Source organism: Mobula birostris, chromosome 6, assembly GCF_030028105.1.
Source record: "Mobula birostris isolate sMobBir1 chromosome 6, sMobBir1.hap1, whole genome shotgun sequence".
NCBI lineage: Eukaryota > Metazoa > Chordata > Chondrichthyes > Myliobatiformes > Myliobatidae > Mobula > Mobula birostris.
Window position 1 is genome coordinate 177,140,190 of NC_092375.1, and position 72,089 is coordinate 177,212,278.

A 72,089-nucleotide genomic window follows, 5' to 3' on the forward strand; every position below is an offset into this window, starting at 1 on the left:
AATGGGCAACAGTCCCTTGGAAACAAACAGGCAAGAGCAGAGGTTAATCGTTCAACTCAAACTAGTAAGTGAGTTAGAACAGGGTGAGAAATGGCCATGGGCTGCTTCTGAAAAAAAATCAAAACTATGATTAAGGTTTATGAACGCAGAATTAAATGAGGTGTATCTTTTGAAAATGGTTCTTAGGAACGAGTTAGTCCCAGCCATTCTACTTCCATTATTCTACATAAACATGAAATGCATCTACTGGTTTCTATTAGCACCAGTATAATAATTTCAGTAATATTATTAATGTAATGCAATTTTCCAATCCTTTAAGAAAATAAAGACATAGTACAATGCTGGCACATAAACATTTTTTTCTTGTCTAACAGATTTTCTTGCATATTTGCACGAGGAGCAATGCCTCAAAAAGGTGGAATCCAACATTAAGGACACTCATCACACAGGTCATGCCTTGTTGTCATTGTTACCATCAGGAAGAAGGTACAGTTGCCTGAAAGCACACGCTTAATGATTCAGGAACAGATTCTTCCCCTCTGCCATTCAATTTCTGAATGGACACTGAACCCACGAACATTACCTTAGTACTTTATTATTTCTATTTTTGCATGACTTACTTAATTTGACTATTTTATATAATATATATACTTACTATAATTAATGTTTTCCCAATTATTAAGTTTTGCATTGTACTGCTGCCACAAAGACAACAGCGCCTATAAAATGTATTCACCCCCACCTTGGAAGTTTTCATGTTTTATTGTTTTACAACATTGAATCACAGTGGATTTAACTTGGCTTCTTTGACACTGATTAACCGGAAAAGATTCTTCTGTGTGAAAGTGAAAACAGATCTCTACAAAGTGATCTAAATTAATTACAAATAATAAACACAAAATAATTGATTGCATAAGTATTCTTCCCCGCTCCCCTTAATATGACACAAGAAATAATCACTGGTGCAGCCAATTGCTTTCAGAAGTCACAGATCACTGTATGCAGTCAATGTGTTTCAATTGATTGTAGTAAAAATGCACAGGTATCTGTAAGGTCCAGCTGCTGGTGAGTCAGTAGCCTAACAAAACTACACTGTGAAAACAAAAAAACACTCCAAGCAAATCCACGAAAACATTTTTGAAAAGCTGTAGTCAGAAGACGGATACAAGAAAATCTCCAAATCACTGAATATCGCTTGAGTACAGTTAAGTCAATCATCAAGAAAAGGAAAGAAAATGACACACCTAGAGCGGGCTGTCCTCAAAATCTCAGTGACTGTGCAAGAAGGGGTCTAGTGAGGGAGGCCACCAAGACTGGTGACAACTCTGGAGGAATTACAAGCTTCGGTGGCTGAGATGGGAGAGACTACGCATACAACAGCTGTTGCCTGGGTGCTTAACCAGTTGCAGCCTTATGGGAGAGGGAAAAAGTGAAAGCCACTGTTGGGGGTGGGGGAGATACTCACATGAAATCTTGGCTAGTTTGCAAGAAGGCATGTGGGAGACTCTGAAATCAGCTGGAAGAAGATTCCACGCTCTGTTGAAACCAAAATTGAGCTTTTTGGCCATCAGACTAAACACTATGCTCGGCATAATCCAAACACCGCACATCATCAAAAAGCACATCCCTACCATGAAGCATGGTGGTGGCTGCATCATACTGTGGGGATGCTTCACCACAGCAGGCCCTGCAAGACTTGTGAAGGTAGAGGGTAAAATGAATGCAGCAAAATACAGGGAAATCCTGGAGGAAAACCAGATGCAGTCTGCAAGAGAACTGCGACATGGGAGAAGATTTGTTTTCCGTCAAGACAATGATTCTAAGCATAAAGCTAAAGCTACACCGGAATGGCTTAAAAACAACAGTTAATGTCCTGAAGTGGCCAAACTTCAATCCAATTGAAAATATGTGGCTGGTCTTGAAAAGGGCTGTTCACTCATGATCCTCATGCAATCTGACAGAGCTTGAGCACTTTTGTAAGGAAGAATGAAGGAAAATTACAGTGCCCAGATGTGCAAAGCTAATAGAGACCTATCTACACAGACTCAAGTCTGTAATTGCTGCCAAAGGAACAACTAAATACTGGCTTGAAGAGGGTGAATACTTACTGTATGCAATCAATTATTTTGTGTTTTATATTTGTAATTAATTTAGATCACTTTGTAGAGATCTGCTTTCACTTTGACACGAAAGAATCTTTTTCTGTTGATCTGCGTCAAAAAATTCAAACTAAATCCATTGCGAATCAATGTTGTAAATCTACAAAACATGAAAACTTCCAAGGAGGATGAATATTTTTTATAGGCACGGTATGCTAGTAATATCATACCTGAAAAATAGATGTTTTGTAAAGTGTTGAAAATTCTTCACAGAACTCTGATGCAGAAGTGTTTGAGCTCCCTGCAGTTGTCATCTGTGGTCTTTATTCTGCTCTACCTCTCCTGCCCAAAACCAGAAGGCCAAGCTTGCTTGCCTAGTCAATGAGGACCTTGAATGACATAACAAATTGATGTGGATAGGCCAGAACAAGCTCAATTATGAAATTCCTATGAAAGCCCTCAGCTTTTCAGGCTGTCAAACCTGTTAAGGGTTTTTAATGTTTCTGAATATCTGCAAAACTTAATAATATTGTAACACTGTTAAAAATAACCAACTTTAAAATATACAAAAGCACAACTGAAAAAAATATAAATGCTTATACAATTAAGAACATTTAACAAAACAGAATTGAACAATTGTGTATAAGTTGCATTTTGAAGATATCTTATTTTCCTCCTTCCACCCTGCAGACCTGCAATCACCACTCAGAGTAACAGGACCACAAGTCATGTGGTAAATTTCACCTGCCTCAGCATCTGAAAGCACCCTCCGTTGTAAAGGCTTGAGGATATCAACAAGCTTTTTTCCATTGTTATGCACAATTGAGAATATAGGCTCACAGCACAGCTGGGAATTGGGCAGCAGAGCTCAATCAGTACATCAAGAACTTCTGCATTTGTCTTAAAGTGTACTGTTGGAACTCAGCACAATCCAATTTGTTACAGACACCGAAAGGAGCACTTTCTTAGCCTTCCAATAAAAGCTTTAGCACCTGGGGAACAGTGCATTTGTAGAACACTTGTATTTCTGTGGCTCCGTGACAGCAAGTGTAAGAGTATATTACAAATTATTTTAATGACCAACATACAAGTGTCAGTAATTGAACATAAAGCTCCAGTAAGGAAAAGCAGTTTGCTTTCCCACCATTAATCTTATGCTTTATATTTTCCCTTTCTTTAGCTATAGATAACATTCTCTTCCTTCGCCACTTAGGTTTTACATGCTTAATCCTTCAGTTTTCATTTTAAATAATTGTTCATAAGATTATTTATCAGATTGTTTCCTTGCCCTGTTCCTGCAACTTGTTACTTGCTTTTTTTTTTATAAAGCAAAACACTGTATATGCTGGAAAACTTTAATGACCAAAAATAAGAAGAATAATGAGAGAAGGCTGGACATACTCCAGAAGTATGACGAGTGGAGGAGAGTCACAAGCTGAAAGTTGAAGGGATTTTCTTCACCTTTCACTCTGTTTGTCACTGAACCAATCCATTTTTGATCACCAACCTAACCCTGCCATCAAACCTCACCATCTTCAAACACAACCTCAGTTTTCTGACGACTCCCTCTATAGCCCTTCCTCAATGCACCCCCAACCACCTCCTGCACCACAGCCCATCAGAACTGAGTAATTAAAGTATGAATACAAAAGGATCATTGTTGATTTTGGATATGCTTCTTTCCATTGTTGCAATCTTTATGTCATCCCAGAGAGCCTCGAACTTCAGAAATATAAATATATATTTCTGACTCTACCCCACTGCCCATACCCAACACTATGTGCAATCCTTAGGGGTCTCCAATCCAACAGTCGCAAAATCCCCAGGACAGGCTCAATATGGAATGGTGAGGATTATCACACAGACAGGCCCAGTATATAACGGTGAGGATTATCACAGGGGAAGTACAATACAGGAATTGTTAAATTAGCACAGGACAGGTACAGTACAAAGTGGTGGAAAGGCTTCACGGGACCAGGCACAGTACAGAATGGTGAGAGAATATTATGGAGGTGGATACGGAATAGAACAGTGTGGTGGGTTTCATTATGTTCCCACAAGACCATGATTCTTACTGGATGCAATGGGATTCTACTTGACAGAAATTGACAATTGTCCTTATCCCCTACCCCGCCTGGCCTCATCTGTCCAGCCGCTCCCTCAATCCACCGATCACTGGCAGCTCCTGCCTCACTTTCTCTCTCACCTCTTAACACAGAACTGCACTTTCAGTCTGGATGCAACGTGTCAATCCAAAAAGGCAATGATCCCTTTGCCTCTACAGATGCTGGTTTACCCATTGAGTTTCTCAAATAGTTAATGACTTGTTTCATATGATGATTTACGAATGGCCATGATCGACCACGTAGAATACACTCCATGTCTGCACTTTTCATTTTCTGTACTCTCCCTTGTCACCCTTTGAAGAAACACACGAAGGCTTTTACTGCCTCCAGAGTTGCCCTCTCCACTTTGCCTAGCTCCTGCTGAGCTCGCTCGCCATGCCCTCAACTACTATTTACCTCCCTGTCAATAGCACGTTTTCCCTGCAGCCTGCGCCTATTCTCTGCAGCTAAACCTGTCTCCAGAAATCCCTCTGAACAGACTGGTATATGTCAAACACGAGAGAATCTGCAGATTCTGGAAATCTAAAGCAACATGCACAAAATGCTGGAGGAACTCAGCAGGTCAGGCAGCGCCTATGGAAAAGAATAAACAGTCGACGTTTTGGGCGGAAGCCCATCTTCAGGACTGGTCCTGAAGTAGGTTCTCGGCCCAAAATGTCGACTGTTTATTCTTTTCCTTAGATGCTGCCTGACCTGCTGAGTTCTTCCAGCATTTTGTGTGTGTTGCAGAAGGATATATGTTTCCATTGTGACTCACTGATCTGCCTCATACATGGTGCAAGCAATCTAAACTCAGTTTCCTTTACTCAGCTTTAACTGCCATCAATTTCACAAGATGCAGTGGTCAAGCCATAAAGCATAGCATTCCCCTTCCCTCTGATTGAATCACTCCTCTTGAACCTGATTGAGAGCCAAGCATTGAACTGATCATGCTGTTTGCATCTCAGTGGCCCATTCTTCATGCTTGCTCATCTCCTTCATTAAGACCAAGCCATCTGTTTCTTGACAACTCACAAACATTATGAACTATCTCGCTCAATGCACATGGGAAATAAACATGAATTGTACTTGTTCCTTTGAGAGACAAGTAGAACAGTTTGGAGAGACAATCTAATTCAATAAATGCTATTTCACACCCAAAACATCTGGAGTACAGATGAAAGATCTTTAAAGGCATTTAGTGAGGCCCATTGCCAACGGCAACAGAGTATACAATGGGTTGTTTGTGTTCTGGGCTCTCAAATGCAAGTTATCTATTGAGTGCATTGGTAAAAGTAAGCATTAATTTCTCTAATTTCCAGTAACTTCTCCCTACTCTTCCTGATAATTTTCCATTCTGCCCCTCCTCTTACCTCTTCACTACTCCTCACCTGCCTATCACCTCCCTCTGGCACCCCTCCTCCTTCCCTTTCTCTCGTCCACTCTCCTCTCCTATCAGATTCCTCCTTCAACCCTTCACCTTTTCCACCTATTATCTCCCAGTTTCTTCATCCTCCCCCCACCTCCACCCACCTACCTTCCCCCTCAGCTGGCTTCACCTATTACCTTTTAACTTGTACGTCTTACCTTCCCCTCTCCCCTCCAAACCTACTTGTTGTGCTTTTACCCCTTTCCCTTCCAGTCCTGACGGCCTCAGCACAAAACGTTGACTCTTTATTCCTTTCCACGGATGCTGCCTTATCTGCTGAGTTCATCCAACATTTAGTGTGGGTTACTCCAGATTTCCAGCATCTGCACAATCTCTTGTGTTAGTGAGCGTAAGCAGAAGTTATTTGAAGTCGTATTACTTTTAAAATGTCTGATATCACAAACTTTAGTTATTTAACATTTGGCAGTGCAGTTCCACCATCCTGGGCTTTGTGATGTCCAGACATAGACCATAAGCTACTCTTCTCCGTGGTGAACCCCCACAACTGATTCAGGAGTCTCCAGCTGCAAAGTCTGGAAACCTCTTGGCATCCTTCTTTAGCTTTGCCATCCATTTTTGTGTTAATTTTTAGCAAGACTTCATAAAATGTTCATTATTTATGGTTACACTTTTTAAAAAATAATCTTTATCACAAATCAGGATTTGTGCAAGTTTCTTTAGTGATAGATCAACCTGCTACATTATTAAAGTGATTTCCAGATTGCCCTTGTCTCCATTAACAGTTCTGTGCTCAGATGATGATTTCCTGCTCAAGTTCAGATGTTACTCACAAAACAAACTACCGATTGATCTCTTGAGACACCAACATTTTGTCTCTTTGCTCCAGATTGCAGCATCTGCAGTCTCTTGTGCCTGAGATGTAACACAGACATCCTGCAGAGGGTGCAGCACGGTTTACTTGTGTTCACATATCAGCTGAATTAAAAAGCTGAAGGCCAATCATACTGAAGGCTGGCACTGTCTGTTGTACAACAATGCAAATTATGAACATATATTTCACTTGCATAAAAATATAATGTGTTTGTGCTATTGCATCAAGCAGGCCGAGAGGGAATTGTGAAGATACAATTGAGGATGCTGGTATTTAGTCTGGATATCTATTCCTTCAGACAAGGCATCACATAGTCTTAGAGTCAAAGAGCACAGAAACATGCCCTTCAGCAAATCCAGTTCCTCTCTGACCTGCTCTTTGGCCTAGTTCTTATCTGACCTGTCCTTCAGCCTAGTCCCTCTCTGACCTGCTCTCTGGCCTAGTCCCTCTCTCACTTGCTCTTCAGCCTAGTCCCTATCCGCTTGCAGACCATATCCTACCATATTCCTCTCATCCTTGTACCTATCCAAACTTCTATTAAGTGTTATGATTGAATGCACAATGTTCAGCAGAATGACACAAGCAGCCTGAACTTCCTGTCAGATCACTGGCAGGTGGTAACAGTGGGCTCCCTCACCTCTGCCCCTCTGACCCTCAAAGCAGGAGCCCTTCAGGGATGTGTACTAAGCCCCTTCCTTTACTCTCTGTATACCCATGACTGTGACGCCACCCACAACTCCAATTTGTTCATTAAATTTGCTGAAGACACTACACTGATTGGCCTAATCTTAAATAATATTGAGGCAGCCTACAGCGAAGAAGTCATCACCCTGACACAGTGACGTCAAGAAGACAACCTCTCCCTCAATGTTGCGAAAACAAAGGAGCTGGTTGTGGACCACAGGAGAAATGAAACAGGCTAACCCCTATTGACATCAATGGATCTGGGGTTGAGAGGGTGAACAGCTTTAAGTTCCTCAGCATAAACATCACCGAGGATCTCATGTAGTCAGTACATACTAGCTGTGTGGTGAAAAATGCACAACAACACCTCTTTCATCTCAGACGGGTGAAGAAGTTTGACATGGGTCCCTAGATGCTAAGAACTTTCTACAAGGGCACAATTGAGAGCATCCTGATTGGCTACATCACTGCCTGGTATGGGAACTGTATTTCCCTCAATCGCAGGACTCTGCAGAGAGTGGTGTGGACAGCCCAGCACATCTGTAGATGTGAACTTCCCACTATTCAGGACATTTACAGACAGGTTTGTAAAAAGGGCCCAAAGGATCATTGCGGACCCCAGTCACCCGACCAACAAACTGTTCCAGCTGTTACCATCCAGGCAACGGTACCGCAGCATAAAAGCCAGTACCAACTGGCTCCAGGACAACTTCTTCCATCAGGCCATCAGACTGATTAATTCATGCTGATGCAACTATATTTCTATGTTAGTTTGATGGTCCTGTTGTACATAATATTTATTATAAATTAATATAAATTGCACATTGCACATTTAGACAGAGACGTAATGTAAAGATTGTTACACCTCATGTATATGAAGGATGTAAGTAATAAAGTCAATTCAATTCAATTCCAAATAAAACAACAGAAGGAAACAAGATAACAACATCAAAAAATCCCCTTTTCAATCACCACACTTCCTGCTCCTCACTCACACAAAGAGGCTTCCAACCCCTCCACCATCCTATACTGGGCCTGTCTCTGTGATACTCCTCCACCATTCTATACTGGACCTGTCCCTGTGATAACCCTCCACCATTCTATACTGGGCCTGTCCCTGTGATAACCCTCCACCATTCTATACTGGGCCTGTCCCTGTGATAACCCTCCACAATTCTATACTGAGCCTGTCACTGTGATAACCCTCCACCATTCTATACCGGGCCTGTCTCTGTGGTAACCCTCCACCATTCTATACTGGGCCTGTCTTTGTAACAACCCTCCACTATTCCATTGAAAGCAGCCACTGGTTGTAACACAACCCTGCACAATTCAATGTCTTGCATTTTAAGTTTCCACATCTGTATTTCCCTCTGAAAATATTTCTGAGGTTACCAATTTCTATCCATAAGGATAAATCTATACCATTATTTACCTCTATTTGTTATGCCGAATCCATGACCCTCACTTCACTTACCTCTCCCTCATTTTACCCACTTTACCAAACTGAACCACATCAACTGCTGTGATATCCACCCCTCTATTATGTACTTCCCCTGCCCCTATGTTACTCTTAGCAGGATGCTGTCCAAGAGCCAACAGATCAGCTTCTCTTTGCCGTCTTTGTGCAGCTTCCACAACTTTCACATTGGCAATGACAATGGAAGATCATGTGTCACTGCATACAAAACTGATTTGTTCATGTTGAATACTTTCACCCGGCAGCCTCATGTTGCTCAATGCATTTCCTTAGGGAGAAGGACATGGGATGTAGTTTTGTTAGCTAATGGTGTAGGTGCATACCTGTATATCTGACTGCAATTTAGAGATGTTTATGAATACTAATCATCATTACACAATATTTACGTCCCTCCAAACCACAACTAATTTCAAATTCTGAGATGGACATCAACGAGTATTACTAACTGCACAAGTTATGCCCAGGGAGAGTATTTATTGACAACACTGTATCAGCCAACAAGTTAGAGGTGGGCTGGGCAGAGTGGTTGAGAGGAAGAATTTTGTCGTTCATCAAACAAAGTCAACATACTTGGAAAAACACTGAGTATTTAAAGAATGGGAAAAAATTTACACCATTGGTGGCTTCCGTTAGTCTCGCGAGACCATGGATCTGCGCCTGGAAAGTCTTGCTTCAGTCTGTGTTAGAGCAGCGTCTGTTGTGGCTGTAGAGGCCCACACGGGAGTGACAGTCTCGGCTGCATCGACTGCACTTGAAGGCACTGTCCTCCAGTGTTGTCTTGGTGCTGTTTTTCCGACGAGTACGCTTTTCTTCAGCAGCAAGCCTCAGCTTCTATTCTCCTCTTTCTAGACCTCTGCGTAGTTCCAGCCTCCAGTGAGAGTGATCACTTGTGATATCCTCCCACCTCTCGATGTTCATTTTCAGTGACTTCATGTCTCTATTGCAAACGTCTTTGAAATGAAGATGTGGCCGCCCTTGTGCTCTCTTTCCTAATAAAAATGCAGTAACGAGAGGAGAGTTACCTTTTAAAGTTTAAGAATAATATTAATAACAATACTGTTAAAGAGGTGGGTTATGACCAAAGAAGATAAAAGGCTGGAGTTGCTTAGCACTTTAGTGCAATGGTCTTTATTAGTTGTGTCAAAAATCAGCCTTAAAATTATTAGCAAAAATAGTGAAAATGGCCAATATTTACAACAGATATCCACCAGAAAACACAATACATCATAACTTTGTACTTACGTTTGTCAGTGTGAACTCCTGGTAGCCCCGATCTCCCTCCCTTAATGAGCAAAGAATTCCTTTTAAAGATAGACATATCACTCTTTAATTACCAACAAAGTTGACTTAAAACTACACATGAATTAGAATATGATGCAACAACAATGTAGTTACAGTCATATTGCAAAATAAACAGAAGTACCTGTATCTACCTTAAAAGCCGTATACAAGCTGCATATACCCATTTACACATCCCCGTTTCTAAAGAAATGAAACATTCTGCCCTGTATGGTGGGAAAGGCACCATAAAGCCAACCCAAGCTCATCAGCTTGGCTTAGGACCTATTATGAGGATGTACCGGGGAAGACACTGAATTGCGTACACTCAGCACAGTGACAGCAGAACGACAAAGTGATGTTTGTGTGTCTGTGTGAATCTGCGTGTGTAAGGCGTGTGTTTAATGGGTGCTCTCTGTCGCATATACACATCACTCAATATCATTAACCCAAAAATTGAAATCTCCTTTGTTTACTTCAGAAGAATCCACTCAAGGCTAATTGTGGATTTTTCAAATGTTGGAACAAGTAGATAGGGTATGTAGGGTAGATAGGTAGATAGAGTAGTTAAGAAAGCTTATGGGGTGTTAGCTGTCATAAGTCGAAGGATAGAGTTTAAGAGTCGCGGTGTAATGATGCAGCTCTATAAAACTCCGGTTAGGCCTCACTTGGAGTATTGTGTCCAGTCTGGTCACCTCACTATAGGAAGGATGTGGAAGCATTGGAAAGGGTACAGAGGAGATTTGCTAGTGCTTTCCTCTTTGGAGAGAAGGAGGATGAGAGGAGATATGATAGAGGAATACAAGGTAATAAGAGAAATAGATAGAGTGGATAGCCAGCGCCTCTTCCCCAGGGCACCACTGCTCAATACAAGAGGACTTGGCTTTAAAGTAAGGGGTAGGAAGTTCAAGGGGGATATTAGAGGAAGGTTTTTTACTCAGAGAGTGGCTGGTGTGTGGAATGCACTGCCTGAGTCAGTGGTGGAGGCAGATACACTCGTGAAGTTTAAGAGACTACTAGACAGGTATATGGAGGAATTTAAGGTGGGGGGTTATATGGGAGGCAGGGTTTGAGGGTCGGCACAACATTGTGGGCCGAAGGGCCTGTAATGTGCTGTACTATTCTATGTTCTATGTTCTATAAGTTTGAACTGCAAAATATCGAAACATTTATTTTTTCTGATAATGTGATCATTGTTAAAAAAAAGTATGGTGAATACAAATTCCTGTAAATTGAGCGTTCTTTGTAGTTCATGAAATATGATCAATGTTTCTCATTATGGAGATTGATGGTGAAGCTATTGGCGCTGCTTTATGCAAGCGTAAGTTGAAGATTAATTTCTTGTGATTGCAAATACATTGCCAAATTGAAAATTATTTTTTCTGTTGTCCTGTTCATAAAACTGTTGCTCACTAATACCTTGCCTATTGCCAGTACAGCACATGGAAAAGCACACACTTACCTGCAAATATTTACTTGCAAGTCATTAAATATACCATAAATTATTCATTCTCAGGTAGGTGCAGTCAAAGTCCAATTGTACCAATGATTCAAAGATTCAAATTACATTTATTATTGAAGTATCTATGCAATACAGAACCCTGAAATTCCTCTTCCTGCAGACAGCCATGAAAGAAAGAAACACCATCAAAGAAAACATCAAACACCCAACATGCAAAAAAGGAGAACAAATCACACAAATGGCAAAAAAATGGGTGAATAACACACAGAATAATAAACATCAAACCATAGAGTCCTTGAAATAGTCTAGGAATGCTCAGTTTAGTTCAGTTCAGTTCAATTGAGCACTGCATTGTCTATTGACTGAGGGTCACAGAGCCAGTCCACCCCATTTAAAATTGTGCAAAATAGCAATAAAAAAGGAGTAACCAGAAACCAAAACCACAGATAACATGAACTGCTGTCCTCTAAAGATGAGCCAAATCCACAAACTTCATTGATCAAACCTTTCCCAAGACCCAAGTCCCCTGCACCTTCCTCCAGCAACAGCAAGTGAGAAGGAGATTGAGACCAGTCAAACGCAGGCAGATGGAGATTCAAATATTCAGACAACACTGAACAGCCGCTCATATTCCGCTCTTGACCTCGCTGATTTCAATCTTGCTCAACGCTTTCTGAAGTCGAGAATAATAATTCAGATCAAGAACAGTTCTTAGGAAAGGAGACAGGCCTTCACATATACGCAGCACTTTGTGCTGTATTCCAATCTAGATTTTCTATTTCAATCGTGCAAAGAAAGTTTAAAAAGATTCTTAAACAGAGAATTAATCAGAAGAGTACTCAGTTAAAATTAGCAATTGAATTCAATATCTGTTGTTTTTGTAGTTTCAAACTGTTTGTCAAAGAATATTAGGAACCAACAATTGGAAGTTAGGACAATCTCATCAATGGATAAGCATCAAAATGTTATAATGACATCTTATTGTTCTACAAACACAGGTAGTGAGCCACTATTGCCAACCTGCTTACTTAAATGCCTCTGCTATATTACATTCTGTTATGTATCTTACTGTAGAATTGGATTCAAAGGAATATTATATAAAATCTTCCTGAACTTCCAATACAAATTCTTTCACACTCTTCCTCTTTCCCTTCTTTTTAAACTCAAAGACCCTAAGATACATAACTATGAGAGAATGAACAATGACCCTGAACTTTGCTGAAATAATACTTCTTCACTGAGTTTTTAGAATAGATTCAGTCCATATAATCGCCACCTTGAGCAATGGCAAAGATGTACCGTACTGTGCAAAAGTCTTAAGCACATACATATAGCTAGGATGCCTAAGGCTTTTGCACAGAACTGTAGCAATTTTATGCACTACTGCCTCAAAAAAAATCATGGCATATGTTAATTATGATAAACCTGGTTGTGATATGGGCCTCTATTGTGGACTGAGAGTGGGAAGGGGGCAGGGAGAGGGACACTACAGCTGGGAAAAGGGAAGAAAGAGGGGAAGGAATGGGAAGCACCTTAGAGACATTCTGTAATGATCAATAAACCAATTGTTTGGAATCAAATGACCTTGCCAGGTGTCTCAGGGCTGGGTGTGTCTGCACCCACACCATCTCCTGCCCCTGGCACTCCTTCTCTGACACCTGTCCCATACCCCACTGCTGGGCTCACCCTCGCTATTCCAAGTATTCTTCGCTCCAACGGATTACAAACTCATTCTCTGTTCCAATGGTGACAAATACAGCACTGTGAAGAAGATTTAGATACCCCAGCTATACATATATATATATAATATGGTGTGTGTGTGTGTGTGTGTGTGTGTGTGTGTGTATACACACGTTGCCTATAAAAAGTATTCACCCACCTTGGAAGTTTTCATATTTTATCGTTTTACAACATTAAATCATAGTGGATTTAATTTGGCTTCTTTTTTTGACACAGATCAGCAGAAAAGACTCTTTTGTGTCAAAGTGAAAACAGATCTCTACAAAGTAATCAAAATTAATTACAAATAAAAAACTCAATCTAATTGATTGCATAAGTATTCACCCCTTTCAAGTCAGTATTTAGTAGATGTACCCCTGGTAGCAATTACAGCCTTGAGTCTGTGTGGATAGGTCTCTGTCATAGAAATGGAGCCATTGGGCTGACTGTCTGCAAATTGACTGATCTAATGAATGTCCTACAATAGTCTCTCTAATATAGCATTAATAATGTTATATAATCTCAGCCACATGAGAACTGTCAGTACTCAGGCCCTCAATGGCAAATTCAGCTGCCAACCTCTGCACCTACGAAGCTTCATGCTGGGATTGTCTTTATGATAATTACAACTTCGCACTTTTGCCTGTAGCCTCATAACCCAAGAACTTCATTATCTCAAGAGATTCTCCAGATGCTGGAAATCCAAAGCAATGCATACACAAGATGCTAGAGGAACTCAGCAGGTCAGGCGGCACCTTCGGAAATGAATAGACAGTCGACGTTTCGGGCCAAGATCGTTCTTCAGAACTCATGGAGGTGGTTGTCCATCGTGTCCGATGACGACAGGAAACCTGTGCGGGAGAGTTTTTAAAGTAGAGAAGCCGTTGCTCTGGGGCAGCTCTACTCTCTTGACCCCAGAAGTCCTGGTCCAGTGGTAAGAACAAGTGTTGCAAAATGGGGTCTTCCTTGGTTGCAGTGGATAACCATGGCATCCTCAGTACCTTGTCATGCCCTTCGCTCTCCATGGAGTGTTGCAGTACCATCTTCCTGGCCATTGAATCTCACCGTAGATCTCATACGGCCAGTCGGCCACAGCTGACTTCACATGCTAGGACAGGCACTTCCCTCACTGGGGTATGAGCCCCACTGATTACCCTGGCCTGGTTTCGCTTGCCTGTTGAAGCAGTGTACCGGGGTGTGACCATTGTCACATGCAAACAGCTACTTGGAGCCACAGGTGAGAGCTGAGTGTCTGGTGGGGACCAAACGTGAGTGAGCTGCCCCACACTGGACACGACAAGCCTCTTCACTAGAGGTGTAACCCCTCCATGGAGATACCATACGCCCCTCAAGACTAATCAAAAGTTCATTAACTGCTAACTTAGACAGGAAGATATTTCAACCCTAACAAGGTGGCTCTGATCCAGGAGTGAGGGAGGAAGGGCATGAGCCTTCTTAATTTTAATAGCCTAACTGAGAATAAGGAATTAATAAATATTGCTCTTGCAGCAAGTTAGAAGAAAATGTCTCACAAAATAACAAATTTCTTTTTTCTCTGACAGGATTTGATGGTGTGCCATAAAAACATGGAAATCAAACCTAACAATCTTATGACCACCAGGGAAAACGTTTTCATTTGAAAAACTTTCTGGATAACTGATGTGTTAATGATCCTACCCTTCACTGACAGCTAACTGTATGGTGCACTCATTAACAACAATTGATCATGAAGTAACAGAACATACTTACATCCGTTCTTCATATTTCCTTAATTGTTTGCAACACATTTTGCTGTAACAACTGTTAAATGTCAATGCACTTATAAATTGTCATATCAGCGATGAACTTAGTTCACTGTCAAACTCTGCCACTCTACTTGGTGATTGGTCAACTTCTCTTTTCTGAAATAATAGTCTGAGCAGATCAAATGGAAGAAATGGCCATAAAGTAATCAAATGTATGAAATCATTCTAAAACAGATGATATGTTGGCATTTTTGTTAAACTGCAGATTAGGAGTGGTAAAATCAGTCAGTTCCTCCATGGGAACAACACACATAAAAGTTGCTGGTGAACGCAGCAGGCCAGGCAGCATCTCTCAGAAGAGGTGCAGTCGATGTTTCAGGCTGAGACCCTTCGTCAGGACTCCCTCTCCCCCTCCAACTTTCAAATCCCTTACTCACTCTTCCTTCAGTTAGTCCTGACGAACACTCCCTCACTACTTTTTTATTTCGGTTTTTGCAATACTTATTTTAATTTAACTCTTTACCACGTATATAGTTATTGTAATACAATTTTTTTCTATAATTATCATATATTGCATTGTACTACTGCTGCAAAGTTAACTAATTTCACAACATATGCCGGTGATATTCAACCTGATTCAGATTCTGATGTGTATTTGTAATGAATCTGGGGAATGTTACTTAAATACATTTCATTGAAACTTTCCATGCATATCTTCCATTTGTACAAACAAATGAAACTTAAAACTTAAAAGATATAACAGTTGTGATAAGAACCCAAAATACTAAAAAACTTTGGGGTTACTCACTTCAAAATCATCAATCTTGAAAAGGTTGCTGAAAAATTACATTCTTTCCATAACCTTGCACATTTCTTATCTGTTTGAGTTTCCACGCTGCAAATTTGAATAAACATTATAACCGTAGTGACAGTTCCCACTTTAAATGTATGGCTTTCGAGTGTTGATTTCCTCCAGCAAGCCCAGAAGGGAAGTCAAGGTTCCTGTTTAAGTAAAGTACACAACAAATTCTCTTTCTGTCAGAGATGCTTGCTTTCATCAGCTCTATAACAGAACTTCAAACATATCATGGAGAATGAAGCTGGCAGGCCTGACAGAGAGCTTTGACACATCATGTGATCCAATAAATACTAAATTAATATCACTACATATCATCACAAGAAAGGCAGGCTATGTATTAACCCTTAAACTATTTAACACTGGGCAGACTCTGTCAATTAATGTGCTTCAGTTTCTTTAGCTGTGTAAGAGTTCACAACACTGTCCAAATTCCACACTTGAATGACTTACCTTTTGACGCAACTCAATCAGGTAATACTACTGGCAACATTGACTGAGTGATTTCAATACTTACCAAACCAATTCAGAGAAATGTTGACTAAATCAAATGTAACACAGCCTTCCATGATCAGTAATATTTATAAGATGCATTTGACTACCAGCTGTAAGAGAAAAGTTCTTTCAAGATTACTCTCCTCAAATAGCAATCAACATCAATAATGCAGAAAATAACACGTTATGTAAGAATTATTACAGGTTAGTAATGTTAGCAAGGGATTTAAATGATATCAGAAGTAACTTTAAGTAACAGACCCAACGCTCCAGAGGAATTCAAAAGGTTCTGATGAAGGGTCTCAGTACAAAACATCTACTGTTCATTTTCCTCCATGCCCTGACCTGCTGAGTTCCTCCAGTATTTTGTGTGTGTTACTCAAGATGTCCGGCATCCGTGCATCCCTTGAGTCTCTGAAATAGCTTTAACATTGTTTTTCTTTTAAGAATAGTAGATATTCTTATTATTCTATGTGGGTTCACTCAGCAGGCATCACAAGTTGAGCTTAGTTCACACCCTATTTCAGTCAAAAGCCAAGAGATGATGCGAGCCATCCCAGATCTCCACCGATAATATACAGAAGGATCAGCAGAATTAGTCACTTAGAATACAAGTGTGGAGAATGTTAGCTGACAAGAGTTTCAGGAAGTGAGCCTGTGCTTGGTATGGGGGAAGCATTTTTTATGGGGTCTTCTGTTGTTAGCAACTAGTTTCATTGTTTTTTGTCTAATTAAACAAATGAGAGTTAATTATGGGCTGGTATCACTAAGAGGCTAGAAACAGACAATCGAATCTCACGTGCTGTAGACTGAGAACTAATTTGTCAAGAGCTAAATAACCCAGATGTCAGAAACCCGAAGTTAAAAAGGAAAATGGTAACAATCACAGATTTCACCAGAATGGGGAAAACTCGGGCTGCATGGGCTCATCTCTCACTAAGTTACTTTAGCACAAACTAATTGTTATGTGAAATTAAAAAAAAACAAATGTTGCTGCATTTCCATTGAAATATAATTAATGGATAATTATTACTAATCAGACAAAGCTGATTATCTTTTGCACATCACAGAGAGAGACAACACAAGAAATAAATAACAGTTTTTCCAGAGTATCTCAATAGTCTTTGTGATGTTGAATGGTCATAGTGACAACACAGATTAGATGCTGATATTTGATTTACATGCTATCAAGCAATAAGCAATTTAGGAAAAAATGTATGCTCTACCTGGAGGGAATAGTGCCAGTCTGTAGTCCTATTTACATCTCTCTCAACTTTTATTTCCAAAAGTTGAATGCAAATAAAATCCCCCCTCCCAAAATATGCTTTTAAGTTAATCATAAGCTTTTCAGGTAACATGATTCAAAAATACCAAACGCAGCTTTAATTTTCTGCTTCTAAATATTATGCCGAAGGACAGATATGAAGTACAAAATCATAATCAGGTTTATTATCTCTGATATATTTCATGAAATTTGTTGTTTTATTGCCACAGTGCAGTGCGATGTATGACATATACTATACGTATATGAAATATATAAGCTCTTTCTCGCTCTCTCCTTTCCCATACATATATATACTTTATCTCCCTCAAATCACTCTACTGGTATATTGATTCTGGAGAAAAGACCTGAGCTGAAGAAACACTGTAAATGGTGTAACAGGGAGATAATTCACAAAAACAAGAATTAATAATTCAGTTAAGTAATATAACTGATCAGCAAATTGTCAGTTTAGTTTGGTCTGTTTAACTTCTTCAAGTACAAGTAATCCCGGTGCAATAATCAGAAACTATAACTAATCTAAATCAAACAAGAGGGAAAGAATACACACCCATTCTTCTTACAACTCAAGGAGGAAGAAGATTTTTTTTATTATCGAGTAGGTTTATTATAATTATTACTCAGGAAAGGGGGAGACCATAGCTATTAGCCTCATTCTGGATTTGCATTTGCTCTCAATTATCCTGCACCACCAGAGTTAAAATGGTAACATTTCCCTGGTAACAATCGTTTAGGTACAAGAGTGGTGCATTTCCTTTCCTCACGCTGAATGTGCCGTTGCATGCAATTTACATAATGTACTCAATTGGTGAGGTGCAAAATTGTGAGCATGACAAAAATAAAAAAAAGAACAATGTTTGTCTCAGATGGACTCAGACGTGTCTGCTCAGCATTCTGTATAATTCATATCGTACTCATCCATTTGATTGCAAAAAATGGGTACAGATTCTGTGTCTGAATATGTAGTAAGTACAACTATTTTTTAACCATAAAAGACAAGAATTTTAAATGGTGCAAGCTGAGTAGTAAATGAAATGCAATAAATTAATATGAAATTTGACTCAAATAAATCCAATTGAAGCATAAATAGAAATGTAAACTATGTAATTTTATTAATTTACTGCCAGTTACACCACTGGCTTTTAGGGTAGCAATGAAGGTCCTCCATCTCTATCTGTATAGAAGGATTCTTCATTGCTGTTTCTGTAACAATGTTCTTTGACCATTCAGGGTTGTTAGCCCTGAGCTGAACCCCTGAACCTGGAGCACTACTGGACCACTCTTATTCTGGCATCTACCCTTTGACCTCTTTGGCATGGGTGATCCTACCAAGAGCCAAAGCACAAGGCCTTCTCTCCAGGTCATTGGACGTACGTAAGCCTCCACACCCTATGACAAGGTTGAGGTCCTCTTGGAGGATGGTAATCAGAAACACCATCTTAATATCATTAAAGGTAGTAAAACAATTTCTAGCATGTTATAAGAAAAGCAAATTTTATAGATTAGAGCATTCTAATGCTGCATCTTATAATGCAATTACATATTCTGAAACACTTGCATTCACCCCCAAAACCAGCTACTTCTGTAAATCTAAAGAGCTCTATGTGGGTGTGCGTGTGTGTGTGTGTGTGTGTGTGTGTGTGTGTGTATTTATAGAAGCAGTCAGTGGTGACAAAAATTTCAGTTCCCATTAGTCGCTCAAAAGTGGCTGGTTCTCGTGGATAGTTACCAAACTACTGGACTGGTCAAAGAACACTGAGGTTGTCTACAAGAAGGGTCAGAGCCGTCTCTATTTCCTGAGGAGACTGAGGTCCTTTAACATCTGCCAGACGATGCTGAGGATGTTCTACGAGTCTGTGGTGGCCAGTGCGATCATGTTTGCTGCTGTGTGCTGGGGCACCAAGCTGAGGGTAGCAGACACCAATAGAATCAACAAACTCATTCATAAGGCCAGTGATGCGGTGGGGATGGAACTGGACTCTCTGACAGTGGTGTCTGAAAAGAGGATGCCGTCCAAGTTGCATGCCATCTTGGACAATGTCTCCCATCCACTACATAATGTACTGGTTGGGCACAGGAGTACATTCAGCTAGAGACTCATTCCACCAAGATGCAACACGGAGCGTCATAGGAAGTCATTCCTGCCTGTGGCCATCAAACTTTACAACTCCTCCCTTGGAGGCTCAGACACTCTGAGCCAATAGGCTGGTCCTGGACTTATTTCCTGGCATAATTTACATATTACTATTTAATTATTTATAGTTTTATTACTATTTAATTATTTATGGTGCAACTATAACGAAAACCAATTTCCCCCGGGATCAATAAAGTATGACTATGACTATGACTAAATGAAGCCTCCTTTGCCTCCCCCCATTTTTTTATTCTGGCATCTTCCTCCTTCCTTCTCAGTCCTGATGAAGGGTCTCAGCCCAAAATGATGACTGTTTATTTATTTCCATCGATGCTGCCTGACCTGCTAAGTTCCTCCCGTATTTTATGTGAGTTACCAAATGAAGATATCATCATACTGTTAAGCGTTAGCTTGTGAAATGCTTTGACTGGAGCCTAGTGTTAACTTCAAAGACGTATGTAAATTCATTAAACACTGAAAATGACCATGCAGATCTAATGTATAATTAACACATTAATTGGCAACTTGCCAACTTCATGCTGCTGATTCTCAGAATTACTTCTGTATAGTAAAATAGAGGGAACCTTCCTTTAAGTTAGCTATATAATATGGGCATGTCAGTATTTATTCCTTGCCCCTTATTACCCTGATAAAGTGCCTTCTTCTTATAGGAATCCTCCAGCTTATAATGTTGGATAGGGAGTTCCCGGATCTGTAATAAGTTTCGAATCCAGCTGGCCCCTTGCACGTTTTCCATCCATGCTGGCAATTTGACCTCATGAAAAACAGACTAATGCTAAGGAAACAGCAAAAAAATGCCACCCAATATGCCACAGGGCACGAAAGGGAACAAAAGACAACCAGTGAGAATGAAGGGATGATAATTCAAGAATCATAGAGGGCAGAATATGTCGTGATGCAGTCAATGTCGAGTCAGTGACATCCTGTATCATGTTAGATGGACCAATTTCTCTGCACCCACAAATACCTGAAAGAAATTATAGTCATCAGCTGGGACTATTTGAAAAATAAACTCCATGGCCATCCCATACATCAGTGAAGGCAAATTGCAATTTATTGCAAATACAGTCAGTTCCATATTGGAAGTAAATATTACTTCCTGTTGCCCTGTTGGTGCGGTTGTTCATTGATTCTATTATTATTAGAGGATTAATTGAGTATGCCCACAAGAAAAGAAATCTACAAATCTCAGGATTGTATATGGTGACACACAGTATATGTACACTTCTAATAAATTTACTTTGACACACACACTCACGTACAGACAAACAGACGGACGGGCATACACACACACACACACACACACACACACAGTCACATACATACACCTACAGACATGTACACATACAGACATACATAGTCACATACACATGTACACACACATACACACAGACACAAACATACACACATACATACAGACACACACACACACACACACACACACACACAGACAAACATACACACATACATACAGACATAGACACACCACAAACACACATAAAAAGGCACACAAACATACATATTCATATATGGAGACATGTATACACACACACACAGAAAATTTCCAAGTCACTGATTATCCCTTAGAGCACAGTTAAATCAATCATCAAGAAATGGAAAGAATGTGGCACAGCTGTAAATCTGACTCGAGTAGGCTGTCCTCAAAAACTGAGAGACCGTGAAAGAAGGGAACTAGTGAGGGAGGCCACCAAGAGACCTATGACAACTCTGGAGAAGTTACAAGCTTCAGTGGCTGAGATGAGAGAGACTGTGCATACAACTGTTGCCTGGGTGCTTCATCAGTCATAGCTTTATCAGAGTGTGGCAAAGAGAAAGCCTCTGTTGAAAAATCTCACATGAAACCTTGGCTAGAGTTTGCCAGAAGGTATGTGGGAAACTCTGAAGTCAGTTGGAAGAAGTTTCTATGGTCTGATGAAAACAAAATTAGTCTTTTTGACCATCAAACTAAATGCTATGACTGGCATCAGCAAAATGCCACACTTCATCAAAAATATCGTGACGCATGGTGGTGGCTGCATCATGCCGTGGAGATGCTTCACTGCGGCAGGCCCTGGAAGGCTTGTGAAGGTAGAGGGTAAAACGAATGCATCAAAGTACAGGGAAATCCTGGAGGAAAACCTGATGCAGTCTGGGAGAAAATCTGTTTTCCAGAAAGACAATGACCCCAAGCAGAAAGCCAAAGCTACACAGAAATGTCTTAAAAACATCAAAATTAATGTCCTGGAGTAGCCAAATCAGAGTCCAAACCTCAAACCAATTGAGAATTTGTGGCTGGACTTGAAAAGGGCTGTTCAGTCATGATCCCCATGCAATCTGACAGAGCTTGAACAGTTTTGTGAAAAAGAATGGGGAAAAATTGTGGTATCCAGATGTGCAAAGCTGATAGAGACCATTCCACACAGACTCAAGGCTGTCATTGCTGCCAAGGCGCATCTACTAAATACTGGCCTGAAGGGGGTGAGTAATTATGCACTCAATTATTTTGTGTTTAATAATTGTAATAAATTTAGACCAATTTGTAGAAATTTGTTTCCACTTTGACAGGAAAGAGCCTTTTCTGTTGATCAATGACTCTCCACCCCCCCCCACCCCCACACATACACACTTTAATAACCATTGACAATGCAGTGTTTGGCCTACCATCAAGGGGCTAGCCAAGGTTGGACAGTAAAAAGAAGCACACCCTGTCCCAAACCCCCAGTTGCAATAACCTTTCTGTATTTAGAACTGTAGAGCTGTATTTCACCTATTTCGCATGCTCAGGTTTAAACCACAACATTTCGATGTGTATGTTTTCCTCCAAGATGTCTCAGGATTAAATCTGTGCCTCTATCCATGTAGCTGTAGCTTAGCAGATGTTGGATATGGCTGAATGTTTTCACTGGAGATCTCACGGAAGTGCAGACATTTCGAGTACTGTTCCTGTTTAATTAACCTGTTTCCTGGAAAAATTGGATGGATATGACCTCCTAGGTATTTCTCTTCTTCACCCATCCCAGTCCTTCCTAGTCTTTCTGTAATGCTCTTTATTCACGCTGTGGTCCAAGAGAGGGCTTCATCTGGAAGTAACTCATTTCTATGGGCACGCTCACATTCAGCTGGTGACCACATCACTCCATACAGATACGTACCTGCAATTGGAAATACTGGAAAACAGCAAAGAAGAAATCAACAAGCAACAGATCAGTAAATGAGGTTAAAAAGGTTCACTCTACAGCTAGACCGAGGCGACACCAAACTTCCAAATGGAAATGCTGATATCGGAGCAGGATTGCAGACTGATTGAAACCATGATCCTCTTTGCTTTGATCTTTCAGTTGTCCATACACCATATTTTTACCCTATGAGATGTGGCATCTAACACCACATACTACATAAAAAGTGTTAAACGTACAGTGTGTTGCACTGATGTTTCCTTGTTCCATCAAATCCAATTTCACCTTTCACCCAAGTCTTGAGAGGCATGACACCCTGATGCCCACACCCAGGTAGAGGCGATTGGAAGCTGTATTTATTAAATGTATTAGTGACATCTAGTGGCTGTATGTCAATGGCAAATCAACTTTATTGTACTGACAAGTTTTCCAATCCTCCTGAATTTCTCTGTGGTGTATAATCATACTGTTATTTCCCGTCTGGACACTTGAATCTAATTCTGTATCAACTCAATAATACATCGTACTTGTGTTTCAAAGTGGCGCACTTCTAACACAAACTAAAATGCAACACCGAGCCAAGAAATGAAGCTGAAAAGTCTTCCAGTGATCTATCTATGGATTTTCTATTGAGATTTATGTTCATTTTTCCATTAAAGCAGAGCTATCTTCTAATACTGCAAAGACATTGTGATATTGCAGAAATGGGAAAATTATTTTTAAGGGTGTCCACTGTGTGCTAAATTGGGCAAGCCAATTGCCCATGTGATATCAGCAGTGTGTTAATTATCATTAATAATTTGATGAGAAGTTGTCAGAGTGTGTCACCGAAATTGATGCTCTAGGAGATATATGAGCCAAATAAATTGGCCCCACAAGAGGATAATAATGAAGGCTTTCTTCATGACAACACTCATCCAATTAGCATGCATTTATGTTTATCTCTGTGCCTATTTCTAATTTATCAATAACAGTCTTCTTTAACCCTTATTCACTTGATTGGGAATTGCAAACAAAATACCACTCTTGTGAATGTTGCTGATCTAACCTACAGTTGCACAGAAAACCAAAGTTAACCTTAATGAATCATAAGCAAAAATGAAGATACTCAACTCCCCCTGCAAGGAATTGAATCTAAGTGTTGAAAAACAATAGTATTTCAAGCTGAAAAGTACATTTAATATCAGAGTATGTATCCAGTGCACAACCTGAAATTTGTCCTCTGCACAGATATCCACAAAACAAAGAAACCCCATAAAACAATAGAATGATTGAAGTCCCCCCTCCCCCCTTCCTTCACATAAGCTACAACTAGAAGCAACAACCCCCTCCTCCACCTTCACCCGTAGCAGCGGAAGCACCAACCCAACTGCCCCACTGCCCCACCACCATGCAAGCCACAGCAGAAGCAACAGAAAGCCATTGATCCAGAGTCCATCAAGCTACAGTCCACACACTAGCACTTCGGCATCTCAGACAAACTCTCAATGGACTATAATATTACAAATGGCGCATGGTTTAGGGAACACTTAAATTCCATGCACTCTATTAGCTGAAGCTTTTGCCTTCTCCCGAAACATGTAGCATATTTTAATGATCAAATATTATACAATACCTTACAACTTTGCTATTTAATAAAATTGATTGAATAGAATACAAGCTAGCTCTTTCAAGGAGCTGATGTAAATACAACGGGCCAAATGGCCCGCTTCTCTGTGCTAGTCTTCTGACTATGTTTGCTAATATTCAAATAAAGTGGTTGTAGCCCCTAATAACATTATTCCCTTATTTAATAATGGTCTTCTTCTTCCTCTATAGCACCTCCCAGCAGCTTCCTGTTTCATGCCCATTTTCAAAGTCCAAAATAAATTTTATTATCGAAGCGCATATACGTCACCATATACAACCCTGAGATTCATTTTCTTGTGAGCAGTCTGAACAAATCTATAGCATGTTCAGTCGGAGAGCAGAAGTCTGAACAAATCTATAGGATGTTCAGTTGGAGTGCAGAAGCCTAAACAAATCTATAGCATGTTCAGTCGGCGTGCAGAAGTCTGAACAAATCTATAGCATGTTCAGTCGGAGTGCAGAAGACAACAAACTGTTCAGGTGCAAAAGGAAGAAACAATAATATAAACAAAAAAAAATGTCAGGAACATGAGATGAAGACGCGTTGAAAGTAAGTCCATTGGTTGTGGGAACATCTCAGTGATGGAGCAAGTGAAGTTGAGTAAAGTTATCCCCTTTGTTCAAGAGCCTGATGGTTGAGGAGTACTAACTCTTCCTAAACCCTGAGGCTCCTGTACCTTCTTCCTGATGGCAGCAGCGAGAAGAAGGGGTGTTCTGTGAGGTGGACGTCCCTGATGATGGATGTTTCATGTAGACGTGGTGAATGGGGTGGAGGGTTTCAGCTTTGATCAACTGGGACATATTCACTACTTTTTGTAGAATTTTCTGTTCAAGGGCATTGGTGTTTCCATACCAGGTTGTGATGCAGCCAGTCAATATCCTCTCCACTACACAGCTACAGAATCATTTTCATGATTATATTGTCATTAATTGTTTAAGTTAAACAACCACCAAGTACAAGTGATACAAACAAAAGTACTTTATTAAAACATGAGGAGAAAATAGCCAGCAACAACAGAAAGGACTGATTTACTCATTATCACGAGGAACTCATAAGAGAGTCTGCGAATGCTGGAAACTGGATCGATAAACAGACTAGCAGAGGAACTCAGGAGGTCAGTCAGCATCTGTCGAGACAAAAGAATGATCAGTATTTTGGATTAAGACCCTGCATCAGGACTTAGGGTGTGGAGGGGTGGGGGATTAGATAGTAAAAGGGATGTAATGGAGGGGTGTGTCAGGGACTGGCAGGCGATAGATGGACAGGCGATAGATGGAACCAGATGAGAAGGAAGATTATGGGTAGGTGGCTTCAGGTGGGAAGGGGGAGGAGAGGAGAGTGAGGCAGCTGCTGGTGGGTGAGAGGTAGCGACAGTGTGGTAAACCATGTTTATGTGCCTGGACTCGCCCCTCTGCTGACAGTGGCTCCTCCCACAGACCCCTGAATAAAGACAATTGGGCCATGGCTCCTCCTCTCATTCCAGGGGAAGGCACTCAGCATGCTAGAGGTCACATTTTACTGCTAATAAAAGCCTTTCAGTATTTACTCTACTTCCAGTCTTTTGGAGTTATTGATGGTGCATCAGACAAATAAGGAGAAATAAACACACGGAAGATGGAACCGAGTGGGTGGGCGGGGTGGGGGGGAGGATGATGGAAATAGAGGTTGAAGGTGGCAAATAGAAACTCAGGAGACAACAAATGCTGAACTCTAATAAGTAAGGAAGGTTATCTAGTACTGTGTGAAAGTCTATATATAGCTAGGATGCCTAAGACTTTAGCACAATACTGTAGTAATTTTATGTATTACAATGTACTGCTGCCACAAAAAAACAGATCTTAATTACATACAGTTGAAGTTAGAATTTTACGTGCACTCAGGTTAAAGTCATTAAAACTCATTGTTTAACCACTCCACAGATTTCATATTAGCAAACTATAGTTTTGGCAAGACGTTGAGGACATCTACTTTGTTTATGACACGAGTAATTTTTCCAACAATTGTTTACAGACGGATTATTTCATTTTTAATTAACTATATCACAATTCCAGTGGGTCAGAAGTTTACAAACAAAATCAAAAGGAATCAGCCAAGACCTCAGAAAGAAAAGATGTGGACCTCTACAAGTCTGGTTCATCCTTGGGAGCAATTTCCAAACACCTGAAGGCACCACGTTCATCTGTACAAACAATAGTATGCGAGTATAAACACCATTGGACCACGCAGCCATCATACCACGCAGGAAGGAGACGCATTTTGTCTCCTAGAGATGAACGTATTTTGGCGCGAAAAGTGCAAATCAATACCAGAACAACAGCAAAGGATCTTGTGAAGACGCTGGAGGAAACAGGTAGACAGGTATCTATATCCACAGTAAAACGACTCCAATATCGACATAACCTGAAAGGCTGCTCACCAAGGGAGAAGCCACTGCTCCAAAACCACCATAAAAAAGCCAGACTACAGTCTGCAAGTACACATGGGGACAAAGGTCTTACTTTTTGGAGAAATGTCCTCTGGTCTGATGAAACAATAGTTGAACTGTTTTTGGTCATAATGACCATCGTTATGTTTGGAGGAAAAAAGGTGAGGCTTGCAAGCCAAAGAACACCATTCCAACCGTGAAGCATTGGGGTGGCAGCATCATGTTGTGGGGGTGCTTTGCTGCAGGAGGGGCTGGTGAACTTCACAAACTAGATGGCATCATGAGTTAGGAAAATGATGTGGATATATTGAAGCAACATCTCAAGACATCAGCCAGGAAGTTAAAGCTCAGTCACAAATGGGTCTTCCAAATGGACAATGACCCCAAGCATACTTCCAAGGTTGTGGCAAAATTGCTCAAGGACAACAAAGTCAAGGTATTGGAGTGGTCATCACAAAGCCCTGACCTCAATCCGATAGAAAATTTGTGGGCAGAATTGAAAAAGCGTGTGCGAGCAAGGAGGCCTACAAACCTGACTCAGTTACACCAGTTCTGTATAGAGGAATGGAACAAAATTCCAGCAACTTATTGTGAGAAGCTTGTGGAAGACCACCCAAAATGTTTGACCCAAGTTAAACAACTTAAAGGCAATGTTACTAAATACTAACAAAGTGTATGTAAACTTCTAACGCACTGGGAATGTGATGAAAGAAATAAAAGCTGAAATAAATCATTCTCTCTACTATTATTCTGACATTTCGCATTCTTAAAATAAAGTAATGATCCTAACTGACCTAAGACAGGGAATGTTTTCCAGGATTAAATGTCAGGAATTGTGAAAAACTGAGTTTAAATGTATTTGGCTAAGGTGTATGTAAACTTCTGACTTCAACTATATGTAAGTGACGATAAACCTGATTCTGATATTGGTCTGTATTGTGGACTGAGTGTGGTAAGGGGCAGGGAGAGGGGAATCATGGTTGGTAAAGGGGAAAGGGAGGGAAGGTAACAGGAAGCACCAGAGAGATATTCTATAACGATCAATAAACCAATTATTTGGAGACAAATGACCTTTCCTGGTGTCTCAGTGCTGGGTGTGTCTGCCCCCACGCCAGCCTCTGCCCTGGCACTCCATCTCTGCCACCTGTCTCACTCCCCTCCCACTGTGCTCCACCCTCACCACTTATAACATTCTTCACTCCTTCCAGATTTACAAACTGGCTCTCTGCTCCACTTTGACAAATACAGCACTGTGCAAAAGTCTCAGGCACCCTAGCTCTATATAGTCTCAGACTTTTACACAGTACCGTCGGTGGAACAGATAAAGGAGAAATGGAGTGCGCTTAGGGTGAAGACAGGAGAAGCAATGAGAAAAGGTGTGGGTGACACATAGACAGAGCCAGGTGGGGGGAGGGAATGAAGCTGGATGATGAGAGAGAGGGGAAGGAACAGAAAGAGAAAGGAGCACAGAGTTAACTGGAATTGGAAAATCCAATATTGAAACCATTGGATTGTACACTATCCAGGCAGAATATGAGGCGTAGTCCTTTTAGTCTGCATCTGACCATAGCCTACAAGCGGAAAAGGCCAAGGCTGAAAGTATTGTGTGAGAATGGGAAGGGGAGTATACAACTAGGAATTCAGGATGGCAGAATGCAGGTGTTTCACAAAGGAGCTGCAAGGTCTGCATTAGTCTTGCTAATGTAGAGGAGGCCAGAGGAAGAACACCAAATGCAGTGGATGTTGCTTTCCAAAGGGCTGTTGGGTCCCTACACAATGGTGAGGGAACAGATATGTGGACAAGTATTACACCTCCCAGGAGACAGGCAGGGAAGTGTGGGTAGGGATTACAGTATCAGAGAGTCAAGCAGAGAGGGAACCCTGTAGTAAATGGAGAAGAATGGGAAAGGGAAGATGTGATTCCCACTGGGATCATTTTGCAGCTGGTGGAAAAGGGACATAATCTCAATTTAATCAGAACCAACTGTGATTTTTCAAATGTAACTTTGAACTGGAACTTTCTGATCTATTATTGGGTAGCTGTAAGTATAGCTACATTTGCTTTGAATTGTTGTGTTTATATTATTCAAATTCTTTTGAGTAAAGGTTTCAGCCCAAACCATCGACTGTACTTTTTTCCATTGATGCTGCCTGGCCTGCTGAGTTCCTCCAGCATTTTATGTCTGTTGCTCAGATTTCCAGCATCTGTAGATTTTCTCTTCTTTGTTATTCTGCATAAAATAAGATGTGTTTCGTTCCAGTGCACATTTAGTATAGGATAAAAGTGGATAAGGAGTTAGAAGACTCAAAGCCCTTTTTGTGATCTGTCAACTTAAACAAAGGTATTAATTTCATTTATTTAGTGGTAAAGTGCAGAGTCGGCCTTTGCGGCCTTGAGCCACGTCGGACCAGCAATTCCCAACCCTGATCACAGGACAATTTACAATGTCCCACCTTTGGACTGTGGGAGGAAATCGAAGCACATGGGGAAAACCCAGGCATTCCACGGGACTCCTTACAGAATGGTGCCAGAATTGAACTCTGAAATCCAGAGTGTATTAGCGTCACGCTAACCGCTATTTTAACTGTGGTGCCCAGAAGTGCCTAATACAGACTCATACCCAGGGGTAAAAAGAAATGATCCCATGCAGGGCAGATAGAGATTAGATCCTGTCTTCTTCAGTACTTTACCTCTTCCATCGGTCACATCCCAGCATCTTAGTTTATCCCATTCACCCAACAGCTTGTACTCTTTTCCCTCCTCGCACCTTCTTATTCTGTCTTCTGCACCATTCCTTTCCACTCCTGATGAAAGGTCTCAGACCAATATCTGCTTTGTTTGGCTGTACACATTTGTATGCTTGAATGAAAATTAAACTTCAATTTACTTATTTAGAGATACCACATGGAATAGGCCCTTCCGGTCCTTTGAGCCATGCCATTCAGCAATGCTGACTTTAACCCTAACCTCATCACAGGAAAATTTACAATGACCAATGAACCTACTAACTGGTACACCTTTGGATGTGGGTGGAAACAAGATCATCCAAAAGAAACACACATGCTCAAAGGGGAAGATGTAGAGTCTCCTTACAGATGATGTCAGAATTGAACTCCGAGTTCGGATGCCCTGAGCTGTAATAGCATCGCGCTGACCACTATGCTGCCATGGTGCCCACTTGAACTTAATACTTTGACTGGTCACTCCCTCCGTAGATGCTGTTCCTCCAGCATATTGCTCAAGATTTCCAGTATCTACCTCATCCCTTGTGCACGGAGATTGAACATGCCTTCACCTTATGTTCCAAAGTACCCCGAGAACATTGTTCCTAATGAAGCCATCCCTTCCCTAACCCCAAACATTTTCAAAGTAAAAATTAACACCAGAAATTTGGGTGAGGTGCTCCAGTCAACGCAGAGGTCTTTTGCAATTGATGAAGTTGACACCTTCCTTTGTCAGCTGTGTACCAGGTCTCTTTCTCTTTCAGACCATTCACATAGTCAACAAAATAAGCTCTTCTCTGCAGAAATTTGTGAGTTTCTTTCATTTCCTTCTTTAACAACCCCATGTTGAACGGAAAATAATGTTGTATACTTGCAGTTCATCCTGTCCAGCCTGTGAGTAACAGTAGGAAAAAAATGAAACCAGCTTACCTGTGAGAATAAGGACAGGCTGAGCTCTGCTGCCACAGTATTCAGGGAGCCTCTCTCCGTGTGCAAGTAGCATCATATTTCAACGTTGGCTCATTTCTATAATGTCCGCATTTTCTGTTTTTTTATTCAACTTGAATGAAATTATACAAATTCCCACTGCCTTGACAAGACTGTAATACTAAAATATTGCCCAAAGGTCTTGACTGAGAATGTATTGGACTGTTTTCTACTAAATTCTGAGGATGTCGTTAAACACTAGAGGTAATTTCTATGACCCAGGGGACGATGTTTTAGGACTTTATGCACATCTAATTACAGTAAATACATGGCTTCTTGTACGTTCATTTCATTATACAAGTCACATCCGGATATACTAACCAGAGATAAAAACCAGTTGGTACATTATTATGCATTTAGCCTTTGCTCTCCAATCAAAAAACATACAAATAGAATCTGCACTGAAGTGAAAGCCCCATATCAAGAGAAGGAGGAAATTATTGAAAGCTTTGGTATTGATACATATTTGACAAGAGAATTTTTTTAAACACTGACACATGTTTATGCGTACCTGAAGATGGCTTCAGCAAATACTTCTGCAAATAAAGGGCTGATAAATTAAGGCCCCAATCTGTAAGATTTACTTGACCTGCATTAATCAATGCCAGCCTGCACTGCCTTCCGAGAAGGGATCCCAGACATAAGGACTGGGATCAGCAAGAGTATAAATGAGTGCCACTTTACATTCCTATTCCCCTTCCAGAAGCTTCTAAAAACTCTGCGCCATCTTTCTAAAAACATTCCTGTATCACCACTCTCAATCTCCAGTATAACCACTCCCAACTTCCAGAACCGAATGCTACAATTCCAGAGTAACACGCACAAAGTTCTGGAGGAACTCAACAGGTCAAGCAACATCAATGGAAATTAATAGATAGTCAATGTTTCAGACTGAGACCCTTCTTCAGGACTCATTCCAGATCCTTTCTCATTCTCATTTCTCCCACTCCTGGTATTTCTTATCACCACTGCTCATCGACATTTTTCCATAATCTGGATTTCTATTATTGACTGCTTCCAGTCCCATCACCGTTTCTCATGGCTCCTGACACAGCCACATTTATTGACTCAACACCTGTCTCCGTAATTGCCAAATCTTTCTACACACCACATTTACTGACTCTGACCTTGCAATATCATTGCTTACAAAGTGTTAATGCTCCTAATCTCACTTTCTGTACCGAGCTTTATCTGAAGGCTGATATGATGTGACCATAGCTCTTTACATTTTGCAAGTACTGTTTAAACGACCAGCAGCAAATGGTTTGAGAAATGGGACATTTACTAATATTTGGATTTAATAACAAGTTTTACCATATGCAATAATTCACTAAATCCCACACATACATAGCTGATGTCCACTTCCATAACAAAGGGGAAGGGAATGTCGACTCAGACCATGAGAGGCCTGCGTCGGGCATTTTCATGCCTTACAAGGCACAGATTGGAAGTCTGTGTGGGGTGCCACTCCTCGCACAGACTAGAGCAATGTGTGATTAAGTGTCTTGCTCAAGGGCACAAACATGCTGCCACAGCTGAGGCTCGAACTAGCAACCTTGAGATAACTAGACGAACGCCTTAACCACTTGGCCACGTGCCCAACACTCAAAAAACAAAAAAGGTATATTTTATGTTCTATTGGAATCTTTGTGTCCTTTGAAGTTGAATTGCCATTTATTTATAAACTCATGTTTTATTTTAAAGCGTTTACCTTAATAGAGCTTCTCAAAGTACAACCCTAAGTCCCCATCGTGAGAGGAGGAAACAGGTAAGGCCAGCAACAGGGCTCTGGTGAAGCTGTGCTGGCCAATCCCCTGTCTAGTGAATGCAATGGATTGCAGAAGCATTGATGAACTCCAACCAGACCATCGACTTCAGAGTATGATGGAGACAGGAGGTTATCAATGGCCTATGCTCCACTTAGGAGCTAAGGGCCCATGTAAGTAAGTATCTTAATAGAATATAATTAGAGAACTGTTTGATAGGGCATACATTAGTGTTTGGAACTTTGCAAAGTCAATGTATGTAACATGTCAGGTTCTCTGCTTGTTTACTCTAGGCATAAACTAAACGTCTGTGCTGAGCCATGAGCCACTCCTTGATAAAGAAAGCTAACAAGTAATGCTCAATTTCATAAAGATTCACAAAGTCATAGAATCATAGTAAAGTACACTATGGACCATTCGGCCTATCTAGACTGTGCTGAACCATTTAAATTGTCTACTCCCATCGTCTTGCGCTGGGATCATTATTCTCTATGCCCCTACCATCCATTACCTATCCAATCTTCCCTTAAACATTGAAACTGAGCTTGCATGCATCACTTGCACTAGAAGCTCATTCCACACGTTCATGACCCTCTGAGTGAAGAAGTTTCCCCTCATTTTCCCCTTAAACTTCTCACATTTCACCCTTAACCCATGACCTCTACTTGTAGTCCCACCCAACCCCAGTGGAAAAAGCCTGCTTGCATTTACCCTATCTGTACCCTTCATAATTTTGTATCACATTTCCTCTCAATCCTCTCAATTACTAAAGTTCTTCTTGATCCACTAGCTACCTTTATTAGAGGGCATCTTTGGAATTGCTAACATTCAATGATAATTTTGCTCTGTTATTTTAATGCGTGCAATTACCATGGCGAGAAAGGAAAAAGGGAGCTATCTTCTTGATGACATCTTGGTGAGTCATGAGCATTAAAACAATAGTGAAAGATCAATAAATCATTAAATAACTTACAATGTTCACAATGCTACATCCTGTACTTTACACTTCTGTTTATAACACACTCTATAAAACCCATCAGTCAACAAAACGATCATAATTTTTAATAGCCAAATAGTATTCTCCTTGGAAACGTATATGACTACAAGTTGGTCATAGTTCCAATATGTCAGAGGGAAACCTGCATGAAAGAAAAGAAAAGGTCTCCTCTAGTGGTGAAAAGAGTTTGATTTTATCTCTGGGTTTCCGTGCACAAAACCATAATAGATTTCTAATTGTTGACACTCTTAAATGGATAAATAAAATGCGCAGTTTTCTTCAAGATAGAATAAGAAAGGGACATCTTGTTCCAAAAATAAAAGTACAGTGTAATTGTTTCAGTTAATTTGTTATAGAACTAAATTTTGTAAATAGAAATTTTCTTGAGTATCAACGAGATTAGATAATTTTTCTACTAAAGGAAGTAACAGCACAGCTCTCCAACCTTAGAATTTTAAACTTTTGCTTCATGCTGTAGATTCAGACTCCAAATCATGCAAGAATCCAGTTAAAAGTGCAGGGATGTATTAGTTCCAATCAGATGGCTGGCCATCACTTATAAAGCTTTAAAAGTTGATTAATAATTCATTTTAGATAAGGAAAAGATCTATATTTATACCATCTTCTCAGCTACCATAAACTACCTGACAATTGTTCTGTAATGATGCCCAGTAAATTCTCTAAAATGGTAATTTGTCATCCTGTCACTTCATTTGTGACCTAAAATTCCTCACTTGAGGCATCATCAAATAAATTAATCACTTTCCAGGATCCATTTCTTTGCTCTGAACGTTATTATGCCCAAGCTCTCTTGTGTTTCTCTTCATTTACATATATTTAATGGCTCAGCAGTGGTTCACTATGGCACATAACGCACACATCTCATTACAGGTGAAATATTCTAACTGCCACTATCACTGGGAAGGAAAATATCTCTCCCAATTTAATTCTCCTGATGTAACAAAACCATGATTCTTGACAATGAAATGTTGATGCCATAAATCTGTGGCAATCAATAAGATCATCACTGGGACAAATTCTTCTCAGGGATAATTTCTTAGTTCTGGTATCATGGACAATGCAAAAATTAAACCATTAATATGCTGACAAACATAAACAGTAAACTTAAATTCTATTCTGTGCTTATATTGTACATTCACATCACTTTTCTGAATTAATGCCAATGCCATCAATTAATATTTATATAAAGTTGCAATCTAAAACAGTTAAACATACTACACACAAGCATATCTTAAAAGTGAAATGTTTTGTGTAAGAAATAGTGTCTGAAATATTTTTAACTTCATGTTAATGTTGCAAATAAATACTTTTTAGTGACAGGGTGCATATCACACAGAGAGCCTTAACGTGTACATAATCTTATCCAATGTCCAGCTGCAGACACGTGCACGTTATTACGCAGACCCTGATATAATTGTTAAACATAGTGTACGTACAGTGGGGTGTCTTTGACATTTCAGAGTCTAGGAGGTACTTTCTGCATCTTTTGTTACAAATCCAAGATTAGATTGTCAGTTGTAGATCTAAAAGGACAAGTCTGGATCCTAGACAATAAAAAATGTAAAAAAGCAGAATTAATTGGCTTCCAGAAGGGAGGAACATCTTATGGCAGCGTTACCATCATGTACAGTTGAATTAAAAATCCAAACCTGAGACTGGCTTCTGTCAATTGGCTTCTCTGCTCAGAAGCCTGTTTATAGTTTCAACCATGTGAAGGCCTTAAACCAGTCACTGTGAATCCATTCCCAAAACTATTGATAATGAAAATGAAGATACTTTAGCTGATGCCCATGTTCAGAGCAGAAAGGATCTTTCCAAACGCACGGAGACTCCTTTCGCTTTTTGTGTGTATTCCTGTGCTTGCTATTGTCCAAAGACATTTGTTTTACTTATTCACTGTTGGAACGCAGGCATCATCATCATGAACTTCATTTAGTACGCAATCCTAGTTGACCTGACAAGATGCCAGTGGGCCTCCAACTGGAACAGCAGGTGGCAACTTGATGCAATTTGTACTGCCAGACTTTGAAATTAGCTTTAACATGTTCATTAATAAATATCTGTACTCTCCATTATATATTTTCTCAGAAGAATAGTGCTTTACAAAAATATACATTAAAATGTACAGGCAGCCCCCATGTTGGGGCAGGGGAGTGAGGATGGTGGGATTGTGCTTCGAGAAAAGTGTCCATAATGTGAAAACACGTCGCCTGTGCATGCATTGCAAAGTGCAAGTGAAAAGAAAATTTGACATAAATTATGCAGGAGTGAATTTTTATTCTCTGTCTCAGGTGATTTGGGTCGTAATTTGTGAATTATCTAAGGGTGAATTTCCATTACTCGAACTGCAGTAGTGCAGTGGTGAACTGTAATTATTATTTCTGATTGATATTTGGTGCTTCAGAACTACCTCAATTCACTATGAATGCATTCAAACAGCCCATCACCAATGTACTAGACTTCATAGAGAAACAGCTTGGACACCATTCTTGGGTGCAATGATTCTCTCTCTGAGTGGTACAAACGCTGACTTCAGAAATTGGATCTTGACTACACAGTTCGCCCAAGCACAGCATTCCAAGTATTTCTGCTCATAACCAATTTTTTATTGAAGTCATTAGACATATTGGTCTTCATGCTTCATCGCTAATGTTTTTTTACGAAAGTATCAGAACCTTTGAAATTTGTCCAAACTCGTTGTAAATTCTGAGAAATCAATAAAGGAGGGGTAGAGGCATAAAATACCAGAACTACATGAGAAAGAGAGAGGAAAATAAACTGAAGAGAAATTGAGAAAATGAAGTGGTGTTTTCCAAAGGGACAAATTCATACCCTGCATACCCATGTATGGGACTTAATAAGAAGTTCTGTGGATGAGAACAAGATTTCCGGATGATAGGTTGCCTCAAGGATGCCAGGGTCAAGGACATCTCGGATCAAGTCCATAGTATTCTTTAGTGGGAGGGTGAGCAGCTAGCAGACTTGGTCCATGTCAGTGCCAATGATATGTGTAGGTAGGGTAATGAGCTCTTGCAAAGTGAATTCAGGGAGTTCAGTGCTACGTGAAAGTTCAAAGTCCGAAGTGCATTTTATTATCAAACTATGTACTGTATGCAGTATACACCCTTGAGAATCGTCTTCTTGCAGGCAGCTACAAAGCGAGGAAACACAACGGAACCCGTTTAAAGAAAAAAACCACACAGCAAGACCATCAAGCACCCAATGTGTGAAATAAAGAACAACTCACGTAAACAGGAAAAAGTAAACAAATAACATCAGTCGCAGAGTCCCTCAGCCACAGGGCCACTGAGGCGAATGAAGACGATCCAGGAGCCCAAAGGCTGCAGGCCACAGCCGTGGAATCAGTTAGCCCCGCGCCAATGGTTGCGTGCCACAGACGCAGAATCAGTTCAGCCCATGATCAAATCGAGCAAATAGAAGTAAGCAAAAGCACAAGGAACATGAACGCCAGAGTGCCCGAAAGTGAGTCCATGACTGTGGAACCCATTCAGCGCTGAGGCAAGTGAAGCCCGGTCGTCGCAGGGCGACAGCTGCTCCTGAACCAAGGACTCCTGTACCTTCTGCCCGCTGGCAGCAGTGAGAAGAGACTGGTCAAATGGTGCTGAACCCCTGTTCGGTTTCTGCTCTTGCCTTCAATGTTTTGAAACTTGCTTGATGCTTTCGTTGACACAGATTAATGGAGCTGATCACGGGTTATTGTTCCGCCATTAGGAATTGATGCATTTTACACCCCAAGAGTTGGTCATAGCTGCCTCTCCATTCCCATCCATGCGGAAACGCCGAGAAGGTAACAAAAGCACCAGGTTGTTTAGTCAGCTCAAAAATATATCCTTAAAAGGAAAATTACAGGCTGCAATCGATCACACTTCAGAAGAAGTGTGTGTGGAAGAAAAAAGTATCTAGTAGCTTTTTGAGTTGTCTATAAGATGTCGCCATTGGTTGCTAGTTACCGGAAGTTAAAGGACAGGACCTTCAGGGCTGCACTATATCCCAGCAGGAAGGTTTGTTAGTGCTGCACAGGGTGACAGGGTGGGGGGGGGGGGGGGTTTAAACTGGAGCTGCAGGAGAATGGGAACCAGGGCATCACAGCAGACAGTAGAGTGGTCGTGGGAGCTGTTAAGCCTACATATAAAGTCCTGGGTAGGTCTGTAGTCTAGCATAGTTTTTGTGTTGTTTTATGTAGTTCAGTGTAGTTTTTGTATTGTTCATGTAGCACCATGGTCCTGAAAAATGTTGTCTTGTTTTTACTGTGTACTGTACCAGCAGTTATGGCCAAAATGACAATAAAAAGTGACTTGACTTGACTTGAGGAATCAAAAGGTTAAGCATGGCGGGACTAATGTTCTGAGATGTGTATATTTCAATAAATGTATTGTAGGAATGGTGGATCAGCTTAGGGTACGGATCGGCATATGGAATTTCGACATTTTAGACATTAGTGAGATTTGGTTGCTGGAAGGGCAGGACTGGCAGCTCAGTGTTCTGTGGTTCCATTGTTTTACACATGATGGAGCAGGGATGATTACAGGGGAAGGGGTGGCATTGCTAGTCAGAGAAAATGTTGCAGCAGAGCTTTGTCAGGACAGACTAGAGAGCTCTTCTAGAGCTTAGAAAAATAGAGGGCTATGGGAAGCCTAGGTAGTTCTAAAGTAAGGACATGTTCAGCACAGCTTTGTGGGCCGAAGGGCCTGTATTGTGCTGTAGGTTTTCTATGTTTCTATTATATGTGTTGATCTGAGGAATAAGAAAGGAATGACCACATTAATGGGATCACCAAAAAGTCTGTGGTACTTAGCAAATTTGTAGAGGGATCGCAGACTGCTGAATGCAACGCAAAGTTGTGATAGTATCTGGTTTTAACTTTCCACATATTGATTGGGATTTCTATACTGTAAAAAAGCTAGATCAGAAAAAGTTAAGGAAAGTTTCTTTAATCAGTACGTAGATTTCCCAACGAGACAAAATGCGATAGATCTCCAATTGGGGAATAAGATAGGGCAGATGACAGAAGGCTGTGTCAGGGAGCACCTTGCATCTAGTGATCTAGTTCCAATATGATTTGGGAGAGGGTTAGCTTTGGTCCCCGGGCTGAGATTCTGAATTGGAGAAAGGCTGATTTTGATGGGATCAGAAAGGATCTGGCAAGTGTGGACTGGGACAGGCTGTTTTCTGGCAAACATGTTCTTGGTAAATTTTGGGAGTACAGTCGGCCCTCCTTATCCGCAGGAGATTGGTTCCGGGACCCCCCACGGATACCAAAAATAGGCGGATGCTCAAGTCCCTTATATAAAATGGCATAGTATTTGCATATAACCTACACACATCCTCCCGTACACTTTAAATCATCTCTAGATTACTTATAATACCTAATACAATGTAAATGTTATGTAAGTAGTTGGTATACTGTATCACTTAGGGAGTAATGACAGGAAAAAAAAAGTCTGTACATGTTCAGTACAGACGCAACGATCGTAGCTCTTCTGGGAACGCTGGTGCTGCCTCAGCACCAGCCGACCCCAATTCTCCCGTGATCTTTAAGTTCTTGAGTTGCTTTGCCCACTTAATTGCTTTTTAGGAGCCATTTTTTCACAGGAACAAATTAGCAACCGAACGAGACGCAAGGCGAACAAAGCTCAACCAACGAGTGCTGGAGAGAGAACACTGGGTTTTCCCGATCCGCGTTTGGTTGAATCCGCGCATGCGGAGCCCGCGGATAAGAAGGGCCAACTGTACATAGTTTGTATGTTCCTGTCAGAGTAAAGGGCAAGGTTCACAGGTTTAGAGAACTTTGGTTTTTGAGAGATATTGAGGCCCTGGTTAAGAAGAAGAAAAATGTACATAACAGGAATAGGCAGTAAGGAACAAACAAAGTACTAAATAGTACAAGAAATGCAAGAAAACACTTAAGAAAGAAATCAGGAGGGCTAAAAGAAGGCACAGGATTGCTCTAGCAGACAAGGTGAAGGATAATCCCATGGGCTTCTACAGATATATTAAGAGCAAATTGATAGCAAGGGACAAAATTGAAGATCAGAGTGGCTACCTATACATGGAGTCAGAAGAGACAGGAGAGATCTTAAATGGATATTTTTGCATTTGTATTTCCTCAGGTGATGGATACTGTGTCTGTAGAATGAGACAAAAGAGCAGTGACTATGTATAGATTACCAAGGAGGCATAGTTTGATGTCTTGTGGCAAATTAGAGTGAATAAATCTCCAGGACCTGACAAGGTTTTTCCTTGGACCTTGTGGGGGGCTAGTGCAGAAATTTCAGGGTCCCTGGCAGGGATATTTAAAACATCCTTATCCATGGGTGAAGTGCTGAAGGATTGGAGCATAGCTAATGTTACTCAGTTGTTTAAGAAAGGCTTGAAGAATAAACCAGAAAATTATAAGCTGACGAGCCTGACATGAGTAGTGGGGAAGTTACTGGATGGTATTCTAAGAGGTATTTAGATAATCAAGAACTGATTATTGATTGTCAACATGGCTTTATGAATGGCAGGATATGTCTAATCAATGTTATAGAGTTTTTCAAACAAGTTATCAGGAAAGTTAATGAAGGCAAGTCAGTGGATGTTGGCTACATGGACCTTCTCAAGGTCCCACATGGGACACTGGTGACGAAGGTTCAGTCACTTGGCATTCAGGATAAGGTAGTGAATTGGAGTCGACATTGGTTTAGAGAAGAAGCCAGAGAGTAGTAATAGATGGTTGCCTGCCTGATTGGAGGCCTATGACAAGTGGTGTGCGGCAGGGATCAGTGCTGAGTCAGCAGTTGTTTGTCATCTATATCAACAATCTGGATGATAATGTAGTAAAACTGGATCCACAAATGTGCAGGTGACACCGAGTTTGGGGGCATAAGGTATAGCAAGGAAGGTTACCGACATTTTCAGCGGGATATAGACCAGCTGAAAAAGGTTGCTGAAAAATGATTGATGGAACTTAATGCCCACAAGTGGGAGGTGCTGCACTTTGGGAGGACAAACCAGGTAGGACTCACGTGAAGAGTGCTAGGGTACTGAAGAGTGTAGTAGAAAAGAGGGATCTGGAAATGCAAAGCCATAAATCCTTGGAAGTAGCATGACAGGTAAAGAGAGTTTTGGTAGATTAGCCTTCATAAATCAAAGTACTGAGTACAGGAATTGGGATATTATGTGAAGCTGTATAAGACTTTGGTGTGGCCTAATTTGGAGTTTTATGTGTAGTTCTGGTCACCTACCTACAGGAAAGATGTCGATAAAATTGAAAGAGTACAGAGAAAATTTACAAGGATGTTGCCAGGACTTGAGGACCTGAGTTATAGGGAAAAGTTGGACAGGTTAGCACTTTATTCCCTGGAGCCTAGGAGAATGAAGGGAGATTTGATAAAGGTATAAAAATTATGGGGGGCATATATAGGGTAAATGCAAGCAGGCCTTTTTGACTGAGGTTGGGTGAGACTAGAACTGAGATCGTGGGCTAAGTGTGAAGGATGAAATGTTTAGGGAGAATATGAGCAGGAACCTCTTCACTCAGAAGGTGGTGAGAGTGTGGAACAAGCACCCAGCAGAAGTGGTGAATATAGGTTCAATTTCAACATTTAAGATAGGTACATGGATAGGAGGGGTATATAGGGCTATGGTCTGGGTGCAGGCTAATGCAGTTAGGCAGATTAATAGTATGGCATGGTGTAGATGGGCCAAAGGGCCTGTTTCTGTGGCACAGTGTTCTATGACTCTATGACACTGTGCTTTCATTCAATAAGTATTTCAATCTCATTTTACTACAAAGGATGCAGAAACATACAGACCTAGAAATTGCTTTTTCCCCCTATATTAGCCTAATATATTTGGATGGATTTTTCCTGCAGCCTTTAACAAAGTCGTTAGTTTATTTAATATGAGGAGATTACATTAATTGAGGAGAGCCACATAAACTACTAGGTCTTAGTCCAAAAATGGAAATGGCAGTAATTTACAGATTCTAACCTGCCATTAAACGTGCTTGAGTAATATTTTTAGTAAAACCAAACTGCGTTGTGCATTATGATATAAAAGAAAAATGGGGAAGGAAAAGAAGAATTTCTAAATAATTTCCAAGAAGGGTAACATATCACTTGAATCAAAAGTCAGATTATTAATGGCCTGCTTTACATTATGGTCATAGTGAGAGCATTTTACAAAGTAAAATCTCTCAAGCAAATAAACAGAATGTAATTGTAACCTACCCTCTTGGGAGACTCAAACAAGAGAAAACCTGCAGATGCTGGAAATCCAAGCAACACACACAAAATGATGGAGGAAATCAACAGGACAAGCAGCATCAATGGAAAGGAGTAAACAGTTGACGTTTCAGGCCGAGACCTTTCCTCCAAGTAATGCACTCAAAATGCTGGATGAACACAGCAGGCCAGTCCAAGCAACACACACAAAATGCAGGAGGATCTCAGCAGGCTGGGCAACTATGAAAAAGAGTACAGATGACATTTCGGGCCGAGACCCTTCAGTAGGTCAAAGGGTCCTGCTGAAGGGTCTCGGCCCAAAACGTCAACTGTATTCGTTTCCATAGGAGCTGCCTGGCCTGCTGGGTTCCTCCAGCATTTTGCGTGTGTTGTTTCCAAGAATGATTTTAGGGAAGTTTAAATTCTGTTGATAAAATAGCTGAAGATATTCAGTAACTAGGCATTATTTTCTAAATGAATAGTAACTCTGAAACCTATAACACAAAGTCTGCCACTAAGCACTCTTTTGTTCACCTGATTGTTCCATAATGCATTTGTAAAGTTCGAAGGATTTGCCAGTAAGGGGACATTAGACATATTGGTTTTATTTTACATGAGCTGTAACCCTGAGCAATATTACCAATGCACTGTTAAAAGTTGCCTATCAGAATGATAGTGCACTATCTCTTCCAAATAAAACTTCCGATATTTCTTAAGGATATACCACTCTTAACTGTGGCCCATCTATTTAAAACTAATGTAATTACACTTCACATTAACCTCTTGTGCATAAATTAAGTGGATGCTCGTCAAAATGTGTTCAGCATTACAGCTGTTGTGGTACTTGGAGCTGCCTGGAGTTTGATCGTGCCAGCGTCGACACCTGACCGATGTAGGTTCTCAGCACCAGGGTTGAGCAGTGCAGCTGTTGTGTGAGACAAAATACTCTGTGAATACTTTCATAGTAACTACAAATTAACATGAATTAATTACCTAAACTGCTGTAAACAGCTACTTAGCACTGTCATGTTAACACACTATGCATTCTTGTGAGTCAAAGCTGTATAAGAGGAAAGTAAATAACAATCCTTTTCGATCGGTTTTATTTTCCTTCCTCCTCAGAGGCTGGACCTCAGATTGGATATGATTTGCTTCAACTCTGGTACTCTGGGTTCTAAGGGGTGGACAGGCAACGTGCTCGCAGACTCTGTCAAGTGTGGATGCTGGATAGCGCCAGACAGTGGGATAGGGGAGAGGGCAGAATGGTAATGTACCAGTGACCATAATGCCATGACGTATTGTGTGTTCAGAGATGCTCTTCTGTATGCCCCTATTTTAACATATGGCTACTTGAGTTACTGCTGCCTTCCTGTCAGCTCGAGCCAATTTACGTGACCTCTCTTATTAACAAGGTGTATTTACTCACAGAACCGCCACTCACTGGATGCTTTTTGCTTCTCACACTATTCTCAGTAAACTCTAGAGATTGTTATGTGTAAAAATCCCAGGAGATCAACAGTTTTTGATTCAAACCATCCCATATGGTACTAACCATCATTCCACAGTCAAAATTATTTGGATCACATTACTTCCCTATTCTGACATTTGGTCTGAATAGCAGCTGAACCTCTTGACCATGTCTGCATGCAGTGAATTTCTGCCACATGATTGGCTGTTTAGATATTTGCATTAATGAGCAGGTGTACCTAATAAAGTGGCCACTGTGTGCACTTTCTCCCCATGACCACATGGGCTTCCTTTGGTAGCTTGGTTTCCTCCTACATTGCAAAGACGTACAGGTTAGTAGGCTAACTGGTCACATAGGTGTAATCGGACAGCATTGGCTCATTGGGGTAGAAAGATCTGTAACCACATTGTAATTAAATATAAAGAAGTTAAATTGGAGAGATACTGTTCTCTTCCCATTGTTTAATGCTGAGATCGGTGAACTCCCCTAAGTGACTCAAAGCTTCCAATAACCTACTCAGTTTTGAATGTTCTTGATCCAAAGATCCAGATGTTTTGATGGGGATGGTCTACCTTTTCAAGGTTGTCTGGTGAACACCCTTGAATCGTTCCCTCTTTTCAGCTGTCATCAGTCAGAGTCTGGAATTTGAAAATCTGGCATTATGCAAGTGAATGATGTGGCTCACTGACCAGAGCCAGGCAATTGGATCTTATACCTATGGTTGATTGCCTGAAGGAGGATGCTCACAATTGTTCACTTCAGAGAATTTTGTAGAGATAGCATTATTGGCATCTTTCCAGAGCCTTGAGTTGCCTACTGTAAGTAGTTTTCATGTCTCAGTGTGCAGAGGAGACTGGGATTTTCTCTTTCCCAGTTGATCATGTTTTTCACAGAGTATGAGGTCTTGATTTTCAGACATTGTTTCCATCAAGATGACTAACATCTGTGCTGATGCACTGAGAGAAATGCTGAATTTCACCATTTATAATGACTTTCATTGGGAGGTAGTTCTGAAAGAAAATCTATCCACGGTCCTCAGGGTTTCATCTGGACCATGGATAGATGGCCTTCCTGTCTTTCATCACAGCGATGTTAGATGACAACAAGTCGGAGAGTTTGTACTAGTCACTGACCCTGAAGGAAATGATTGTTTCCATTTATCCCTTCAACTCAAATAAAACACCTGGAAATGTTGAGATGAAGCTGGATTTGCTTGAATCTTCTGGAAGTGCACAATGCTATGCTTCCAGCTGGCAGCACATCTATAAGCAAAATGGAGTCAGGGATGACATCAGAAATTGGAGACCCACCTTGCTGTTGAATGTTTCAATAGGTTTCAAAAGGTACATTTAGTGTCAGAGAAATGTATACAATATACATCCTGAAATTCTTTTTCTTTGCAAACATCCATGAAAACAGAGGAGTGCCCCAATGAACGAATTACAGTTAAATGTTAAAACCCCCAAGCCTCCAACGAGCTCCCCCCTCCCACACATAAGCAGCAGCAAAGCAACAACTCCCCTCCTCCATCAGCAAAAAAGCATCGGCACCCTCCACCGCGTACTCAATCATGCAGCAAAGCACCAATAAAGACACAGGCTTGCAGTACCCCAAAGGCTATTCATTCATCCAGTAATTCGACATACCACAGGCTCTCTCTCTCTCTCTCTCTCTCTAATAAGGGAAAAAGAGGTTACATCGTTTCACAGCAAGAGGGACGACATAACAAAACAACCCGCCGATTTATGGTGTTAAAAGTCTGTTGCATCACTTTTTCCGAGTTCTGACCCCAAAGATCTCAGGCCTCTGGGCGCACAACCAGCAGCCAGCTCGCTGTTCACGATCTTCCATCTCCCACACCGCAGCAGGCGGCGGCACTGGCTTCAAGTTCGCCTGTCTCCAGAGCCACAGAAATCCAGCACCCTGAGGGCACGCTAGTCTTCCGGGCCGCATCTTTGGCACATCAAAAAGCGGCCAGTTATGAGACCCCGAGAGTGGGTCCCATTTCCACAAAGAACCGAAGTCAGTGGGTAACTTCAGGTCAGGGTCTTCAAAAGAACCCTGAAAAGGAAAAAAGGAAATATTAAAGATAGAAATAGAGCTGTTTCCAAATATGCAAGCAAAGTTGTCGCCGTTAGGTGCCATCATCTTAAGTTCTTCCCTCCGTGATAAGCCATGCCAGCAGGGTCAAATCTGCTCTGGGACAGGTGATCCACTTGGACCAAACCTATGCTAAGAAGATCCTTGTCAACCTTCTGCTGCTTAGAAATACCATTGCCTAGATTTAGGACAGGATGGTAGATGCCTGCCTGGTCAGTATGGACCAGGAGAAAGCCTTTGATAGGATATCACACACATACATGATGGATGTGCTTTCCAAAATGGGCTTTGGGGAGGGAATCAGACTAACATTTTGACCACAAAACCATCAGGCAATGGTCAGCAGGGAATGTCCTGCAGACATTGCAGTTAGAAGGACTCGATTGTGACAGTGGAGTCGTTCCCTGAGCAGATTGTCCAGTCCATTTGACAGAATGCCTCATTGCCAGATCTCACCAACGAGCACCAAGACCTTACCTGGCTGGTGCTTGAAGGGTCCTTGCAGTCAGGTCCTTCCTGAATATCTGGAGCATCCATGTGCTGCCCTTGAGATAATGGTAGAGGGGACAAGACAGTCACTCACCTCTCTGTGGACAGTGGGTTTGTGAAGAGGGTGTGGAGCAAGATGCAAAGGCCTGTGTCACAATTCATCCCAAGCGGCTGTGTGACGGAGGACTCTCCAACCAGCAGGCTGTTCCCAGGGAAACACTGAGAAACAGATATCAAGTGTTGCTGGAAGCCTGCCCGAAGCCTTTTGATCTGCCAGCACAGGAATATTTAAGGTGGGATGCACTGAAGCTTGGTGCAGCCACTGAAGGACTTGCTGGGGAAGGACCATAGTATAAAGATCTTCCGCTACTAGACAGGGAAGGGCCAGGATGGGTGAGAAAGCCCCTCCATTATTGTGGTAGCGTAGCACCCCAGGGGGCTACATGAGCAGCTAAAATGCTGCCACTGCACAATGCATTCTTGTAGTTTTTTTATTATTATGAATAAAGTTTTATCATCACCATTATGTGCTGTGTCATATGACGTGGGTAATCATAGTCTTTGACCATGAATGTTCCTGGCAAATTTTTGGCTTCTTCTGGGCAGTTTCTTCACAGGACAGGTGACCCCAGCCATTATTAATACTCTTCAGAGATTGTCTGTCAGTGGTCGCATAACCAGGACTTGTGATATACACCAGCTGCTCACACGACCATCCACTACCTGCTCCTATGGCTTCACATGACCCTGACTGGGGGGGGGGGGGAGGTTAAGCAGGTGCTACACCTTGTCCAAAGGTGACCTGCAGGCTAGTGAGGCTACACCTCCTTTGGTAGAGACGTATCTCCACCCTGCCACCCAAAGTTTATTTTGGGTTATTAAAAAACTGCTTTACTATTTGTGACAAATGATTGGAATCCTTACACAAAACAATGCATCCACTTATATTGCGTGAAATGTCATAAACATGAGATTGCACAGCAAAAAGCATAAAAATAAATGCATCTTGTTTTGTTTTTAATTAAAGGAGTGTATAACAAATAATTTATGCTCACTTTAAATGCAGACATAGTTGGAACTGTTAGAGCTAATGGAAAAGTAAAATATCTTTACTGCCCAGTAAAAAGTTTAGACCCTTTTTGTGAATTACTCTAGTTAACCTATAATGAAGTACTCAGATCTTAAAATTACATTTCATCACATTGATTGTAACAATTAGTTACAGTTCCACATGCAATTTATGAGTAATTGAACTACAAGCACGTTTCATAGTTACAATCTGAGAGCAATATTAAGAACTGGTAAAATAGGTTTCTCTTCATCTATGGCAGGAAGGAAGCTTAGTAAGTGTAATCGTTTGGGATATGGATTTTTGCTTGATTTTGTTTGACAGTTACCCATAGGTCATATTGTATTATAGATTGGTTCATGGGATTAGACACAATGGTTTGTAACTCTCAAATGAAAAAAGCTGTTGTCAGGCAAAAAGCCATTACACTATGAAAGTATCCACGAAAAACAATTACCAACAGTTTCTTTTTAATTTAATATGTTTTACTGTTGACATATAAATTTAATTTAGAAAAAATATTACAATATTAGCACCATGCAAGGGATAATGGAGTTATTCAGACCCAGTGTACAAAGCCATATTCGAAATCTACGGATGTGTTAAAATAAAAAGATATTACAGTTACCTAAATAAAAAATTATCACCAAAATAAAAATCTTCTAAACTTGGTTCCAAAGATATTTTAATATTGTTGGTGTACTCGTGCTACTTTGCAGCCTGCCATTATATAATATTAGCTGGTTGGTGGTGTAGTGGTATCCACACTGAACTTTGAGGTGATCGATCCCAGGTTCGAATCTGGCCAGCTCCTTGCATCAAGCTATCAACTTAGCCTCGTAAAATACAGACAAAAATGCTAAAGAAATGCTAAGGTTGCCGCGCGATGCGCCACAAGGCATGGAAAGGAACAACAACAACAATAATATAATATGCCTGCCAAGCAAGAATTTGTTACTAAACTCATGAGTTGTTTGGAAAAGCAAAAGTAGCTGAGACTTTAACTAAATTCAAGTCAGTTCAACAAATAAAACAGAATTTAATTTCCTGTTGCAAAATGCAAGAAAAGGAGTCACTGTTGTATCAAAGCACTATACATGAAATATTCCAGAGTCTATAGAACATTTTACATTAACACTTTTTCCAAAAGAACTGAGGACTGCCTTAACCAACGTGGTGCAGATTATAATACAATTTACCCCAGCACAATTCTACCACTGACTTCGGTGCAATTGTCTAACACAGTTTATGTCAGAATAATTATAATGAGATGGTAATGAACCATCCGTTTCAGACAGCAATTAAAGGAGCTATATCATTACATAGGCAGTCTCACCCATGGAACACATTGCATTCTCTAATATTCTAGTCTGGGGAACAGATTACACTGCGTCAGAACTCTAATTATCCCGTTTCGAATCCCTGCCAATGAAAGAATACAGCCCTGATCCACTGTGCCACTCAGGCCAAGACTCTCTTTGTTCAAAGATTTGGATATTTCCAGGACATGGCATACTCATCAGGATTTAACACTTACCCAAGGATTTATCTCCCTCCATAAATGTTAGTGAATATTTCCGAAAAGTTCTTTCATTGTTATGGCTTTCTTGAAGGTTATTAATAATGAATTTGTGCTGCACTTTGCAACGCTGCAGGTAAATCAAAAAGTGAACTTTTCATGCCAGGTTAGACCTGATCTTAACAAAGATATATGAATGGTTAAGTTTGAGAAAATAGAAGAACTTCATTAAATTATGGAGTTGATATTAGCAAACACAGAGGCAGATTATGGCTAGATAAAGTGGAGAACAACTGCAAATTTTATTTATCAGTTAATCAATAGCAATATGATGCACATTAATTAATGTAACAGAAGTGTTCAAAATTAGGAGGGGCTTTAAGGGAGTAGATGAGGAATAACTGCTTCCAGTGGCAGGTGAGTCAGTAATGAAGGGATGCAGATTTATGATAATTGGCTGGAGAACCAGAGGGGAGCAGAGGATATTTTTTAATGTAATAAGTTGTTATGATGTAGAAGGCACCGTTAAAAAGAATGGTTGAGGTGGTGACTCAGAAGTAACTATCAAAAGAAAATTGGACATGTACTTAAAAAATGGACTGTCAGGAAGGTGTAGGGAAGTGGGACTAATTGGATAGTTCATTGAAAGAGGTGGTATATGTACAATAGACCAAATGGCCTTCCTTGTTGCTTTTAGGTTCTGTGTTATTCAATGCAGCCACATTCTAAGCTCTGCACTTTTAGGTTTGAATATGTGCATTGCAATGTATCAAGAGTGAGTGACCAAGTTCTGTGAAAAACATGTAATAGATGGCAAGTACTCTTAAGCTGTTAAATTTGGCAATACATCTTGATTTAATGATAATGTGAAGAGGAAAACTGGGAAGTGTGCAATGTTGTTCTATGAACCCAATAGAGAAACAGTGAAAATGATATTTTACAATGATTTAGCAGAGGTTCCCTCTCATACATTGGTATAAATACCTAATTCCATCAGATGTTAACTCTGGCACTTTCATGACACAGTCTCTATTTGAAGGAATTTTCTGACAGATTAAAAATGGAACAAAGTGGTGGCTTCTCTATTCCACCAATCATTAATCATCATACTACTATCACCCAATGGCAACATTTTGAAGAACAGAGGGACAGATTGGTTGGCTCATTAGAAGAAAAGGAAATGGAATCAGCTAATTCTTTTGGAAAGAAAATGAATTGAAGACTATGAGGGATCAAACAAAGTGAAGGAGTTGAAGTTTATAACAAGAATGGTGTGAAAGGGTTGAGGGGCCAAGAGGCCTACTCCTGCTCTTGTTTACTCGTATTACCGTGAACGTTGAAAGGAGGCAATTAGTACAAGGGTAGCCAAAATGCAACCAAAAAGAATGTTGGTATTGTGGAAATCTGTAAGGTAAATAAATCTTAGAACACTAGTTTTTTGTCATTTACAGAGAATCCTGAAGTAAACATCAATGTCTATAGAGTGCAATAGAGGTTACATTAAAGAAGGCAAATCAGGAAAGAGGATTAAGTGAACTCAGCACTGGGTTTTCATAAACTTCAGATTCTTACTTTTTTACTTCATATTCTCTAGTTTTTGATTTGAAAACATTTTGTATTTCAATAATATGTTTTCTGAAATATTTTTAACCATGAGCTTGTAAAATCAAGTTCTCCCCATTTTTCAAGTAGGCACTGTACAACTATTAATCTGAAAATGCAGCAGGAGTGGAAGAAAAGGACGAAAATTAAGAATCATTAAGACCAAGCACCATTTCTAGGCCAGTAGTTAATGCCTATCACTTCTCAATGCAATACCCTGGTAAACATTTCAAAATTCATGTATTAATTTTCACTGGTCAACTTGCAAAACTTCTTAGTTTTAGAAAAATCTCCTTGACCCCATTTTCAATCAAGTGATCTGGGACAAGTCAAGACAGATAAAAGAAGGAATAATCTAATAATTAGATAAGTAAATGCCTTGTTCCCACCTCTCCTCATATCATCTTCACTACCTTACTAACGTAGTTAACGGGATGTTCCAGGATCTTCAACAAAGTTCAAAACCAGCTGAAGGGATTTTCAAATTCAGAGAAGTTAAAGAAAAATCCCCACCATTCATGCCATGCTGTCTTCTCACTGCTGCCTTCAGGAAGGAGGTACAGCAGCCTTAGGTCCTTAGGTCGCACACCTCCAGGTTCAGGAATAGTTATTACCCCTCAACCATCCAGCTCCTGAGCCAGAGTGGATAACTTCAGTCACCCCAACACTGAACTGTTCCATAACTTTGGAACTGACTTTCAAGGATTTTTCAACTCATGTTCTAAATATTATTTATTTAATTGTTTGTTTGTTTGTTTTTTTGTATTTGCAGAATTTGTTTCTTTTGCACATTGGTTGTTTGTCCATCTTTGTATGATTCTATTGTGTTTCTTTATATCTACTGTGAATGCCTGCAAGAAAATTAATCTCAGAGTAGTATATGGTGTCACATATATGCATTGATTATAAATTTACTTTGAGCTTTCAAATCACAAATGCAACTCCAGACCAATTGACTTACTCTCATCCTATTTAAAGAAATGGAACTGAAAATCAGCAAACAACAACAGGAATTCTGCAGATGCTGGAAATTCAAGCAACACACATCAAAGTTGCTGGTGAACGCAGCAGTCCTGACGAAGGGTCTCGGCCTGAAACGTCGACTGTACCTCTTCCTAGAGATGCTGCCTGGCCTGCTGCGTTCACCAGCAACTTTGATGTGTGTTGCTTGAAAATCAGCAATAGTGTTGCAGTTCTGTGCAATTGTTATCTAAGAAACGATGTGCAGTTAGGATCAAAAAGAAAAACTAAGTCTGATCAAAACCAACACTTTGAGTTAATACTCCTATGGATCTTTAACTGAAGCTGCATTGATTGCGAAGATTCAACCACCAATTCTCACCAGCCTCTGCTGATCACCACAACTCAGACAATTGTACTTTAAGATATTTTCAGGTTTGTCACAGCAATATAATACTTGGCTTGCACATTGAATTTAGCGACAAAGTTACAATGTCCCTTCTGTTAGGAAACAATCAATATGGAGGGAGGAAAAGGAACTCCACAACATTTTCCCTTTATTTTATCTTAGATTAACAGCGATGCAGGCATTGACCATGTTTGTCTCCCTGGTTTAATATCTCAGATCTTGGCTGCAATTTATTTGATTCCTTAACTGCAGTGTTGCATATTGAGGGAAGCAGAACTTATTATGTTTGTTCTTTTAAGATTGTCATTAAGTTCTGTGCTTACTCGTCACAGTCACACCAGGATATTAATTACAATTCTCAGCCACCGTGGTTAAGTTGTAGTTGTGAATTATGTGCTGGGTAGCATAAATATGGATTTAGCTGAAGCTCAGCAGACAAGGTATTGTGAATAAATAAGGCATCCATAGAGATAAATCTTTTATTTGTCGTGAGAAAGGATAAAGTGAGTAATTGTTAACTTCTTTTCCTTAAAAATTGCCATCAAAAAAAGAGCAGCACATAGGAATGGTCCTACATACCTTTTCTTTTCATTTATGTTTTTGCTCTCACTGCAGGGCAGGACGCTGGCGTAGAGGTTAGCACAATACTTTACAATGCCAGCAACCCAGGCTCAATTCCCACCCACTGCCCGTAAGAAGTTTGTACGTTCTCTCCGTGACTACATGGGTTTCCTCCAAAGGCAGTAATTGATCATTGGAAATTGTCGCGTGATTAGGCTGGGATTAAATCAGCGTTTGCTGAGCAGCACGGCTCGGAGGGCCAGAAGCGCCTTTTCCGCGCTGTATCTCAATAAATAAATAAAAACATGAGGCAAACTTTCCTCTTTCCCCCTGTACAAATGAATCTCTGTGCAAGGCAGATGAGCTATTAAAAGCAGGGCTGAAGTATGCACTTGAACCTGCTAAGGAGTCTACAAACCAAATCAATGAAAGAAAATACCAGGGGCCTGGAGTAACACTAATAATGAACAGGCAGACCAATTAAAAGCTGATGGGAAATCTTATCTTTGCCTACTACCAACACCTCTGTAATTGTCCGAAAGTTAGCACAAGCAGCAATTCCCACTGATGTTAACAGAGTAAAGACTCAGTGCTCAAGTATGCTTGAAACTAATACACTTTTAATATACCTTATATATTTAAGAGCACTTAATAGCTTAGACTGTTTGATTCATATGTGATTTTTTTTATTATTAATATTGCTCCTCAACTGTGGATGGCCTGGCTCCAATTAACAAACCTAGGTGGAAGACAAGAGCTAATTCAGGATTTGTTTAGATACTGTTCTGTTTAGATCCAAGGCTTTGTTTTATATTTTTGTTATGCATTTCCACCAAATATATATATTGGAATGGGTGAAGTATATTTCAGAATTCATGTACTATTTCTTTTATATTCCTTAACCAAATTGGAAATGTCTAATTTTCAGGAGGATTAATTATAGAGCACTTTCCATACAGACGATATAGTCCAAAGTGTTTTACAATGGGATAATATGAAAATAAAAAGTAAAAATAAATATAAGCATGAAAATAAAAAAAACAAAATGATATTAGTTAAAAGCAAGGTTAAATAAATAGGTTTTCAGCATTTAGAAGTGTCAAAAGATTCTGCATCCCTTATAGATTTAGGTATTGAATTCCACAGTTTATATGTACAGTACTGGTCAAAATCTTTTGAATAGCATGTTAAAGTATAAGATACTCAACAAAAAATCACTTCTAGTTAGGGGAATCTTCTTCACATAAGTTGGATCACTTGTCTCAGCTCCTCTGAGAGTTCTTTATTGTGAAATAAAGGCTCACCAGGGCCCTCTTTTTCATCGCAGACCATTAAATGATTGCTTCAGGACTTTTGCCTTTGTTCTGGGTCAGTACTTTGAAGCATTGTTACATTATATCATATAAAACTTCCTAAGAATATATCACATATTTGACAGGGTTATACTGCATTAAAATACTATTGAAGTACTTAGAATATGTCTTTAAAATGCTAAAGGTACTTTCAATCACTGATCAAGTAGAATAATATATAACACAATATCTTCGATGACGGAATGTGTGGCAAAATTGAAAGTGATTGGCAAAAGCTTGGAACGTTGGTAACTTCTGCCTAAAATATAGGAATGAGGAAAGATTGCAAATTGTAACAAGTAGAAACATAAGCAATTTTCCTATTTGTTCACAAGATGCAGAGATTGCTGGGCCGCAGTTTATTGCCATTTGCTAACTGCCCATTAAACGAAGGAGCATCCAAGATCATTTTAAGCGGCACACATGTGCCCCTGGGTTCACATTTAAGTCAGATAAGACTGATTTGGACTGATGGACACAAGTGAACCAGATGGACATTTTACTGCAGTCAGACGGTTTCATTGTCGCTAATACTGAGGTCCAGACTTATTTACTGAAAAGATTTTAAACTCAGCTGTGGCCAGTGGATTTTAACCACAGAGGTGCAGAAGATGGGTGGTATGGAAAATGCCTGCCTTTTTCCCATTGGTGGCAGCAGTGATGGTGGTGGCACTACCTACTTGGGCTGCTGCTGATCCTGGTCCAGGGCAATTTCCTGTGGGTGGAACGTACACTGGCATGTATCTGGGTAGATGATGCTGGGAGCCATTGATGCTGGTACTCCTCAGTTTTACTAAAATGTGAAACCTAGTGAAACAGGTGTAGCAGCCTCCCAAATGAATTCCTGGTTTAATTTGGCTACTCATATAGAAAGAAGGAAAACACAAGTGATAAGCAGAGTAAGTGTCTCATAGTTCTTGTTTCCATATTGGTCAGCAAATCCAACCATTGACTCATTTCAACTTAGTGAAGCCAATGAAGATCTTACTCCAAGAAAAAAAATGCCACGAAGACAACACCACCAATATTATGATATTTTTCTGGCCAAATATGGAACGGTTTTTGGAACTTTCCCAGAATTTTGCTTTTGTTCATCACTAGCGTTCAACTTTACTGAATACTCTTGCCAAAAGATGAAGTAATTTATCTCAGACGAGAAAAGAAGGCTAAGGCTCATTGGAATAGATGACAAATTGTCTGGTTAGATTGAGAATTAATTCAGGAAAAGAAAGCAGAAGGGTCATATATTCTGCCTGGGGAGAAAGTAACTAATGAAGGTTTCCTAAAATCTGGTTTCAAATTACTGCAGTTCAAACTATTTCTGAATAATATGGAATAGGATGACTGCAGTAAAATCTATTTTTATTATTTTAATTTATTTATTGAGATACAGCACAGTCCTTTGAGTCACACCACACGGCAGTCCTCCAATTTAATCCTAGCCTAATCATGGGAAAATTTACAATGTCCAATTAGCCTACCAACCGCTACGTATTTGGATTGTGGGAGGAAAATGGAGAACCCAGAAGTAACTCCTTTCAGGCAGCAGTGGATATTGAATCCGGGTCACTGGTACTGTAAAGGGTAGTGTGAACCACAGCACTATCGTACCAAGATGTGACATGGGACCAGAAGATATTGAATCCTTATGGGTTGAGTTAAGAAACTGCAAGGGTAAAAGGACCCTGATGACAGTTATATACACAGGCCTCCCAACAATAGCCAGGATGTGATCACAAATAACAACAGGAAATAGAAAAGGCGTGCCAGAAAGACAATGTTATGATGGTCATGGGAAATTTCAACATGCAGGTCAAATGGGAAGATCAATTTAGAAATGGATCTCAAGGAGGAGTTTGTTGAATGCCTAAAAAATGGATATTTAGAGCAGTTTGTCCGTGAGCCTACAAGGGGATCAGCAGTACTGGATTGGGTGTTATGAAATGAACCAGAGGTGATTAGGGAGCTTAATGTAAAAGAACCCTTAGGAATCACAATATAAACAAGTTCAACTTGACCTTTGATAGGGAGAAAATAAAGTCTGACATAGCAGTATTTCAGTGGAGTAAAAGAAATTACAGTGGTATGAGAAAGGAGTTGGCCAAAATAAATTGGAAGGAGATGCTGGTAGAGATGGCAGCAGAGCAGCAATGGCAGGATATTCTGGGGAAAATGAGGAAGGTGCAGAATAGATGTATTCCTAAAAGGTCTTAAAATGGCCAACTTTGCTAATAATACAGATCTTGTAGGTAATTAACAAATGATTTTGTTGGATCGATTATATTATAATTTGAATTAGATTCTAACATGAATGAAGTAAAATATCCAAGAAATGCCATATATTTTAATTATAGCTCTTTCTGAGACTCTGCAGTTATGAGTCACACATTGAGGGCCTATACACTGTTCTTAATATAAGACCATAAGACATAGAGGCAGAATTAGATGATTTGGCTCATCGAGTCTCCACTGCCATTTAATCATGGCCGATCCTTTTTTCATCTCCTCAGCCCCACTCCCCAGCCTTCTCCCCATAACCTTTGATGCTGTGCCTAATGTAGAACAATAGACAATAGACAATAGTTGCAGGAGTAGGCCATTTGGCCCTTCGAGCCAGCACCGCCATTCACTGTGATCATGGCTGATCATCTACAATCAGTATCCACTTCCTGCCTTATTCCCATAACCTTTGATTCCGCTATTTTTAAGAGCTCTATCCATCTCTTTTTTGAAAACATCCAGAGACTTGGCCTCCACTGCCTTCTGGGGCAGAGCATTCCACATGTCCACCACTCTCTGGGTGAAAAAGTTTTCCCTCAACTCCGTTCTAAATGGCCTACCCTTTATTCTTAAACTGTGGCCTCTGTTTCTGGACTCACCCATCAGCAGGAACATGCTTCCTGCCTCCAGTGTGTCCAATCCCTTAATAATCTTATATGTTTCAATCAGATCCCTTCTCATCCTTCTAAATTCCAGTGTACACAAGCCCAGTCGCTCCAATCTTTCAACATATGACAGTCCCGCCATCCCGGGCATTAACCTTGTGAACCTACACTGCACTCCCTCAATAGCAAGAATGTCCTTCCTCAAATTTGGAGACCAAAACTGCACTCAGTACTCCAAGTGTGGTCTCACCAGGGCCCTGTACAGCTGCAGAAGGACCTCTTTGCTCTTATACTCAATTCCCCTTGTTATGAAGGCAAGCATGCCATTAGCTTTCTTCACTGCCTGCTGTACTTGCATGCTTGCTTTCAGTGACTGATGTACAAGAATACCTAGGTCTCATTGTGCTTCCCCTTTTCCTAACTTGACTCCATTTAAATAATAATCTACCTTCCTGTTCTTACCACCAAAGTGGAATCCTCACATTTATCCACATTAAACTGCATCTGCCATGCGTCCGCCCACGCACCCAGCCTGTCCAAGTCACCCTACATCCTCATAACATCCTCCTCACATTTCACACTGCCACCCAGCTTTGTGTCATCTGCAAATTTGCTAATGTTGCTTTTAATCCCTTCATCTAAATCATTTTAACCTATCAATCTCTGCCTTAAATATACCCAACAACCTGGCCTTCACAGCTGCCTGTGGTAACAAATTCCACAAATTAACCATCCTCTGGCTAAAGAAATTTCTCTGCATCTCTGTTTTAAATCGATGCCCCTCTATCATGAGGCTGTGCGCTCTCATCCTAAACTCCTCCACCACGGGAAACATCCTTTCCACATCTACTCTGCCTAGGCCTTTCAAGATACAAAAGGTTTTAATAAGAACCCCCTTCATCCTTCTAAACTCTAGCAAGTACAGACCCAGAGCTATAGAAAGTTCCTTATATAATAACGTTTTCATTCCTGGAATCATCCTTAACCTTCTCTGAAACCTCTCCAATGCCAGCACATCTTTTCTTAGATGAGGAGCCCAAAATTGTTCACAATACTCAAGGTCAGGCCTCACCAGTGTCTTATAAAGCCTCAGCACCAGATCCCTGCTCTTGAATTCTAGACCTCTTGAAATGAATGCTAACATTGCATTTGTCTTCCTTGCCACCGACTCAGCCAACAAGTTAATGTTTAGGGTGTTCTGCACAAGGACTCCCAAATCCCTTTGCATCTCAGATTGTTGGATTTTCTCCCATTTATAAAATAGTCTGCATATTAATTTCTAACAGCAAAGTGCATGACCATGCTTTTTCCAACATTGTATTTCATTTGCCACTTTCTTGCCCATTCTCCTAATCTATGACCTTCTGCAGCCTACTGTTTCCTCAATACTACCTGACCCTCCACCAATTTTCATATCATCTGCAAACTTGGCAAAAAAAGCCATTCTATTCCATCATCTAAATCATTGATATACAGCATAAAAAGAAGCGGTCCCAACACCAGTGCTTGCAGATCACCACTACTCACTGGCTGCCAATCAGAAAGGGATCTTTTTATTCCTACTTGTTGCCTTCTACCAATCAGCCAATGCTCTAACCATGCCAGTGACTTTCCTGTAATACCATGGGCTCTTAAACTTGGTAAGAAGCCTCATGCGTGGCAACTTCTGAAAATCCAAATATACAACATCCACTATATCCCCTTTATCTATCCCACTTGTAATCTCCTTGAAGAATTCCAACAGGTTTGTCAGGCAAGAGTTTCCTTTAAGGAAACCATGCTGACTTTGTCCTATATTGCCCTGTGTCATCAAGTACTCCATCATCTTATCCTTAACAATTGACTCCAACATCTTCCCTACCTCTGATGGCAGGCTAGCTTGTCTATAATATCCTTTCTGCTACCTTCCGCCCTTCTTAAAAAGTGGAGTGCCATTTGCAATTTCCAGTCCTCTGGCACCATACCAGAGTCCAATGATTTTTATAAGATCATTACTAATGCCTCCACAATCTCTACTGCTATCATTTTCAGAACCCTAGGGTGCTGTTCATCAGTTCTGGATGACCAATGTACTCTTTAGGTCTTCCAGGTTTTTGAGTAGCTGCACTTACTTCTCTTCCCTCGCTTACTTCAACATCTGGCACACTGCTAGTGTCTTCCACAGTGAAGACTGATGCAAAATGCTCATTTAGTTAATCTGCCATCTTCTTGTCCTTCGTTATTATTTCTCCAGCCTCATTTTCTAGTGGTCATTTGGCTGTCTCTTCTCTGATACCACTGTAATTTCCTTTACTTCACTGAAATACAGCTACATCAGACTTTACTTTCTCCCTATTAGATTTGAAGTTGAACTTCATCATATTGTGATCACTGCCTCCTAAATGTTCTTTTACCTTAAGCTCCCTAATTGCCTCCGGTTCATTACTTAACACCCAATCCAGTATATCTGATCTCCTAGTAGGCTCAATGACAAAATGCTCTAAAAAAAAAACCATCTTGTAGGCATTCAGCAAAATCACTCTCTTGAGATCCATTACCAAGCTGATGTTCCCAATCGACCTGCATATTAAATTCACCCATGACTATCATAACATTGACCTTTTCACACATTTATTCTATTTCCCATTGTGATCTTCTATCCATGGCAGAATATCATGGGATCAAATAAAAATGACTACCAGTGGAGAACCAGGCATTACAGAAACAGTGAATGTTGGAAATATTCAGTAGTTAAAGCAATATCTGAAAAATAATGTTAACATATGAAGTGAACTATTTTAAACGCAACCTGAAAATATTACAGGTCAATAATTTCTCTGATGCAGAGATGGGAAACAATGATATTTGAAAAGCTGAATGGCACCAAATGCTCAATGAGAAAAGAGTGCCTCAAATTGAAGGAGAGTGAACGTTGAGCATGTGAGCCAATCAATGAGGTATTGTAATTTAATTTATTATTCAATTTTGGGGATCTAGCCAGCACTGATCTGGGTGACATTTTTTGCCCATTGTTAATTGTTTCTGTAAAGGATGTGGGGAAAATGGATTCTTCTACATCTTGAGTCCACTTGGTGAAAGTATTCCCATTTTGGTGCTGGGAAGCAGGAAATCAGCATCCATCCTCAGGGACCCCCCCGCTACCAAGGATATGCTCTTTTCTCACTACTGCCATCGGGAAGAATGAATGGATGAATGAAAGAATGACATTTATTTTGGTCAGTACAAACATAACAAAAAGCATCATTTTCAATGATTATTTCATAGGACAAAATTACAACAAAAAACATAGATGTTCTTTAAAACATACCAAAAGGGTGTAGGCTGAAGCTGCAGCTTATTACACCTACCCCTCTTACGTATACAACAATATATTTGGTGTCACTCATCACATCAAAACAAAAAAATTCATGATCTTTTAATACAAAATCCAATTCCAAGTATCATTTATTTACATTACTCCCATTCATTTTAAGTCATGTATTTTTTATTTGTTCATTAAATTATTTTAAAATAATTTTTTAACCTTGTTAAGTGTGGTACATGTTTTTAAATTCTCAATACAAATGTTCCACTGATTTACCCCTCAGACCGAAATCCAGTGATTTTTTACATTTGTTCTTATCCTTTGTTTTTGAAATATATATGTTCCTCTCAAATCATGTTGACTTTCTCTCATTTTAAACAACCTTTGGATACTTTGTGGTAGCTGTCCACAAGAAAGTACAGCAGCCTCAGGACTCACACCACCGGGTTCAGGAACAATTATTACCCCTCAGCCAATAGGTTCTTGAACCAAAATGAATAACTTAACTCAACTTCTCTTGCCCCATCATTGAACTGTTCCCACAACCAATGGACTCACTTTCATTGTCCCCTCAATCTCAATATTAATTGCTAAATTATTTATTAATTATTATTTCTTCTTTTTATATTTGCACAGTTTATTGTCTTCTGCACGCTGGGCGTGGAGGAATAGTAGACTCTGCCACAGTGAGCACTGGCAGGACTGAATCCGGGTGTGGAAGAATGGTGGGCTCCTTTGTAGAGACAGAAACAAGAAGTTTTACATAGGAACACCAACAGAACATCGGAGGACCAACCGAGAGACAACGTGAGACAAATAATTCTCAACCCAAGGACTCTGCCCACAGCATTAATCGAGTCTGAATTAAATAATCACAGAAAGCAGAAATCCCGTGCCAGTCACAATTAATTTGACAAGATTAAGCAGAAAGCACGAGGGCTTAATGACTCTTGTTAAAACAACAATTAACAAACACAGGTGCATGAGAAAGCCAGAAGCCTCATGCTCTGCAAGGGGGAACGGGACGCAGAGCGATAGAGCAGTGAAAGAAGTGCATGGAGTAAAGCCAGATCCAACATATAGAGAGGCTTTGAGGAAAGAGAAACAGAATAAAGGGTGTAAAGGTAGTGAGGTAGAAGGGTTAAAGTGCATGTACTTCAATGCAAGAAGCATCAGGAACAATGGTGATGAACTGAGAGCTTGGATACATTCATGGAAATATGATGTAGTGGCCATTATAGAGACTTGGCTGGCACCGGGGCAGGAATGGATTCTCAGTATTTCTGGATTTCAGTGCTTTAAAAGGGATAGAGAGGGGGGAGAAGGGGAGGAGGGGTGGCATTACTGGTCAGGGATACAATTACAGCTACAGAAAGGGTGGGTAATGTAGCAGGATCCTCTTTTGAGTCAGTATGGGTGGAAGTCAGGAACAGGAAGATAGCGGTTACTCTATTGTGAGTATTCTATAGACCCCCTGGTAGCAGCAGAGATACCGGGGAGCAGTTTGGGAGGCAGATTTTGGAAAGATGCAAAAATAACAGGGTTGTTATCATGGGTGGCTTTAACTTCCCTAATATTGATTGGCACCTGATTAGTTCCAAGGGTTTAGACGGGGCAGAGTTTGTTAAGTGTGTCCAGGACTGATTCCTGTCACAGTATTTTGACAGACCAACTAAGGGGAATGCCATACTAGAAATAGTATTAGGTAATGAACCAGGTCAGGTCACAAATGTCTCAGTGGGTAAGCATCTGGGGGACAGTGACCACCGCTCCCTGGCCTTTAGCATTATCATGGAAAAGGATAGAAACAGAAAGGACAGGAAAATTTTTAATTGGGGAAGGGCAAATTATGAGGCTATAAGGCTAGAACTTGCGGGTGTGAATTGGGATGATGTTTTTGCAGGGAAATGTACTATGGACATGTGGTCGATGTTTAGGGAATCTCTTGCAGGATGTCAGGGGTAAATTTGTCCTGGTGAGGAAGCTAAAGAATGGTAGGGTGAAGAAACCATAGGTGACAAGTGAAGTGGAAAATCTAGTCAGGTGGAAGAAGGCAGCATACATGAGATTTAGGAAGCAAGAATCAGATGGGTCTATTGAGGAATATAGGGTAGCAAGAAAAGAGCTTAAGAAGGGGCTGAGGAGAGCAAGAAGGGGGCATGAGAAGGCCTTGGCGAGTAGGGTAAAGGAAAACCCCAAGGCATTCATCAATTATGTGAAGAACAAACGGATGACAGGAGTGAAGGTAGGACCAATTAGAGATAAAGGTGGGAAGATGTGCCTTGAGGCTGTGGAAGTGAACGAGGTCCTCAATGAATACCTCTCTTCGGTATTCACCAATGAGAGGGAACTTGATGACGCTGAGGACAATATGAGTGAGGTTGATGTTCTGGAGCATGTTGAAATTAAGGGAGAGAAGGTGTTGGAGTTGTTAAAATACATTAGGATGGATAAGTCCCCGGGGCCTGACGGAATATTTCCCAGGCTGCTCCATGAGGCAAGGGAAGAGATTGCTGAGCCTCTGGCTAGGATCTTTATGTCCTCGTTGTCCACGGGAATGGTACCAGTGGATCGGAGGGAGGTGAATGTTGTCCCCTTGTTCAAAAAAGGTAGTAGGGATAGTCCATCTAATTATAGACCAGTGAGCCTTACGTCTGTGGTGGGAAAGCTGTTGGAAAAGATTCTTAGAGATAGGATCTATGGGCATTTAGAGAATCATGGTCTGATCAGGGACAGTCAGCATGGCTTCGTGAAGGGTAGATCATGTTTAACAAGTCTGATAGAGTTCGTTGAGGGGGTGACCAGGCATATAGATGGGGGTAGTACAGTGGATGCGATCTACATGGAGTTTAGTACGGCATTTGACAAGGTTCCACACGGTAGGCTTATTCAGAAAGTCAGAAAGTATGGGATCCAGGGAAGTTTGGCCAGGTGGATTCAGAATTGGCTTGCCTGCAGAAAGCTGAGGGTCATGGTGGAGGGAGTGCATTCGGATTGGAGGGATGTGACTAGTAGCGTCCCACAAGGATCGGTTCTGGGACCTCTACTTTTCGTGATTCTTATTAACGACCTGGATGTGGGGGTAGAAGGGTGGATTGGCAAGTTTGCAGATGACCCAAAGGTTGGTGGTGTTGTAGATAGTGTAGAGGATTGTCGAACATTGCAGAACAACATTGATAGGATGCAGAAGTGGGCTGAGAAGTGGGAGATGGAGTTCAACCTGGAGAAGTGTGAGGTGGTACACTTTGGAAGGACAAACTCCAAGGCAGAGTACAAAGTAAATGGCAGGATACTTGGTAGTGTGGAGGAGCAGAGGGATCTGGGGGTACATATCCACAAATCCCTGAAATTTGCCTCACAGGTAGATAGGGTAGTTAAGAAAGCTTATGGGGTGTTAGCCTTCATAAGTCAGGGGGTAGGGTTTAAGAGTCACGAGGTAATGAGGCAGCTCTATAAGACTCTGGTTAAGCCACACTTGGAGTACTGTGTCCAGTTCTGGTCGCCTCAGTATACGAAAGCTGGGGAAGCATTGGAAAGGATACAGAGGAGATTTATCAGGATGCTGCCTGGTTTAGAGAGTATGCATTATGATCAGAGAATAAGGGAGCTAGGACTTTACTCTTTGGAGAAAAAGAGGATGAGAGGAGACATGATAGAGGTATACAAGATATTAAGAGGAATAGATAGAGTGGATAGCCAACACCTGTTCCCCAGGACACTACTGCTCAATACAAGAGGACATGGCTTTAAGGTAAGGGGTGGGAAGTTCAAGGGGGATATTAGAGGGTTTTTTACTCAGAGAGTGGTTGGTGCGTGGAATGCACTGCCTGAGTCAGTGGAGGAGGCAGATACACTGGTGAAATTTAAGAGACTACTAGACAGGTAAATGGAGGAATTTAAGGTGGGGTGTTATATGGGAGGCAGGGTTTGAGGGTCGACACAACATTGTGGGCTAAAGGGCCTGTACAGTGCTGTACTATTCTGTGTTCTATGTTCTACAGCAAGCCGTAGAGGCCCACAGGGGTCATAACAACAGCAACCATCTTTTTTTTTCCTGCAGGAGACTCCAAACATTGAAATGTTTTCCACATTCAGTTAAACAGTCACTTTTACCTCACTTCTGGAATTCATTCCTGGAATGAAGACCATAGTGAGGTCTAGAGTGTAGTGGTTCTGACGAAAGCCAAACTGTTCATTGGACAAGTGGATTATTAGCGTGTAAGTCTGTTGCTAAAGGCATTATTGATGATATGGAGCCCCTAAGGCAGCTGGATATCACTGAACATCCTTCCGGCAGCTCCTGCAACCGAACTGGTGCCAGACACATTGCTTCGCTTTCCTTTGTTCTGCATTGGCCAAGAGATGGATCTTAATGACTGGCTATCCCAGGATCCCCATACCTTCTGCCCAGGCTTCTGCCCTGGAGTGGTCACTCTTGTGCCACACTCCATTGTCCTTTGAGACAGAGGGATGCCATCATCATATTGATGGTTCCATTCATCAACCAACAACAACAGAAACATTATCTGAAAGTGTTGAGTTCATTACTGAGCTTGGATGGTTGCTTCAAAGATTCCAAGGTTCATTTAATATAAGAGTATCTATACAGTATACAACTTGAAATTTGTACTCTTCACAGACATCCATGAAACAAAAAACCTTATATAGAATTATTGACAGATATATTGAAGCCCCAAAGCCCCCTTTCACCTACCCTTCACACAAATAGCAGCAAACACATCAACCCCTCCTCCCCCTCTCACTCTCACTGTCAAAAGAACTGACCTCCCCCCCCACCATATAAGCAACAGCAACGCCCCCCCCACAAAACGTCCTTGATTCAGAGTCCAACAAAACTACAGTCCATAACCCAGCATTCGGTATCTTAAACAGGCTCTCTCTCTCTCTCTCTCTCTCTCTCTCTCTTGCAACAGCAAGAGCAGAGAGCATCATCTCACCATTCTGATATTACAATCTACTGCATCGTTTCGCCAAGCATCTTCCCTTGAGGACCGACAGGCTCTCACTTTCCAACAAAAGAGAGAGAGAAAAGCTGTTCCCTCGAGTACAGGAGCCTCTTTCCAACAGTAGCCAGCAATTAGCAAACACACCACCCAAAAAGTGATACTTTCTTCCTCCGGCATAGGACAGAAGTGGGCTCCTCAGGCCAATTCTACTATTTGTTGATTTCACTCTGTCCTTTCTCTCATACTCCTCAGTACTCCTATTTAATAATGACTTACTGACTTCATTTAATATTTAAAATTGCCTGAGGTAGCCAACAAGTTTCACTAGATGTACTTGTAGCCCAACTGCATGTTGAGGGAGGGTATCTCCTCCATACATGGCAATATTTTTGACCTGAAACACAAAAATCAAATATTGTTTTCACTCATCGGAAGCCAACTTTCCCTGCTGATCTCTGGCCCTCTTACCCTGATGTGGTTGCTCCACAGGGAGGTGGAGTTGTTCCTGTTGGAGACATGCAGAGTAACACTTGTTGCAGCTGGGAATAAACTCAAAGTCTACCCACCCAGGGCCATAGTGACCTTAGCTGCTTCAGACAGTGCTGTCCATATCTGTGCTGCCAAAGGGTAGCACAGTCCTACAACTATTTCCACAGGCGAGTTTCTCTGTGAAGTTGTGGCTAAACTTGATTGCTGAAAGCTTTCATGGTGTTGGTCTTCATATGGTCCCCTGTCCTTCTCCTTCACCTGATGCTTCCTGACCAGCCCAAGGCAGGCCAGAGAATAGCAATGATAATCTCATTCAAGTGCTTTCAAAAAGCATGTTAAGGACGTTCTCCAGCTCTGCAGTCGCCACCAACCCAGGGATAGAACAGCTAGAATGATACTAAACAGAGATGACGGGGTCCTTTTAAATATCACTTGTCTCCTGACAAATTTTCCTATGGTCAACATTAGAAAAGCTTAAGAAGGGGCGGTTGGTGGTTCAATGACATCAGCACCGGACCTGGGAGCGGAGGTTCCCGGGTTCAAAACCAGTCTGGTCTGCTCCCCAGTACGCTTTCCATCCGTGACGGGTTGACTGTCGAGATCGCAACTCGACCTGGTAAAATAAAGGGAAAAATGCTGTGAAAATATCTGGGTGAGGAGTGGCGCACCACACAGTCTCTCCCTCTCTCACTCTGCGCTTTGTAAAGTGCCATGAAAAAGACATCATCACGCACGCACACGCAGACACACACCACAGATGTGCAGGCAAGCACACGCACACGCAAACGCACAGATGCACATACATGCAGGTACACGCCAAAAAAAAGATAAGCTTAAGAAATTTTGAATCAGGTTCTGAAATGGACCTAAGCAAGTTGCTCGTAATATTTCATAATATGGAACTCCAGCCTCAGGTGACTATATATATGATAGGGGACAGGCAAGGGGAAAGAGAACTAACTTACCTATACTTTTTTTTATAAAAATAAATATTAGCTTTAATTATCCCATCTTTATCAAAACAATGAAACATACAGTGAAATGCGTCATTTGCATCAAATCAAATAAGCAAGAATTTTGATGGGGGTAGCCTGCAAGTGTTGTCACATTTCTGGCAGAGACATAGCATGTCCACAACATACTAACCCTAGCCATAACCCTAACTGTGTGCCTCACTTCAGATTAAACCAGAACAATCAGCTAAAAACAACTAGTGCCTTCGAACCAGTCGCTTCGTGCAGATGGGGCTCACCAGCCGTGGATGGCAGTTCACCTAGGAGAAGGAAAACTCTGATCTCAAGCCTCTGCTGCCTTGCAGCTATACCCACTCATGGGGAAGGCTTCAGGAATAAACCCCAGATTTATCACAACGCTTTACAGTACAGGCAACCAGGGTTCAATTCCCACTGCTGCTTGTGAGGAGTTTGTACTGTTATGTACCCCTTGGGGTCATATTTTTTGATGGAATATACCTTTAAAGAGAGAGAGAGAGTTGTACAACACAAGCACCTTGTTATTAAGAGAGAGAGAGAGGCAAAGACTGCTTTGAGATGGTGTAATGGTTTCTCTGCAGCATGTTTCCACTTTGGCAAGGACACTGCCAGCTTCTGTGTTCTTACATTGAGAGAAAAGAGGAGCTGCTTGATGGACGGCTGGTGTTCAGCATGGTGAGATAAATAGAAGGTCAGCTGATAGACCGACAGACACATGGTTTTGGACACTGGATGAGCTTTGTTGTGCCCGCAGAAGGGTGGGTTTTTGGAGGATTGATCAGGAGAATCGATCAGTGGCTCTTGCAGTGTGGAAAAGGTGTGACTGGTGGGGAGTTATTCATGTATCCAACCCTCACCTGGATTGACAACTCCAGCACAGAAGACGGTCCCCTTGTTGTGGTCACATTCGGTGACTTTAAAGGAAGAGAAAAGGGAAGGTTTGAAACAGAAGAAACATAGTGACAAAGAGGTCACTGTTTGGACTCTCTCTCGAAGTAGCCCATAAGGGTGAGTTTGAGTTCCAATCGAATACAAAGGTGTGACAGTCACGTAGTTAATCCGCAAGAGTGGGTTCTCTGGTGAGGGGAGTACCTTTGTGAATGCCACTTGTGTGTTACCCTCGTTTGGGTGTGGTAGTTCACTGAAGACAGGCACCCCTGTGGCAAATCACTGTTGGAGTTTTTTCATGTGTTGTGGAACTGGATAAATGGCTATCAAGTTGTGTGTTTGGGGTTGGTTCCCTTGAAGAGGGTCCCCTTAGTGATAAGCTACTGTTGGCAATAATCCATATGTGGATTCCGTTTGAGTATCCTGTGGCCACCACTTTGGAATGACCCGTAGCTGAATTCGGGTGTGGTACCATTTGTGTTGAAAGGATATTTGTTGAAGATCACTGTCGTGTTGATGATACTTCGTGTGTGGAGTGGAACAACTTCAGAGATGAAACCTTCTACTATTGTTATTTTGTATGACTGTCGTGGAATCTGTGGAATATCAACGTAATTGCCTTCTCTCAACATTTGCCCTGGATTACAAATATCTCTCTCTCTCCATCACTACTCGACTCAATACCAAGAACTGAACTGAACTGAACTTTACCCATCACCGTAAGACTGTATCTATTTACCCCTAGGCTTGAAGAAGCTTGGTTTCTATATTTCCACACTTATATACATATAATCTTTGCTAACCTGTTTGATGTATCTGAATTTATATTACTGTATTGCGTAGTTACTAATAAATAGTATTAGTTAATAGCAATACCAGACTCCAAAGTGTTTTTTATTTCTGCTGTTTCTTTAAGCCGTCACAGGGTACGTGACAGTACCTTCTCCCGGTGGCAGCGTGGCTTTCCTCCAGATGCTCTGGTTTTCTCCCACCGTTCAAAGATGTACTGGTTGGCAGGTAATTGACCCATGATCAGGCTAGAATTAAAACTTGGGACATTGCTGGGCAGCACAGCTCGAAGGGCTGGAAGGGCCTATTCTGCACTGTATCTCCATAAATAATGAATAAATAAATACTCGGGAACTGGTGTCCCTAAGGCAGTCCTATATTGTTCAGCTGTATCCATCTCTGCTGTTCCTTTGGATACGGCAGCTGCGTGGAGAGGAGATGTCTGCTGCATGGGCAGCATCTTGCTTTCCATTTTGTAACTGCCCTCCCCTATGTATCAAGTAGACAGCTAGGATGCAATATTTATGGCCAACCTGGACCAACAGAGGGCCTCAAACAGCTAAACCCTGCCACCTGGCACAGTGGAAACTATCAGTGTTTCTGGATATAATATTCAAAGAATTATTCTAATATTGAGAATGGATAATTAGTAAAATCTGGACCGAATCACTTGAAAACATCCAAGATATTAAAATAGTTCCAAACTCCCTTTTGCATTGGTTTCCCGCAAAGAAATGGATAACAAATGGCTTATTACACCAGGTACTGTGTGAAACAGATGTTCAATGCGATTTTGTGTTCTAAGTGATTGGAAACCTTTGCATTCTCAAGCATCCTTGTTTAACTGCTTTAGGGCTCTATCACTAGATTGCAATCTGATACGCAGTGCAAACTGCTGAGCACAACTTTGGGATTCTCATATTGGAACTGAAATCCCAAAGTTGCTTGTGGATTTGTGCATAGGTGTTGACGTTTCACCGCAAGGTCAACGCCATTAATAAATGAGTTGAAAAGTGCTGAGAACAAAGGAGAAGAAATGTTGAATGAGCTCAGGATGAACATTTGTGATTCTGAAAATCTAAATATTTAATCCGGTTGTTAGTAAAAAGTTGCCAGCAATACTGTATGGTAACAATATCACTTGCAGGATATTGAACAGATTATTTAATTCACATCCATAAGAAAAAACTCTGATTAACATTGATTGATGAGTCTCCTATCATATTATTTCACCTAGACCTATCTCAAAGATAACATCAAAAATATATTCTAAAGATTATTTTGTTCATTATCTATGCTATTATTGATTCACAACATATTTGCAATTTTTTTTAGTAATATTACAAAAATGCAATTGGATTATAAACTGAAATTCAGCAATGTTCCAATTGGAACATATTTGACATCACATACTCTAGGTGATGGATAAATGATTGACTGTAATATATTTAGATTGTTGGATTATTAAAGAATATTTAAATAAATCTCTTGCAGGATATGACCACGAAAGTACCTGTTGGCAACTTAACACATGAGTGTAAAAAGGCCGGTGCTTCCATATTTCAAAGAGTCAAAGTACATTTATTAATAAAGTACGTATGCAGTATACAACCCTGAGATTTGTCACCCACAGACAGCCTTGAGCCAATGGAAAACAACGGACCCATTCCACAAAAAAAACTCAAAAAACCACCCCCACATGCAAAACAAAGCACATCGTGCCAATGGCAAACAAAAAAAAGAGCTAAAAACACAGAATATAAAATACAAAATTAGAACTATCCAGGCTATTCAGTTCAGCTCAGTGCATGTTATCTGCAGGCTGTCCAAATTTCACGTTGCCCAAAATAGCAACAAAACAAGGAGCTACCAAAAAGCGGAAACACATCATAACATGAACTATGGAAACAAATCCATAAACTGCATTGGTTAATCCTTGCCCTGAACTCCTGTACCTTCCTCCAACACCATATTTGGTGCAAACATAAACATTCATGCAGTCAAATTGTCAACAGTAATATCTACCTTACATCCATAAATAATAATATGAATAAAAATATCAAATGGGACCAGGTACTTAAAAAGAAAGTGATATTCCATAACCAGAGTACAGGTCTACAGCATGTCTGTTTTCACAAAAAAAAATACACAGTAAGGTTGGTTCCTACAAATAGAAAAGCAAATCAAAAGAAAAACAAAATGATCCAAATCTATTCTGGAAATATTTGTGATAATGAGTGTTTCCCTAATGCTTGCCCCAGTTACTTAGCAAAGATTTTGATGTATGCGCTGAACAGTTGATGTGGCTTTGCATATCTCATTAGAATTATGTGCAGAGCCACAGCTCCATTTTTTTTCAAATCCTATATATTTTGCAGCCAATGACTTTTGAAGTTATCTAATGCACTTATTGAGAAGGGCCTTCCCCCATCACAGCACCATTATTAGCCAAAAATAGCCCAAAATAAAGTCACTGCAAGCTGAAAAGTGAATTCAAGCAATAAGGGGCCTCTGGCGACAGCAAGTAAAATCTCTTTCTGATGCTTTTCTCTCCCCTGCTGTTTCATAGAGCTTGAGCACACAGCTGGAACATCATCCTGCTGGGTACATCATCCCAATTACACCCACAAGGAGAGAGGTCTTTCATCCTTCTATTTTCAAACACAACTGCACAATAGACCAACCTCCCTTTCACTTAAGTAATAAGTGATATTTCTTTAAATTGAAATTCAGGAGATTTCCAACCTGCTCAACTGATCTTCATTTACTTTTCACACCTGGGGAAACAGCAAAAAGAGTGTCCTTACTGTTACCTCAAAATTCATTATCAAATTAGTGAAGCACAAAATCCTTCTGTTTCTGTGGGAACTTATTGCCAAACTGTGCCAAAAATTACAGAAGAAAACAAAAAGAATATGCATGTCTTTGTCAGCATCAATTTGTCCTGATGTTTCTCTATAGACCTGCCAGAATGTAACTCAAACAGTCTGAAAATGAGAAATGACAAGAGGAAGATGTGAAAGGTACCTATAGTTTATAAATTCAGGAAGGGTGAAGGTAAGGTGGGATATGAGAAGCTGAGGGGTGATAGGAAGTGAGGATCAGACATTTTGTTTTTAATAGTTCCATTTCTGCCACCAAAAATAGGCAGAACCATCTCTTCCCCCAGGGGTTGCAGAAGACTTGGAGAAAAAGCCTACTGCCCACTGGTTAGCTTCTAGTGCTCATAATAGCAAGAGACTGTCAGTGAGTGTCTGCAAGAAGAGATTTAGATTTGATGCTTGCAGCAAATCTGCATATGTGAGCATGAAGTGAATGTTCAGATATGAGTCCTGATTACTTGAGGATTTTGGTAAGTAAGTGCTGAAGATGTTGAACTGAGCATCTTCAATTTAGACCATAAGATCATAATTCTGACGGCAGAATTGGGCCATTTGGCCCATCAAGTCTGCTCCACCATTTCATCATGGCCAATCCGATTTCCCTCTCAGCCCCAATCTCCTGCCTTCTCCCTATATTCCTTCATGCCCTGACTAATCAAGAATTTACCAACCTCTGCCTTAAGTATACTCAATGACTTGGTCTACACAGCCGCCACTGACAATGAATTCAACAGATTCACCACTCTCTGGCTAAAGAAATTCCTCCTCATCTCTGTTCTAAAAGGACACCCCTCTATTCTGAGGCTGTGTCCTCAGGTCTTAGACTCATCCACCGTAGGAAATATCCTCTCAACATCTGCTCTATTTGTAATTTATTTGTTGTGGAATGGAATTTGAAGACCTTAACCACTGACATGAGGTCATTAAACATTGTGATACTGTCTCTTGGTCCTCAGAACATAAATCCTGATACTTATTTGCATGCCAATCTGCTCCCACTGCCTTAAGATGCTAAGTAGGAGGTTCTCTACAAAGACATCCGATGCAACATCCAATAACGTCTGTGTCAGGCTTTGCCGTGTCTTTGTCTGTTTCACCGCTCCCTTCCCTATTCCAGGTGTTTGTTACCTTTAAACAAAACAAACTAACTTTAACTTGTATGAGACACTTACAATACTGCCCCCTACTGATATGTTGATCTTGTCAGCAGTTTGGCTGATATTGGCTGACTGCTAAAATCAAAGTCAAAATCAAAGTAAATTTTATTATCAGAGTTCATACATGTCACCACATACAAACCCTGAGATTCTAATTCTGCAGGCATACCTAGCAAATCTATAGATCAGTAACTGCAAACAGGATCTGTAAACTGTTAACTGCAAACAAACTGTGCTAATGCAGATAATAAATAAACAGCAATAAATAACAAACATGAAATTACAAGATTAAAGAGTCCTTAAATGAGTGTAGTTATCCGTCTTTGTTCAAGAGCCTAATGGCTGAGGGGTAGTAACTGTTCTTGAACCTGGTGGTGAGAGTCCTGAGGCCCTTGTACCTTTTACCTGATGGCAGCAGTGAGAAAAGAACATGGTCTGGGCGGGGAGGAGCTTCGATGATGGATGCTGCTTTTCTACGGGAATGTTTCATGTAGATATGCTCGATGGTTTTAAATCATTTAAATGAGAAGATAACACAATGCTGCCAGTTGCAACCAACGGGCATGGTTTGATTGTACAACACAGTCCCCAAACCCATTTTGGAGGGCAGCTATTAAATTTAATCCCAACGT